At 38.6% G+C, this 60948-nt stretch overlaps 2 protein-coding genes across 5 annotated transcripts in view; one reads left to right on the plus strand and one right to left on the minus strand.

Moving 5' to 3' along the window:
• Positions 1 to 3254, minus strand: part of LOC108699177 (transmembrane protein 151B) — a 16617-nt gene extending 13363 nt beyond the window's left edge. The window contains exon 1 of the mRNA XM_018231043.2: positions 2540 to 3254. Coding sequence (XP_018086532.1) covers positions 2540 to 2641 — 102 coding nt within the window. The 5' untranslated portion in view covers positions 2642 to 3254. The remainder of the gene's footprint in view (positions 1 to 2539) is intronic.
• An 18863-nt stretch (positions 3255 to 22117) lies between these two features.
• Positions 22118 to 53412, plus strand: rpap1.L (RNA polymerase II associated protein 1 L homeolog). Of its 4 annotated transcripts, none has more exons than XM_018231045.2 (25): positions 22118 to 22547; positions 22737 to 22947; positions 26026 to 26174; positions 30123 to 30215; positions 33709 to 33880; positions 36122 to 36286; positions 36728 to 36913; positions 38493 to 38608; positions 39496 to 39594; positions 39779 to 39880; positions 41478 to 41645; positions 42890 to 43081; positions 43550 to 43684; positions 43943 to 44122; positions 44502 to 44659; positions 44947 to 45126; positions 45315 to 45519; positions 46050 to 46159; positions 46267 to 46462; positions 46814 to 46963; positions 47470 to 47612; positions 47928 to 48732; positions 49243 to 49419; positions 49512 to 49568; positions 53021 to 53412. In XM_018231045.2, exons 2-25 carry the CDS (start codon positions 22758 to 22760, stop codon positions 53168 to 53170), a joined length of 4278 nt encoding a protein of 1425 aa, XP_018086534.1. In that variant the 5' UTR covers positions 22118 to 22547; positions 22737 to 22757; the 3' UTR covers positions 53171 to 53412. The 4 variants fall into 4 exon arrangements, with proteins under 4 accessions (XP_018086534.1, XP_018086533.1, XP_018086535.1 ...); XM_018231044.2 differs by having other exon boundaries at positions 22118 to 22444; XM_018231046.2 differs by having other exon boundaries at positions 22444 to 22579.
• Positions 53413 to 60948: the final 7536 nt, after the last annotated feature.

The raw sequence follows: 60948 nt of genomic DNA on the forward strand, positions 1-60948 counted from the left end.
AGAAAGGCTAACGTAGGAGTGGACATACACGGTATGGGCACCATTTTATCATTGGGGATCACAACCTGGTGATATTGGTCATAATGGTCACCTCAACATACATGTACTGTAAATACAAAATGTATTAGTACATGTATGATAAGCTTTACTCCAATTTTATTGCTGTTAGTTAGGGAATTTACCCTGGCTGTCGGACTCCTAGAGTGATCCTTTCTATCCCTCAGATCACCAGTTCTTTGCTTTGCTTTGCTTTGGAGCTCATGACAGTCATGAAAGTCTCTAGTTTGTTAGATATACCTTAATGCATATTGTATAAAGCCATAGAAATAATGGGAACGTGTTATGCTTAAATCTCACGTTGGGAAATTATGGGAGTAAAAAAAGCTATACTGAATATATTCTTTTGTGTTTTTTAATATTCTCAATTTAGGATCAGTTATTGTTACCGCCAATTCTATAAATCTCTTCAGTCCCTCGTGCAATATCTGCAGAACTTGATATAAATGGCAGAAACATTATACCCATAATAATAACAGGGCATGAAACTGCAAGCAAAAAGAAGTGATGGGATTCCTGCTGCTATCCCATTTACTGTATGTTAGAGAGTTCCCTGCCTTCATGTCAGGTCTCCCATATCTTGCATGATGGTGCTGCCTTTTATTGTGGGTTTCCCTGTTAGTATAGCATTCTCTTTAGCTGAGACAGCAATATACTGTATTAAAGATACAGCAGCAACAAATTGACTGTAGCTGACAGCAACTGCTCTCATTTGGCACATTCCCTTTACAAACAACCATATATATATAGAGTGGATGGGGGGCACTTGGAAAAAAAATAACCCTAAACATCAGATTCATATTTCAAGTACCAATATACAGTTGATTGTATAGCATCTTACTGAGCAAACATAAGTTTTCTTATTTGGATTGGTATGTGATACATGTTAATGGGAGTTGCCATACTACTTGCCTTTCTCTAAAGCACTCTAAAATACGTCAGCTCCCCAGTGATTTAAATGTTTTTAAAAGGTGCTTCTATATATTTAAACTCTATGGAAAATATATCTGCAAATGCAATCAGAATGGAAACTCCTGTTCATTTGTGTATATCCAAATATGCAGACAAGTCCTCTGTTATATTGATATAATAAAGACAAATTGCCTGGATTACATTATCCTAGCTAAAACTAATAAAGAGCCCAATTATATGGAGGACATGCTAATAAAAACGGAGAGGTAAGTTCACCTTTACATTACCTTTTAGCAAGTTTTATATGGGACTGTTCTCTGTGACTCTCAATTGGTCTTCATCATATCATTTTTGAAAGATAAGCCTTACTAGTCAGCCCCTTTCCAATCTGTAACTGAAAATGCTTTGTGGTTGTCAGGGTCACTGACCCCAGCAACCGGTTTGACAGCAAGGATTCAGTTTCATGACTATGGTAATTCCATTCCATATGCCTTCTCGTTCTGCTCAGAAACTCTCCCAGTCATCTTCTAGTCTATTTTTGAACTAGAGCTTGATTGCTAGGGTCATTAAGCCATAGTCACCAGGTAGGTACAAATAAAAAAAAACCCAATAATAATTAGTGACACAAAAGTTAACTTTTAGGCGAACTAACCATTCAATAAAGGCTAATAGGCAGATGCTCCTGTTAGCAGATACCACTAACCTGTGGGTTTCAGCTGTTGAACTACAACTCCCATCATCCCCTAACTCATTAGGGTTATAATTTGTAAGAAAACAGCTAGAAGGTGGAAGACTGAATATCTCTGATTGTACAGTGTTGGTCTGGTAGGTAAGAAAGAACTTCAGTACACTAGCCTCCCCTCATTGCTAGATGTACATAGGCTAAGTAAGGGTTAGAAGCAGCTCCTGCAGTACAGGCAGCTAACAAGAAGCTGCAGTGTGTGCCCTAGTGCCTGGCTTGGCTTTCTGCAGCAGCAATGCGTTTGGCACAGTGCAGTCCATCCTGCTGGCAAACACTGAAACCTGAGAGAGGAGGGGCCCCTTGGATCCACCTTTGTGCTGCACTGGGAGACTCTACCGGGAATAAGCAGTTCCCTCTGTTCCCTGGGTGATTCCTTATCTTGCAGCAACACATTGGCGTTTAGTATCTGTCATCAGCCGAGCAGTGCCTGCAGAACAGCAACAAGCACAGCACTGCATTTAATGGGTAGCACTTGCTTAACCCCTTGCCCAACAGAACTCATGCCAGGAACAATATTCATATTTATAGTAGGCAGGGTATATTTTGGAAAGCATATTGTGCAATAGAATGTAACAGAGATGCAGTGCAATTTCCTACACATGCCCAGGCACTATAGTTACATCCACTATATCTGATCTTGCCTGTGCCACACACACGTCATTCAGGGATACACAAATGATATGCCAGTGTGTAGTAGAGCCGGCTTGGCTCTGCATATATAATATATAAATAAGCATGCTGTAGCTGGCTGTGTGTGTGTAATTGTCAGACTTTGTGTTGTGATATGACATGCTGGTTTGGGAAGTGCTCATGACCTTGATTGCTCACCTCTTCTCTCACATCCACATCAGTCGGGGCTGCCGCCTCTTCACCTGGGCTGTTTGCAGGGGTCTCTGCCACTGGCTCAGCAGGTTCCCCCTCAGCAGACATCCTATGCCATGCTATGCCTCCCGGTTGCTGGTGTGTCAGATGCTCTAGATCTAGAAGAAACAGTCAGCATCACTTGGTACTGGGAGCTCCCAGCCAATGCTGCAGTCTGCACCCCATCAATCCCACAGCTGGAACAGGTTCCTCACACCCATTGCCTTCCCTCTATCACCCCCTTCCTGGCCCCACTCCCATGGAAAGAGAGAGAGAGAGAGAGAGAGAGAGAGAGAGAGAGAGAGGGGAGGGTGAAGGCAGAATCCCCACAGCCCCTCCATGGGGCTAAGAGGGGTCACCTTATCTGCACATGCAGAAATGGCACATGGGCAAAGTAGATTGCAGCCTGCAGCTCACTGCAGAGATGAAGGGAACTTCAGGCAAAGGCAAGGTAATAAGCAAGGGGACACGGCTCTTTCCTCTCTGATGTCTCAGTTGTGTGCACACCCCCTTCTCTCCTCCTCAGCATTAAATCAGAGCTGGGGGTATCTCTTCTCGCTCACACACACACTCCATTAACATCCAGCGGCTCCCTTAAAGCAGCCTTTCATGTTTACCTTCTGCAAAGGAGCATGCTGTAATATGTGATACACAGTGACCTCATGCTGTTCCCTCCCCTCCAAAGCTCCAGGCTGCAGCCGTGCCTTTAACTTATATAGATCTTCACTCAACTAGGGGGAGCCAGGTCTTCCCTGCAATTGGCACAAGGGATGCTGTGAAACATCACTGATTGAAAATCAGCTCCAGCTCATGTTGTCCGTAGCAGACTAGCAGCCTGCACCCATCTCACATGGAAATACAGTGTGGCTATTATTCCAGTTTATTTATAAAGCTTCAATATATACCTCATCCCTGTAAATGAAATAATGAGATTACATTATCCAATTTTCTAATACAGGCATGGGATCCATTATCCGGAAACCTGCTATCCAGAAATGATGGGAAGGCCTCCTCCTATAGACTTCGTTTTAATCAAATAATTCAGACTTTTAAAAATAATTGTCGTTTTCTCTGTAATAATAAGACAGTAGCTTGTACTTAACACCAACTAAGATACAATTATGGTAATCCTTATTAAGGCAAAACAATCCTGTTGGGATTCTATAATGTATCAAAAACATTTAAGCAGAATTAATAATGTATGGAGATTTATATTACAGAAAGATCCCTTGTCTGGAAAACTCCAGGTCCTGAGCATTCTGGATAACAGGTCCCATACTTGCACATATACAAACACCATAGATTTTCGGGGGTCAAATATACTACTCTGTCTTTGTCTCGACTCTCTCACATACCCAGTCTATATATATATATATATTACATTGTATAAGTGCATGGAGATTCAACTTATAGTTTGGAATTAATTAAGCACCAGTGACTGAGAGAAGCTCTGTCCATGATGAGCTAACATAAGGAAGGTGGGTGTGGGTGATACATGCTGATAGCCTGGATGTCTTTATCCCCTTTAAAGGGATTATAAACTCAAAAATAACATTGTGCTTAATAAAAGAAAATCTGATCTAATCTAAACAACTTTCCAGTATTCATTAATTTAAAAAAATCTGTGGTTTATGGGCAGTATAGCCCCTTGTTCAACATACAGTAAGTTCAATGAATAGGGCTTGTGCTGAACAAACTTTTTCCCTACTGTTTTAATTAAAAAAATCTTTGTTTTCTTGAGCTAAACAGGGCAAGCATTAAAGCTTAAGGTACCCACAAGTTCATCCTTTGTTATGACAGTTTTGTTAACAGATGAGGCTGTAATATATTTGTTTACAACTCCTTCCCCCCAGTATTTCATAAATACATAATTCAGGACACATTTCTAGTACATTTCTGAACTGCTCATATTAGGCTGGTGCCACTTGCATAGGCATACTGTAACCCTAAGAACCTGTGGAAGAATAGCACATTTGCATTTCATATATGCAAGGATCCCAGTACTCCCTGTAGTTTATACATTTGTTTAGTGGTTATACCTAGGAAATACCTACAGTGTACAGATAACCCATCTATGTAATAGGCTCTTATTAACAAAACAGTCACAACAAAGGCTGAAGAGTTGGGGGTTCTATACTGGAAATCTATTATCGATCTTGCAAGGACCAAACATAGTGTAGCATCAGTAACATGTTTGCCGTATTCTTTGAAAGATACTTACTGATATTTTTGTCTGCTATGGTGTATCTCTGACAGCTGCATTAATGGAGTTAAATTAAATATGGATGTGACTTCTCCAATGAAAAGCTGCTTTGCATATCCAGTGCTCTACTGGAGAGAAGGAACCCAGCTTGTAATTGCCCCTGTCACTTCAGGCTCGCTTTGGGAAATGCATTTATTCCTACCATGTCCACAACAGTTTTCAAAATGACATCTAATATATTTATAACTTACAGCAAGGTTACATTATAGCATTGAAGCATATGTAAATGTTTTCATTACACGATGGAAGCTCTTTGGAGTGTCCTATACTGATTTAATTCTGCAGATTAAACAAGCATGGCTTCTTGCTAAAAAGAAATACAGCTGCGTCTAGGTTTTAGCTGCGGTCGTTATTGTTGTTGTTGTTGTGGCAGCCCTGGGCAGACGTCTAACAGCCCTTGCTATAAGGCTATAATTGTGTGCAAGCGGACAAGTTCATCACAATGATGGAAGAGCTTATCAATACAGCCCTGTGTATCAGCAAGGCCAGCCTTCCATCCCAGTGTATTGAATGGTCCTGGATGACTGGCTTGAGAAGTCTTTTTACATTGCAGGCATGTCAAACCACAATCTGCTAGCTGTAACAAATGGCAACACTCAGTTTACTCCTCCAACCACTATAGATCCCAACGGCTGCTGTGCTTTAACCCTTACAAATTGCAAATTGTTGGGAAAAAAAACACACACACATATATTTATATATACACATATATATACACACATACAGTATAAAGGCTATCTCCCATAGACTCCATTTTATCCAAATAATCCAAATTTTCCATCCCACATGGAAATACAGTGTGATTATTATTCCAGTTTATTTATCAAGCTCCAATATAGACCTCATCCCTGTAAATGATATATTATCATTATACAGGGATGGGATTATCCCATACAGTTATTGGATCCGTTATCCGCAAACCTGTTATCCAGAAAGCTCTGAATTATGGGAAGGCCTCCTCTCACAGACTCCATTATAAAATTAAAAATGATTTCCCTTTTCTCCATAATAAAACAGTACCTAGTAATTTGATCCAAATTAAGATATATTGAATCCTTACTGGAAGCCAAAACAGCCTATTGGGTTTATTTAATGTTTATGTGATTTTCTAATAGACTTAAGGTAAAAGGTCCAAAATACGGAAAGATCCGTTATCCGGAAAACTCCAGGTCCCGAGCATACTGCATAACAGGTCCCATATATATATATATATATATATATATATATATATATATATATATATATATATATATATATATATATATATATATATATATATATATATATATACACACACACGCACATACATATGACTATGAAGATTTTCATTCATCCAGGTCATGGTATATCTAGTATAGATCAATCTAAAAACAACTGGACTTGCTGAGTAATCAATGAAGACGTTTCACTACTCATCCGAGCAGCTTCTTCAGTTCAACTGACTGGTGTGGGAAGTTTTCGGCATATAAACTCTTACACATACACATACATACACATACAGTATACTGCCAGATATATATATATATATATATATATATATATATATATATATATATATATATATATATATATATATATTAGGGTTAGGGTAATATATATATATATAGAGATAGATAGATAGATAGATAGATATATATATAAAACTTTCAAAGGACCCAATATTGGTGAAATATTAGTTTTTATTCATTGCTGTGCATGCCGAAACATTGGATGCACAAGAGTAATTAAATATTTCACCAATATTGGAGTATAATAAAGAATGAAAACCAATTGCAAATTGTCTCTGAATATCACTCCCTACAGCATACTAAAAGTTTACTCAAATGTGAACAACCCCTTTAACTATAAAAAGTGTCCAATGAATGCAGCCTTTTGATTGGTTGATACAGGCGATGAAACCTGAATCTTTTATTACATAACCCTTTTGCCAAGAGAAAACTACAAAATTGCACAAGCAAACAGAGCTGTGAGATTTTAGTGATGGATTCTCAGTTTGCCTTTTATATACAGAATAATGTACCTCCTACTGTAAAATAAAAAGAATATTATTCACAGAGGAGTCCAATCTACGTTCTCACAAAAAAAAGAGACAAAATATTTGAGCCTTCATACAATATAGCATTGAAGCATTGATACCACTGGCAATCCCCCACTAAGAGACAGAGAAAGCAGAAAACCCCCTAGTGGAGTGAGAGTGTTCAGTGTTGCAGTGCCTGAGAAAGGAAACCTGTCTGTGGCATTTAACAAAGTGAGCTTTGATATCCTCTTAAAAAGCCAAACCGAACAGAACATCAATAATGTAGAAGCACTTGGGTAAAGATCACTTTAATGTGATTTTTTTTTGTCTGAAGCCAAAAGGGTAGAAGTGTGGTTTTACAATGGAGCACAACACAAAACTATTTGCAAATTATGCTTATGGTACACTGCAGAATAATGGGATTTATACTTATTATATATAATAGATATAACTGCAAGAAGATCAACACATTGTCCTCACTGAGGACTGATACATTGGAATATGCAGTGACTGAAAATGAAACAAATCTACATATATGTGATGGTGTGCTGATCATCTTGCAGGTATCTATCCAAGTTTGATTAAGCCCCTAATTGAAGTTGGTTTAAATATGCAATTAGGGATGTATTAGGGTTTGGTTCAGGATTCAGAAATTCTGTAATGATTTTAATGGTATAGTTTTTACTACTAAATTGTACATAATGCATGTAATTCTCTCTACAATTTAAACATGTAAAATGTCTTTTTTTTTTAATTGTAATATTGGTGTGTAGGCAGCCATCTCAGGTTATTTTGCCTGGTCTTACTTCCAGAAAGAACCAGCACTTTACAATGGAACTGCTTTCAGACAGGCTATTGTTTATCCTACTTAATGTAATTGAAGAAGTTGTGACTTGGGTTAACCAGACTTGGATTTTTACTATGGAGCCCTGTTCTCATATCTACCACTAGGTGGGGAATGGGGGCATTCTTAGCAATGCAGGTGCCAGGCAGCTGTTACCTGGTTATCTTCCAATTGTTCTGCAGATTGGCTGCTGGGGGGAAAGAGGGGGGGGCTGATATCACTCCAACTTGCAGTGCAGCAGTAAAGAGCGACCAATGTTTATCAGAGTACAAATCACATGGCTTAGGGCACCTGGGAAACTGACAACATGTCTAACCCCATGTCAGATTTCAAAATAAATATTTAAAATATTAAAAAAATCTATTTGCTCTTTTGAAAAAATGGATTTCAGTGCAGGATTCTGCTGGAGCAGCACTATTAACTGATGCATTTTGTAAAAATATATTTTTCCATGACAGAATACCTTTAAAATCATATGACTTAACGTCATATGCACAAGGAAGTTGAATTTTTTTTCACCATGTACATAATGTGCAGTTCTCTTTAGCCCTCCTAGATTCAGCCAAATCTTTCATGAAGCATTCGCCATTCAGCCCAATCCCGAAATAATGGATTCGGTGCATCCCTATATGTAATTAAACAATCCAAATCTTTATTAAAAATAGAAAAACGCCCCTCCTATAAACTGTCAATAAGCCAAATTGTCCTCATTATAGTCACACGTACAAATGCAATAATGATACATGTACAAATATAACAATCTAGAATTTGGTTAATACAAAATAAATGACATATTAACCAGTTATAGACTACTACATAAAACAAAGGAATAAAGCCATGATGATGCTTATCTAGATCAAAAATACCAAGCTAAACCGTAACAAAGTGATCATATCATATGCTTTACAAATGTGTCTTGCCGTAATAGTGCTTCCTTCACTGGTGACTATGGAGCAGTTTCAGATAATGATTTGTTGGAGTAAAGCTCTGCTAGTATGCAACAGTTATTTTTTAGGCTTTTTGCTGTAGAAAACAATGTCAGAAGGGAATTTCTCTAGGACAGAGATCACTGGGCATATTATCCATTATACAATTAAAGATCTCCAAAATAAAATTATAATGAAGTCAAACAAAATGCTGATTTTTACTGATTGAAGAAAAATTAATTTTACCCTTTGAAGCAAGCACTAAAAGCACTTTTTTTGATTTAATTATAATTTTATTTTGGAGATAGCACCTTGTAGAAATCACTATAGCACTTTAAAACACACACCAGTTCAAAACACACACAGATTAGTGTTATAACACTTTGGTGACTGCACTGAATATTAACAATAATGCACTAGGTTCTGTTATTTGGTTTTTCCATAGCCTGTGGCGTTCATCTTTAATTGTATCTTGATTTGATGATCCAGTGGAGGAACTGTGAAAAAGATCGGCAAAGGAAAAAATTCAGAGGGTTTACTTTTCCTTTAAATCTTGCAAATATTTGTTGTTTTTTTGCAATTTTAACTCTGTTATATTATCCATTAGCTGCAGGAGGCAACAAAGAAAACGTAAGACCATAAGCACACTTTCATGGTACTCAACAGTTTAACTTAGCTACCGTTATAAATTTAAGGACTTTGTTTTGCTCCATCAGTTCGTTTTGTGGATAAAAATAGATAAATAAATATATCTTTTGTTGAAATAATGTTCTTTTTTAATGTACAGTTTGGTTCTGAGGATAATGATCGCTGTCTAACTGATGGGTTGGCTCGCCTCTCAGTGTTTTAGTATCTGTGCTCATTTTGTTAGGTGGAAACAGTTTTGGGCAAAATCAGCCTTTTGTCCTTGTAAAGCATAGCTTGTGATTTTATTTTTTTTAGCAATGATATGTCTGAGATTTTAAATATGCATATATCACCAAGAAGGATAAATCTGAACATTCTAGAGAGGGTAAGCATTAAAAAACCTTCAGCCATTATAGGCAGTGTCGGACTGGCCCGGCGGGACACCGGGAAAAAACCCGGTGGGCCCCGACCCTCGATGTTGAAAAAGCTTCCAGCGATGCGCATCGCCGCTTGCACATCGCCGCTTGCGCATGCGCATCGCCGCTTGCGCACCGAGAAGCGCCGCTCGCGCATGCGCATGGCGGCGTTCGAGCAGCGCAGAAGGGGGGGCGGGGGGCCCTGGACCAGCAGTCCCAGTGGGCCCCTGGACCAGCAGTCCCAGTGGGCCCTGGGCCCCCCAGTCCGACCCTGATTATAGGAGAAGGAAAAGGTTAATCACTGTGGGTTGTTAAATGTTAAAGGAACAGTAACATCAAAAAAATGAAAGTGTTTTAAAGTAATAAAAATATAATGCAGTATTGCTCTGCACTGGTACAAACTGCTGTGTTTGCCCCAGAAACATTACTATTGTTTATATAAAAAAAGCTGCTGTGTAGCAATGCGGGCAGCCATTCAAAGGAGAAAGGCTCAGATTACACAGCAGATAAGATCTGTAGAACATAATGGTGTTATCTGTTATCCATAATTTATCCTGTGCCATATAGTCTTTTTTCAATTTCCGCCATTTCTACACAGCAGTTTGTTTATATGAACTATAGTAGTGTTTCTGAAGCAAACAGATCAGTTTTTGAATACAGATCAGTTTTTTAAATAAAGTTTTGGAGTGGGTAATTGCATAATTATTATTATGCTTGAGTGACTTTTTGGAAAGTTTCTTTTTTTCTTTATTCACAGGAGAATGTTGCTCAGACTTCAGGAATCATAAAGCATGGCAGGTCTGCTGATGGCCTCGTTATGTATGGACAGCATAAGATGACTACAAGAAACAGATTTTAAATGAAGCATCTGGCAATCAGAACTCTCCTATTTTACTTCCCTTGAAAATTTAATTTTTTAAAAATATATAGTGTCAGTAAATCAGTTTTTATAAAAAAAAATGTATTGACAATATGCTGTGCCTTTAAAACTTAACTGCCTTGTGGAAAGCTTAATTTCCTGTAGACAAGCAAAACACTTCTACCCATGTGCGTACTAATTCCCTCTGGCTGTACTAATACAACACTGGCAATGTATGAAAGGTTGTTAATGTAAATAATGTTGCCTATTTAAGTAGCTGCATTTTTTGTATTATTTATGTGCCATTAGCTTTGAGAGGCTTTCTACATGTGTCTCTAACATATTCTTTACGCTATTTGCACTTTAGTGATGACAAATCCCACTCAGAGTTGCTGCTGAAAGTGCAAATGACTAAACCTCAGATATTAACACTGACAAAGGCTTTAATTATATGAGAAAGGGGTGCTGCAAAAATGGATCATTTGCCCCTTTTTCTGCATATTTATATAGATATATATTGGGTGCAAACTTGGTGAGCTTGCACTTTTTATCTGCTCCATTTTTCTCTGTCTAAAAACCTTGAGGGCATATTTAGGGGCTTATTTATTAAAGCTAGAGCCTCCGGGCTACAGAGACTTGAGAATTAATAAATCAGTTAGGGGCAGATTTACTAAGGGTCGAAGTGAATTTGCGGGAATTTTCGAAGTAAAAAAATTTGAAATTCACAGTAATTTTTTGGATACTTCGACCATCGAATAGGATACTACGACTTCTAATTTACTTTGATTCGAAGTAAAAATTGTTTGAATATTCGACCATTCGATAATTGAAGTACTGTCTCTTTAAAAAAACTTTGACTTCAATACTTTGCCAAATTAAACCTGCCGAAGTGCTATGTTAGCCTATATGGACCTTCTACAACCATTTTCTAAGTCTTTAGAGGTTGAAAATCCTTCGATCGATCGCTAAAATCGTTCGAACCGTTCGATTCAAACGCTTTAATCATTCGATCGAACGATTTTTATTCGACCGCAGGATTGCCAAAACTTTTGTTGAAAAAACGTCAAATTCAATATTCAAATTCGAAGTTTTTTAATTCGATGGTCAAATTCCGAAGTTTTTTTGTACTACGAAATTCGCCCCCTAGTGTTAAAATAGAGCCTGCAACAGTCCACCAGAGTGACCCAAACTCCATTCAGTGCCCTAAGAGGATTAAAACCCAGGACCCCAGTCTGCACCATGAATAACAGCAACAATGTGTGTCTAGTTTTGTCTACAAGGAGACCTCCCGTTATCTTCCAATAGCCGTCTTACTACATTTATTAAAGGTAAACTTTACCCCCAAAATCAATATTTAAGCAACAGATAGTTTAAATCAGATTAAGTGGCATATTAAAGAATCTTACCAAACTGGTATATATATTTAAGTAGATATACTTAATCTATATACATCTCTTGCCTTGAGCCACCATTTTGTGATGGCCTTTGTGCTGCCTCAGAGATCACCTGACTAGAAATTCTACAACTCTAAGGGGCAGATTTATCAAGGATCGAAATGAAAATTCGAATTTCAAGTTTATTTTAGTGTAATTTGACTAGGGAATATCATGTACTTTTAAGAATTCGACTATTTGCCATCTAAATCCTGCCGAATTGGTGTTTTAGCCTATGGGCGTCCTCCTACAATCAATTTGGAGTCATTGGTGGACTCTTGGAAAGAAAAAGTTTAGGTTTTTTTGTGAAAAAACTCAAATCGAATTCGATCGAATTTGATTTGAATTCAAGTTTGCAGGTCGATTCTATTCACCTGAATTTAAAAAATTAACATTTTTTTAAGAAATTAGATTTTAGAAGAGTTTTCAGAAACGCCCATTCTCAAAATTCGAGACCCTTGATAAATCTGCCCCTAATTGTAACAGGAAGAAATGTGGAAGCAAAAGACAGAACTCTGTCTGTTAATTGGCTCATCTGACCTAACATGTATGATTTGTTTGTGTGCGCCGTGAATCATACAATCCCAGGGACGGCCCTTTTTTTTTAAAAAAAATGGCAATTTTCTATTTATCATTACCCAATGCCACATACTACTAAAAAAGAATATTATTATGAAAATGGTTTATTTACATGAAGCAGGGTTTTACATATGAGCTGTTTTATGCAATATCTTTTTATAGAGACCTACATGGGTCAGGGGGTATCGTTTTCCTTTAAGAAAAAGCCTACTACTGTATATTCTCTAGCAGGTGACAACAAAAACAAGTCTACATAAGAGAAGCTTCCAGGAATCTTATTGTCTCATGAGATTAAATCAATTAAGGTTATTAAAAATCATCATCTAGATGATTATGATACATGACTCTGGTTTCCCTTAAAAAGTCAATTCATTAAAGTATAAGTGTTTCCAATCATCCTGGAAGTGTGCCCCTGCAGCCGTGAATCCATTCGGAATGTGAGTAAATAAATTCCTCCAGAAGGGAGTAATCCTACACGTCAAGGTTTTGGTTGATTCTGAAATAATTAGATTCACTCTTCCCATGCTTTCTGCACAGGCTGCTCCTATGGAAACAAACTGAGATCAGCATGTAAAGAAACCGCATTGGGCAGCCTTCTCTTATGCCTTGTGTGCTGGCACCAATTCTCTTTTGCTTTGCCCCTTTGTCTTTAGAATTGTGATTTAATCCATGTGTTTGAATACGATGGCTACATTTGTGCAGATGCTTTTGCAGTTATACATTTTGGGTGGCAACAAAGAGGCTTTGACTGATTCAGTATTCAATATATTTTTATGAAAAATATCTTATTCTGACAGTTGAGGGGGGCCCTAAAATGATTTTGCTGATAGGCCCGGGTAACTTTGCGTTGATAGTGATGGGAATTTATTTGCCAGGCATGGATTTGCAGTGGAAAATTCGCAGCGACAAAAAAATTGCTGTGCATCAAAATTGTCGCTCACATAAAAATTGATGAGTGTCAACATTTTTCAACACCCATTGACTTTAATGCATTTGGACAAAAGATTTGCACGTAAAACAAATTCGTGTCAAAATTGTCGCACATCAAAATTATTTTGACACCCGTTGACTTCAATGTGTTTCGCAAATTTTTTGGAGAAGCAAAGTGGATCAATTTGCCCATAACTACTCGTTACGCCACTGCTACCCTCCATGATATACATATTTCACACTTCGTGTAGTTTAATACTAGATAGTATATAACTATCACTATGCTAGAATCTGTGTCCGATACCCTGTCATAAAGGTAAGGGGTTGGATCTGCCCAAGAATAAAGTGAATTATGGGGAACTATCATATATTGCTTATTCTGCCTATAAAAGCCTTTTCTAAACAGAATTTACTATAGAGAGGATGAAACACCAAAAAGTGAAGATGAAGATAACACATTGAATGAATATCAATATCTTTCCTTTTTTGGGGGGATCCCTGCCCTCACAAATTCTGCTTTTAATGTGTATTTTGACATTTGATGCTGCTGTCAAAATAACCATTTTAGCAATTATGATTAATATTCTGCTTTATTCATATATTGAATAAACCCTTATAATAATCACTGTCGGTTTAATGAACAATCTTTGTATAGTGCTGCATAAAATTGTCGGAGCTACATAAGATTAAGAAGTATGATACTGTAATAGTAATGTACACCAGAACTGACCAGTCATTTAGTAAAGGGGGTACAACACAAAAAGAGCACAGTAGCAGACACCAAACTATTGTTACTGCAGGGCAGGCTTGGACTGGCAATCTGTGGCTGCTATATAGTCACTATATATTGGGCTGGTGTGGGGCTGTTTGGGCTGCTGTGTCACCTGTTTTGGCCTCTGTGTACCTGAAATGTCAGGACTTATTTTGAATCTCAGTCCAGACCTGCTGCAGGGTAGCATCATGGGCACAATATGCAGTGCTTTTATGCCATATTTCTGGCTATATCCCAATAAGAGGCATGATGAGGATAAAATGGCTATTTCACATTTTAGCAAATGTTCCTCTTTAAAATAAAAAATATTTTTTATTTACACTGCTTTAGAGTTAAAGTAATCTCAGTGTCACCATCTCTTTAAAAGAGCAGATCTGACAGATCCTACCTCATTTCTAGCTGTCATAATGTTAACTGCAAAGAAAAGAATATATTATATTTGCCTTGGGCACATCTTCTTTGTCTGATACGAAGTAACAGAAAGACGGGTGCAGCAGAACTGCAGACTAAATTGGCTGTGGGTATGTGCAAGTACTGTGTGCTTGTATATATATATATATATATATATATATATATATATATATATATATATATATATATATATATATATATATATACTCTGTATATTATGTATATGTGAGTGTGTGTTTGTACATGACAATATCTAGTATGTACATGTATGAGTGCATGAATGTTTGTATATGTGAGGATGTATGTATGGATGGATGTAACTGAATGTAAATTTCGGGCACACAAATAAACAAGTTAAATATATACAGGTGATTCACCCACTGTGCACATTAGCATGTTTGTATAAAAGCTCAGAATACATCAGTGTGGACTTGGATATAACCAGGGGGTTCAATCAAATCAAACCATTCAATCAAATATTAGACATTCACATTTTTTCTAAAAAAACCTCCCAGTCGAATTCTAAGTATATCCCAATTAAAAGAAAGTCTCATGAATTCAAACTTCGATTTTTGATAAATGGGCCTCTAAAGCTCCCCATAGACGCGACGATTCTTCTTGCCGAACGACCGATTTTAGGGAAGCCCGACCAATCCTTCGAAATTATCGTGCGGTTAGTGGGATTCGAATGATCGTACATCTTACGATTTTTCGGCCGACATCTGTCAGGAAATTGATCGGCCAGGTCTTTGTCGGTCCCACTGCAATCTATCAATGTTTGCAGGGCCAAGCAGACAGCTCCCTGGCAAATTGGTCTTTTTAGTTGATGGTAAATTCGTACGATCGTTCTGAGAAGATCGTGGTCTCACGATCATGATCTGTTCTTTTAAAAATCTCAACATCTATGGCCATCTTAAGAGTCAGAATATCACACCATTTCGATTGGAGGATGAAATGTGGGGGGATGCTCTAAAACAAGTACCTGATCTGACTATATCCATGAGAGATTGGTTCATCCTCAATAGAGTGTATAATACCCTGTACCGACTAACTTATTTGTACCCCACAGTCTCAGATGTTTGTCCCAAATGCAGAACCTTGCTAGGAACTTTCTTCCATGTATTTTGAGAATGTCCTGAAATTCAACCGTTTTGGGGGTGAAATGACTCAGTATATGGCTGAGGAGCTTAACCTGCCTGGCATACTCACTCCACTTCTCTGCATACTCTGTATAGTGACAAACTTCACTTTGGGCTCATATTTTAGAGTCTGCTATTTGCAATTGATGCATTATGCAAAAAAAGCGATACTATTACATTGGAAGTCTTATGCTGCCTATTCATTAACTTTTGGAAAAAGTTAATCAATGATTCACTTACTAGGCAGAAGCTAAGGTATATTTAGCCAGAGTTGTCCCAAAAAGTTTGATGCAATCCGGGGCACTTGGATGTTTATACTGTATGTGCTAGCATATGTATCCTTCAATCCTAACTCTTATGGTCCTTGAGACCCCTACTCTTTTCTTCCTAGCTCTACCTATCTTTGTCTTTTCTTTTTTATATTTATGTTGTAAAAAAAATAAAAAAAAATAAAAGCTTTAAAAAAATATCACACTTGCTCTATCCCTCTTCCAGCTTTTAAGCATAAAGTAGACTGGATCATGATAAACAAAAAACTCGCTAGCTTCCTAAATAACACTCATGATAAATTCTTAAAAATCTGGCAACCATGGCTGGATTACAGAGGCTGTGATTCCACTACTAGACAGTTGCTATCAATAGGACCTGCTCATTGAACCATGATACATGTATACTGACCGACATTACAAATCTAACCATTATGTGTCATATACCCAATGTAAGGAATAATGTATTGAAGTGTAGCCTTGTGTTACATATTTCTCCTTCTCTAAGAGCTCAGACCAGGACTTCATGACACAATGGTGCTATGTTTGTAAAGTTTGTTTTATCTTTTGTTTTATCCTTTGAGTAGACTTACTTATTATAATGCAATAACAAAATGTAAAAATCTACACATTACAAATATACCTCAAATAGACACAATATATCTTTGTATTACATGTTTAAAAATGCTATAAACATATTGTTTAAAAAAAATATCACACAGTTCCAGTGATCTTGCTACACTGGCCAGCATACAGTACATGACATAGGTAGGGAACTGTTCATTATATTATTCTCTGACAGACCAAATAACATAAAGATCCCTTATCCGGAAATCTCCAGGTCCTAAGCATTTTGTATGAAAGAATACCTGTACTCTGTTTCTAAGATTCTAGGATGGGCCATAATGCTTTACAAGTGGCTGTGTGCATTATATTGTTAGCTATACTGCAATGAACTGTGAACATCAGAGAAAATCTAGTTTTATACTAATCATCTGGAGTTTTTCTCAAGACATGAAGCGGATCCACTAACGTAGGATGAAGATGATAACAAAGCCCTACTATAAAATTAATTCTGTCTAAGCTTAGACAATGTTGCTTGTAAGAAGATGGCCAAGGATCGTAGGCGACAGTGAAGAGAGAGAAACTGGTACATGAACTACAGTAGATAAAACAGACATCCAGGAAGCAATCTTAGTAAAGAGCAAGGCCTGCTTGTAGGAATAACAATGGAAAATTGTGCCAAGATGGTAGATCAAACACACTCAAAGCCTGAAGAGGTCAAAAGTGTGTGTTAAAAAAATGTAATTCATTAAAGCACTCCTAAACAAATACATCCCAGGAGGCAATAAATACCTCCGATGCCTTATCACTTACAGTACATCTTCTCCGCGGCTAAGCAGACAATAGCAAAAGCTTGAAAAACACTGGTAAAAACCAGACTGGACAACCTGCTGATCATGGAAAGACTTTCTAGAATTGAAACCGGGCAGGTTAAATCTTATAATAAAATTTGGAGCCCCTGGCTAACCTACCGGAACATCTCTCACAGCTTGCTTACCCAATATTATATTAACATTCTCAGCATAGACAACATCCATATATGAACATCTAAAATAATCACACCCATGCACAGTATTTCCTTGATGTTTATTTTATTTTCAAATGTTTTAACAATGTTTTTTAATTATCTCTTTTAATTGTTATGTGGTTTAATAGAGCTAATTTCACAATCTGGGAAACCCCAGTAGATGCATCTTCATATTGTTACCCTTTTTGAAATGCAAAATTAATAATATAAATGAAAAAAAAAAACCTTACATTTAAATTCAACATTTTTTAAAATCTGAAAGTAAGGTTGTTTAAATATGCCTCTTCATATAAAGATCACCAGATTCTTTTTTCTTTTTAACTTTCCTTTAACTCAGTAAACAACACTTGAGATGATTTCTTCTGGCCACATATTATGATGATCAAGTTGTACTGCCATCAGCATAGCTAATTATGGCTCCCAGAGGCTGCTGGGAGTTGGAGTACAATAACATTATAAAGTGAGCTGAATGGACCCATCGCTGTATGCCTGTGTATGTATACAATGTGTTTTTCACTTTGTATTAACCACATTCCATTCTGTGAATTGAAAACATGGCTAGCTTGTTAGATGCGTGCTGGGATAAAAAGCACTTCACCTCCAATCATTCAATTCACTATCTGTAGCAATGGAAGTTTCATCTCCTCTACTGAGCCGGTACTGCAAAAATAAATCCTACGCCTATGAATAAAGATAGGTGCAAAGAAATATAAGACAAGGTAAATCCCTTTATAAATTGCAATATAAATTGCAACATTGATAAGAATGAATTTTTTAAAGGTTCACTTATTCTTTAAAGGACATATTTCTGCCAATACAATGCTGGGTTAGTAAGGGGAAACCAAATACTATATTTGTGCAGGGTAAGCCAAATCCTACCAGTACCCCATTAAGATGTAAACGGGCAGGGGCAGTTTTAGAGAGAGCATGTATTCATTTATATATAAGATGTGTAAAAACCATCATCCCATGTTTGACCATTTCACTGCAATTACCCATCAGGGCCAGTACATGGTTAGAAACTAGTCTATTCATTACAGGGATGGTTCACCTTTAACTTAACCTTTAGTATGTTATAGAATGGCTAATTCTAAGCAACTATTCAATTGGCTTTCATTTTTTCTTTTTCATAGTTTTTCAATTATTTACCTTCATCTTCTGAAGCAGCATTCAAATGGGGGTCACTGACCCCATCTAAAAACATATGTTCTGTGAGACTACAAATATATTGTTACTTTTTATTACTCATCTTTCTATTCAGGGCCTCTCCTTTTCATATTCCTGTCTCTTATTCAAATCAATGCATGGTTACTAAGTTTATTTGTACCTTAGCAACCAGATTGCTGAAATTGCTGAATAAAAAAAAAGTTCAGTAACTCAAACAGCACAAATAATAAAAAATTAAAACCAATAGCAATTTGTCTCAGAATATCACTGTCTACATAATACTAAAAAAGAATTTAAAGATGAATAACTCCTTTAAGAAGCCAGCTAATTCTAATCTTGTGTAAGGACCTTCTGTACCTAAGTATAAGAAGCTTCTATATTAGGATTCAGTGATTGTGATGAGTGAAATTTTTTCACCAGGTACATATTTGCGGTGAAATTCCACATTTTCTTCTCTAGGAAGAATCTGTACAAAAGAACAGACATGGGATTATAGGTCAGGCATATTAAGCCAGCCATACACAGGCAGATCTATAAAATAAATGTAATGCCATAGTAAACTCAGTGGCACCATCTCTCTGTGAGCTTTACCCAAATAATATGCTCCAGATGAGACCTTAAATCCCAGGGGTTGAGCCCTCGTAACAGTGTAGAGGCAGGGTGCTGTACAACTGTAATTTAATGCTGTGTATAATAATTGGGTGCCAATGGTTCTCGCAACTTAAAGGAGAAAAATACCCTTCATAAAAAAACCTGACCCCCCCAACATAGCTACCCCCTGGGCAAATGTCCCTAAATCTTTACTTACCCCTCCATGCAGTTCTGTCCAGCGGAGTTCACAGCAGCCATCTTCTTCTCTTCGGTAATCTTTGGAATGAGACCGGTGAAGAGACGCATGCACAGTTGGAACAATTTTCTGTTTCGCGACAACTACGCATACGTTGAAACTCGCGAAAATTGCCGAAGTGCCAGTCTGATTCAGAAGATTACCAAAGCGGCTGAAGATGGTGCCCCTGATGGGAGTGCATCGGCTTTTCTCTAGAACACAGGCCGAGAATATATGATAATGGTACCTCTTGTTAAAAAACCTTGGACAAAGCGCATTTGTCTTTCAACAATACTAAGGTTATTTAATATAAAATTACATGACTAGCGAACATGGATTGGCCAGCAGACTTGCACATGTGTCTGTCACTGAGATTATTCACTGGTGGATGGGACATTTTTTTAGAAACTGGACAGCTAAGCCTAAATTAAAATGAATGCAGAGTTCAGGGCACTATGAAGAAACAGTGCAGGAAAGTTAACAACCTATGCTAATGTCAGACCCGGCATAATGATATTACGACATATGTGAGTCTCATTGAAACCTCCTGTCACTATTGGTAAAGGTAATTTATGCCCAAAAAACATTGTTAGAATTGAAACCACTTGTAGCAGCTGGGGCTGGCAGTGGCATTTTAAAGAAATGACAAGTGACACTTTAAAGTTTAAACATGTCAGCAGAGAGGAAGAGGAAATATATATATATATATATATATATATATATATATATATATATATATATATATATACTGTATATAAATATGTGCCCTTCAGAAAAAATGTGTTAAAACAAGGGTTTTGCTGGGACCTGAAATGCATTAAAGTAAGGCTGACTGATCAGTGTGTTGTATATTTCTTTCAATTCTAAATGCCTAACATACTTAAAAAATAACTGACAAATATTCTGTACTCCAAACATATACGGTAATTTTATTTATAAAAAAAAAAAAAGATTGCATAAACTGCAGTATCAACAGAAATGAATGATGCAGTCGGATATTGGGTCACAAGCCTATGATTACATATCAGGAGATATAAAACGTATGAAGCTTTCAGCTAAGGTTCCCCAGGAGTGCTGGCCTTTTTGTGTTTGTTCTGGTGCATTTTTCAGGACAAACTAAGCTTTCAAAAATATGCTAGATTTTTGTGGAAAAACCACTATTTATTTTATGTTTGAAAATACAAATGATGTGGGATATTCTGTCTCCAATGCACGCCAGTAACAATTACTGTATGTATAGTTTAATGGAGATTTCTGACAGACCCAAAGCACTGCTCCAGAAATCTACATAAATTCCACTAATAGTAGTTTTTACCCTTGAAAAACATACATTTTGGGAAAGAAATCCAAAAATGGGTATAAATGTCTTCCTACTCCAAACTAGCAAACTGCAAGGCTTTTCTAAAGTTAGTGGTATTGATAACATTTCTGAAAATCACCTTCCAATTTGCAGCATCTTTCTTTTACATAGACCAACACAACTGCTCCCTTGGCTCATTGTAGAGTTATTGCTTCTAACCCTCTTTGATTTCCCCCCTCAGCATCAAGTGGAGCAGTGATTCCCCCCCATCCCAAGATCAAGTGGTGCAATGATTTCCACCACCAGCATCAAGTGGCACAGTGATTCCTAGGGTTGCCATATGTTTGGTTTTGAACCAAACAGTTCGGTTTTCTAAGACTTGTTTGTTTCTCAAGTTTCTGTTCGTTTTCCAGCCTTGTGAAAACCGAACAATAACCTGGCAAGTAAAGGAATTAGCAAGTGAGGTTAATTTCTTATTACAGAAACAAAAAAATCAATCAAAAATAAATAATTAATAAAGAAATTGTTTTTTTAAATTAGCATTGATGCAGAGCTTTCTGGATAACTGATTTCTGTACAATAGATCCCATACCTGTAACTAAAGGATTGGGCTTACTGATCAGGCAGAATATAGATAAGAGATAGGGTTGCCACCCGTGTGGTTTTGAATTGGACATCAAAACTTTCTGTCCGGTTTACAACATTGAGGGCAGAGACACATGGTCAGATTCGGGGATCAGCAACTAATCTCCCCATACTGCCTTCCGTCCAGCTAGAATGTAAATCGCCGTTGGGATGGCACTCGGATCGCTTTGTTCGGGCGACTTCAGAAAACAAAGCACACCAAGTGCAATCCCACCGGCGACTTACATTGTAGCAGGCGGGAAGGCAGTTCGGGGAGGGCGACTAGGGTTCCACCTGGCTGGTATTTTACCGGCCTGGCCAGTAAAAATGATGGCCGATCCCAATGGGGAGAGGACGAATAATCTCCCTGAATCTGACTGTGTTTTTCTGCCCTAAAAGTGATGCTATAACCCACCCTGGAATCATAACTCCACCTATTTCATTGTATCTGCCTCTTATGCTCCACCCCAAATGCTATCTGCCCCGCCCCTTTGTACGGGTTTAAGTACTGGCAAAGGCGGCAACCCTAGTGATTGCCCCACCTCTCATAAAATGGCACAGGGATTCCCCCACCCCAGCATCAAGAGAGTTAGTGAATAATTCCCCCAGAATGTCATGGGGAGCCTAACAAGCTACAATACGAGTTGGCAACAGGGGCCATTAAGTTTTGATCTCACGACGAGTTCGCTGCCTGCCATTTCCCAGAGCAAAGCAGCCGTCAAGACTCAATTGCTACTTTTCCTCCATTTGAAATACGCTCCATGACAGCGAATCCTCCACAGTGCGGTCACATGGCAGAGCACGTGATCGTGATGTCATCAAGGTCCTTGCAGAGTATAGGAGCTCTACGCTTTCATGCAGTTTCTTGAGACAGTAGAGCACGTGAGTACCCGGGAAAGTGTATGTCGTGCTGTTAACCAATGACAACTACTATTTCTTATTAACCCCCCCCCTCGTGACTACAGATCTGCTGGGATTTGAAAATGTAACTACAGGGTCCTCAAATGCTGCCACTGAGTACTATATCCAATATAAATATCCAGTATAATCTTTACTGTAAATCTGCTTGAACTGATGCTTGTTTATTTGCTGATATGAATTGTTACTCCTTGTTCCATCAATAGTAGTAACAGATCATTTATCTGCCTGACACCAATCGCTCTTTATTTTGTAGATGTCCTGAGCAACAAACAAGATGCTGTCTCGCCCCAAACCTGGGGAGTCTGAGGAGGACCTGCTCCAATTCCAGGAACAGTTTCTTGCTGCCAACACATCTGCAGCTGCTAAGGTAGTGAGAAATGCTGATAAAAGGAAAGGAGATGCTGAGAATTCCACACAGCTGTCAGCTCAAGTCACAGGGGACAGAGATGTTGTAACACTTCAGGGTGAGTTCAGATCCGTCTGTGTCGTCTGGATTGTTCTGGAATATCCCCTAGTGGGCTTCTGAAATTATGAGAACATGAAAAACTTTTTTTACTAACATTACTAGCACCTGTATAAGAGAGCAACACGCCAAATGGTATAGCTGGTGGTTCTTGGACTTTATATATATGAGAGGTGGCGATGAAAACATTGAGAAATTAAAAGGACTCTGCTAGCAAGAGCTTACAATCTAAAACACAAAGGCAAATTTGTGGTAGTAGAGGTTCCTCGTTGACTAGATATTGAGAGTGTGTTTTGTCAACCGCTAAACCAGTTTGTAGCACATTTGGGGAAAAAGTGCTAAGGAATTCGGAAAAACCTTTTATTTTAGAATTATTGCACTTTTTTATGACAACATGATTTTCCAATACTTGTTTAGAAATATTTTTTTTAAAAATTTGCTTGTGATAGCAGAAAAAATGGTGGCAGGTCCATGGGTTGCACACAGCAGTATACATATGACTAGTAATATATACTGAGAGCTCCCGCCTCTGACTGTCCTGTGATCATTGTCAGGGAGTTTGGACTCAGTAGAGCTCTGTGTAGGACCTCTATTCGTGCATGTGATCATCTCTCCTTTAGTTCAGGACAAGACTGCAAGTCTCAGCCATACAAGCCCTTTCTACAGTGTGAAAGAAAGTTTGTAGGCTCCATGGATTGTCATAGACCCCACAGTGTCTCTATGTTGGCAATAAAGGAACGTTCCCCAGTCCTTCAACCAAAAAACTTTGTTTTTCTTTTGCATAATGCAAATGTAATTCTAAGCAACTTTCTCTTATACATTGACATTTTTGAGTTATTTTTAAGTGTAATTGTAGTCAAAATCAATGTTCAAAAATCAAACCTTTGTGTTCTCTGTGTCTGACTCTTCAAGTAACTAGTCATGTTTCCCAAAGGTTTTTCTTTTAAATTAGATTTTATCAGCTGCCTTGCACCATTATTTCAGGATTCACAGCCAGGAGTGCACAGAAAAAAATCAGATCTTGCGTTCAGTAGCAATTACATTTACACATACCTTTTGAAAACCATGAATAATTTGTAGGGATGCACCGAATCCTTCACGAAAGATTCGGCTGAATACCGAACCGAATCCGAACCCTAATTTGCATATGCAAATTAGGGGTGGGAAGGGGAAAACATTTTTTACTTCCTTGTTTTCTGACAAAAAGTCACACAATTTCCTCCCACCCATAATTTGCATATGCAAATTAGGATTCGGGTTCGGCCAGGCAGAAGGATTCGGCCGAATCCGAATCCTGCTGAATAAGGCCGAATCCCGAACCGAATCCTGGATTCGGTGCATCCCTAATAATTTGTGATTAATATCACACACCATGAATAATTTGTGATTAATATCACACACCATTAATAATTTGTGATTAAAATTCACTTTATTGGAAAGTTTCTTAGAATTATGCTTGCTTTCACAATGCAAAAGTATCTGTACAGAGGACATCTTTAAAGAATCTTAAAGGAAATCTATACCCCCAAAACGAATACTTAAGCAACAGTTTATATTATATTAAGTGCCATATTAAAAAATCAAAGGGGTTACGCCCCGAAACGTTGCATCTGCAATAAACGAGCAAGGGTTCTCCCTGCTAGAAATACCCACGTTGTGCCGGTGATTCTTTACTCCTTCGCACTGAATTCAAAGGTTGCCAACACCTCCTTCACTGAGCACCGGGGATTTGTCTAGGACAGGACGGCCAGGGTGTGCAAGGGTAATTCCCCCTTTCTTATATTAAAAATCTTACCAAACTGGAATATATATTTAAGGAAATATTGCTCTTTTACATCTCTTGCCTTGAAACCCCATTTCGTGATGATCTGTGTGCTGCTTCAGAGATCACCTGACCAGAAATACTGCAACTATAACAGGAAGAAGTGTTGAAGCAAAAAACACAGCTCTGTCTGTTAATTGGCTCATGTGACCTAAGAAGTACAGTTTGTTTGCTTTGTTTGCCTGCACAGTGAATCGTACAATCCCAGCGGGCGACCCTTATTTTTTAAAATGGCAGTTTTCTATTTAGGATTACCCAATGGCACATACTACTAAAAAAGTATATTATTATGAAAATGGTTTATTTACATGAAGCAGGGTTTTACATATGAGCTGTTTTATGCAATATCTTTTTATAGAGACCTACATTGTTTGGGGGGGTATAGTTTTTCTTTAAGAAATGTCCTCTACTGTATACACAAGGTTTGTCTGCTGAATGTTGCAATTGCTTTCAGTTGTCAGACCTCTGTTCAACCCCCCCCCCCCATGTGTGGGGACTGAAATAATTAAGGATTACTTTGATGCATTTGGCCATCTTAACGGGATAGCTCGCCTATCTTTTAGCATGATGTTGACATTGATATTCTAAACCATTTTGCAATCGGTCTTCATCTTGTATGTTTTGTGGCTATTCTGTTATTTAGGTTTTTATTCAGCAGCTATCTGGTTGCTAGGGTCTTATTTACCCTAGCAGCCAGGCATTGGTTTGAATGACAGACGGATGATTAATAGGAAGGTAAGTAACAAAAAGTAACAATAACAAATAATTGTAGCCTCACAGAGCAACAGCTTCTTGGCTTCTGTGGTCAGTGACTCAATTTGAAAGCTGGAAGAAGGCAGAAAAGGATATAATTCAGAGAGTATGAAAAATAAATCAAGAGGACTAATGGGATAATTTCTAAGAAGGGGGTATTGCTAAAAGTTAAACTAAAGGTGAACCACCCCTTTAACATCCAGTAGAGTATACAGCATGGAAAATCTTTGATTACACAGAGATGAGTCCATTTTAAAGTCACTATATAGCATAAATATATTTTAATATATTGTTGAGGCTATGCAAGCAGAGCATCTGTTACTTTTAATAGGTAGTCAGTTTATATTTGTACCACAATTGTGTAAAAGGTCATTTGTAATGTTAAATGGCAACACAAGCAAATTTGGTTTTAGCCATGCTTGTTATAGCGTTTGCATCAATCATGTGAATTAGTATCCATAATGCTTAGAAGTCAAACAGCTTAATTTCTTTTTTGACTTGTAGAATTTCTTGACTTACCCCCAATTCTGACCCCCGGACCCACCAAGAAGTCTAAGTTTGCAAGAGAAAAAGTTTGTTTTGCTGATGAAAACCCAGAAGATATCTTGGAGCAGCATGAGAGGCACATCACAACCGTCTTTTCAAAAATCATTGTAAGTGGCAAAACTGGGCAAACTATAGCGAATATTCTTCTTTGCAGATCTGTTAATCACAGAGCATGCAAGTGGAAATTCAAGTGCTGGCTGGGTGGGTGGAAGCTGATTTTTGCAACATTGTTTCAATAGTTAATGTAGTCAGGACCTGAAAAGCAAAGGACAGACAACTACTACTTTCAATAAGCCATTACGTTTTACAAAATTCTCAAAATCATTGAAATCTTGTAATCAATGTGCATTGAAAACTTCCTTTTAGATTTCATTTTGATTTCATTATGCTAATTTTTTTTATTCGGGAGAATGTTTACTACCCCTGTAAGAAGTGTTGCTGCTGTTAGCAAGCAAGGCTGAACGCTGTTTTAATTTTTTGTCTACAGTTGAAATGGCTGTATTAAGGGCACCTAATGAAAAAAATGTATTACTGTGTGACGTTTTTTCTGTGGCGTGGCCCTGAACACAGAGACATTGTCATTCAGAGGCAAAGGGTTAAAGGGGTTCTGATGTGTTGATTACATGTACATATTTTTCTACAACATGAATTTATATATGTATTGAAATTCTTCTTGAAAAAAAAAATAATCTTGAAAGAAAGTTCTCCTCTGCTCTGTGCACAATGTGCATGCAGTTTATACCAATGCAAAACCTCGGACCAGGGCCCTGTTATTTTAAAACACTTGGCTTGTACAGGTATAGAACTTATTGTCAAGAATATTCGGGACCTGGGGTTTGTTCTGTAATTTTGATCACCATACCTCAAGTCTGCTAAAAACCATTTAAACATGAAATCAACCCAATAGGGTTGTTTTGCCACCAATATGGATTCATGCGACTTAGTTACCAACAAGTGCAAGCCACGGTTTTATTTTTACTGTGGAAAAAGGAAATCTTTTAAAAAATTACAATTATTTGCTTTGTACAAACATACAGATGCAGCACAACACAATGAAAGGAGAATTCCACTATATATGACCCTAGGCACATAGCCTTCAAGCAGCTTCAAAAATGAACAGAAGGACATTATAAAAAGTGCTTTTAGTGCCACATACATGTTAAGGAGAGATTCATAGAGAAAGGATATAGGGAAGAGAAATTAATGAAAGGTATAGAAAAAGTTAGGCAGATAGAGAGACAGCAACTACTTGTCCCTAAAAATAAGAAAGAGAAGAAAAAGAGTGAGAATAGAAAAGGTCCATGTATAGTAACATCATTAAGAAACATTGGCATATCCTTAAGGGGGATAAGATGAAAAAAATCCTAGTTGAAAAACCGAACTTAATATTCAAGAGAGCTCCAACTATCAAGGATGTAGTATCCCCCAGCTATTTGAGGAGAGTGAATAGTAATAAGAAAAAGAAAAAGAAAAATCCATTTCAAAATCAATTATATTTTCTCCCTCAAAAAACAAAAGGAATGCTCAAAATGTGGGATGAAAAAAGGGGGACACTTTCAAATGCATAATAACTCTAAAAAAATATGAGATTAAAACTTTTATAACTGTAAATAGAAATATGTAGTCTACCGTATCCAGTGTACCTGCAACCTATTGTATATAGGGAAAACTATCTGTCCATCGATGAAGAGATATGGGGAACATATGAGTAATATAAGGAGAAAGAAAACTGGGGATAAGGGGGAATCTGCTTATTTTTATGAACACTGTACATCTGTCCATGGGGGAAATTTTAAAGTTCTAAAATGTATGGCTATAGATGGGGTTCCTAATTTGAGGTGAGGAGGATATAGGGATAGAGTCTTGAGATGTAAAGAGCAAAAATGGATATTTAATTTAAATACCCTTCACCCAAAGGGACTGAACAGTAGATTTGATTTGGCACCTTTTCTGTAATGCAAATAAACGTTTCAAACTGTTTCTGCTAAGCTGTAGGTAATTATTGTGGTGTGGTATTTCTAAGAACCAATTATGGACATGGCCCCTTTAAGAGTAGGGTGTATTAAGTGAGGCAAGATACCATTTCCAGTTTGTCACTGCTTGATAAAGTCTTATAGAAGAGAAATGCGTCGCAGTATCCAGGTGGTTTGTCACTCCTAAGGTTTTTCTACATTTCTGGTGTTTTACTCAAAAATCGTGAAAATCAGCAAGTTGACGGGACTTTGTAAAATGTGAAAATCGGTAAACAGTTGGGTTCGGTGTGAGCAACTTCGCGCTCCAGTTTTGCGCTCCGCAGTGAAAAGCACTCGCTGAGGCATAACAGGTGGCATCTTGGATTTTCGTTAAAGAGGTATCTGTGAAGTAAGCTTTCACGAAAAGATTTGCTGCTAAGGTATCCTGTCCAGCTGTACCCTCGAGGAAAAAACTGTAGCGCAGGATCTGGTGAGATTAATCCAATACTAGGGACCCTCTGCACTCAACCCATTATCAATATATTGATATATGATATATATCCCTTGGTAAAATGTATAATGTAGCAATAGAATTCTTAATGAATCAGATGAAAACTGAATGTAGGACTGGCCAGATATGGGATGACTTTGACGTAGTTGGCCAGCTTAAATATATTTCAATATATGGACAAACAATGCCTTTTTTGTTTAAAGGGTAAGGCATTTTTCAGTAGCAGTATGCACAAAATGTCTCTGTCTCAAATATATTGATAATGGGTTGAGTGCAGAGGATCTCTTGTATCTTCTATATGAATTTTATGGTCACAACCTAATTGCACTCCCACCTAATGGTTTTAAAAATTAGTGGTGAGCACAACTTTTCCTTGTTTGTAACAATCCAATACTAGGGGGCACGTGTAGCTGGAAAGACAGGGGGATATGGGGGACACCCCAGTTAACCCACATAAACACCTTTTTTCCATATACCTCAACATTTGATTACGAGTTGGAGAACTGTAACTCACACCATAATATGCCCAAGTTGGAGAACTATAACTCACACCTATATTGTTCTACATTGAAGCTGTTACAAGACTGGGGGAATCACCTAAATATAACCTAGGAGATTTTTGGTTAATAATTTTTATCACTGTGATTTATTTAAGTGACCACCTACCTGAAATACAATTTTTTCCTTTTTTTAATACTTATCTATTGATATATTTATATTTTTACATATTTATATTGATATATTTAAATATGTTTAGTTCCTGGTCGGCCAGGTTTTAAAGTGGATAAATATTATTGAACAATAACAGTGTATACCTTCAGATGAACTTGGTTCCCAAACACACCTTTAATTAATCTTCCACATACAGTTAAAGGACTAGGAAAGGCAAGAAAATAAAATCCCATTTTTACTTTCTTTAATGAAAAAGAAATCTCCAATATACTTTAATTAAAAAATTTGTACCGTTTTTATAAGAAACCTGACTATGCAGTGAAATTCTCCCTTCATTTACTGCTGTGGATAGGAATTGTCAGATGGTCCCTAACTGCTGAGCAGGGAAACAATCATACTTATGAACAGCAGGGGGAGCCCCCGCCTTACTTCCCAGCCGTGCAGAACTCAAGCAGCTTTGTTTATGACGATCCCATAGCAGCCCAGACCACACTGAGCATGTGCAGGGCCAGGGTCAGGCAAAGATGTTTAACAAAGTTACAAGATGACAGCCTCCTGTGGCCAACTTTGAAAGCATAAATCATTTGTTTGATTAGGCTTGTGGTGCAGTAAGTTCTTGCTTATGTTTAGTATACAAAATACAGCATGTCTAGCCTTATTCTATTTTAGACTTTTCTTGTCCTTTAAATTATTGCCATGCTGGTGTGTGTTGAGAATGGTTCTGTTTTGCATTTTTTTAGATGGGGAAGTGTTCCTCTCCTCTGTGTGTCTGAATTTCCAGGGTAACTTTTAAATATTTGTTTCCTGCATGTCTTCTATGCTTAAAAATTAATTAAACAATACAACAATACAACTAAACAGATTGTACTAAATTCTGTATGTTTTCAAAGCTATTGTATTTTCCCACTTCAATTTTGCAGGAAAGGGATACCAGTGGAGTCACAATCACAGCACCTGTTTCCTCCAGATTACCATTTCCTAAGGTGTTCCACAGGTCACAAGTCCCAAGTCAGGTGAGAAAAATAGACTTTCTTCATCTTTGCCTTGCACTCATAAGCCATGTTTTGGTGCATGCAGTGTGGCTGAATATACTTTTAAGTAGATCAGGGATGCCCATTGTTCAGCCCTGGCAGTTTGGAATTTAGCTGTCCGCAAATATTGGTGTTGGTGAAAATCATCACATTTATTGAAATACACTAGGGTGAGACCATTTTATGGGTATTAAACTCCCTTAATGATGGAAGTGTATTCCCAAAAATGTTGTCTAAACCTAATGTGTCTCAAAGGACCAGTAACATCAGGAAATATAAATACCCAAAATCATTCACTCACTAAGTTCACTTTGTACACACGTGATCCAGTTCCTAACCTTTTGTTTCCTCCACTGGAGAAAATATGTCAAACATGACAGTAACTTTAACCAGTGCAAAAGTCATTCGCATTGTAGGCCTTAGATAGTCTGAGGGCTGCCGTAAGCTTTGCATACAGTAACATGTTTTGTAATGCAAGGTTCTGTGTGGGAGAGAAAGAGAGAGAGAGAGTCTGATCAGTCCTGGAACAGTTGTTGGGGACCTCACCTTGAATTAGCTTCTTGCAATTCAGCAGAGGTCGTTGAAAAAATGGCTTTTGTACTTCCCATCCCCATGTTACTTTTGATGAACCTATAAGCTAACCATCCACTTATTGTTCCGCCTTCCACAAGCATAACTGAGTTAATATAAATGTTGCTTTGTTCCACTTGCATGTACTAAATTCAGTCTTATCTTTGCACATATTTTTTTTAGTAATGACATGTCAGAATTGAACTCTGTGAGCTGAAACTGGGCTAGTGTGCTTTTTTAATTATATTAAATGAAGCTTGTAATCAGTATGTTCTCTTTTTGTTCTGCAAAATAATTGATTTTCTCATCTTTGCTGAGATGCAAACAGGTGTTGTTGTCCAATGAATTTGTAATAAATGTTAAATACTAAATTGTGCCAACATGCTGCAAAAATAGCATGTAGAGCAACATAGGACATATTTGTGACAATGCAGATAAATAGTGGCAAACTGTAGTAGCAAAGCATCATGAAGCTGCCAGTGCCCTTTTATTGCCTTTCATATGAGGAAATGCACTGAACCTGAATTTTATGAAATTCTCTTTATTAAGCATTGCTGCAGAGTCAACTCCACCAGCAATGCTAATTTCTTAGAAATTTACTTTGATTTTTAACAATTTAAAATTCCTTTATTCAGACATCCGTGACTTAGCCTGGAAATATATGATCTAGTGACACAGGCTTCTGTTGCCTAGGAAACTGAAAACCATGATGGATTTCCTTGTGTGCTAAGAAAAGACAGATCATTAGCGAGGAAGCCATGGAGGAGAAATCACTGCAACGAATTCTAATTTCTGCAAACAATGCACTGGCTAAGATTCTCCCTTAAAAACAAGCCCCATGAAACAATCCATAGCTTACAGCCTAGCCGTGGCACAGCAATTTGAAATCCCTCACATTATTTCAGGACTAGTATATTTAAAGAAGAAAAAAAAAAGCTTACATTAAAGGCCCTTTAATAGCCTTTATCTGAATAGGGGTGTAGATTGCAAATCGGATTCTCCAAGTTAAGGATAGTGATTAGAGCCTTACAGATATCAAGTCATAGGGATGCTTTAAGGCTGCTGTTTTTTAGGACTCGACTGGATATTAAACAGTCATATGAAAAAGTTTGGGAACCCCTCTCAGCCTGCACAAGAATTTACTCTACTTTCAACAAAAAAGATAACTTGGTATGTCTTTCATTTCCCGGGAACACCTGAGTACTGGGGTGTTTTCTGAACAAAGATTGTTAGTGAAGCAGTATTTATTTGTATGAGATTAAATCAAATGTGAAAAACTGACTGTGCAAAAATGTGGATACCCTTGTAATTTTGCTAATTTGCATACATGTAACTGTTCAATACTGATTACTGGCAACAGCAAATTGGTTGGATTAGCCTTGAACTTCATAGGCAGATGTGTCCAATCATGAGAAATGGTATTTAAGATGGGCAATTGCAAGTTGTGCTTCTGTTTGACTCTCCTCTAAAGAGTGACAACATGGGATCCTCAAAGCAACGCTCAAAAGATGTGAAAACAAAGATTGTTCAGTATCATAGTTTAGGGGAAAGCTAAAAAACAAGCTATCTCAGAGGTTTAAACTGTTGGTTTAACTGTAAGGAATGTAATCAGGAAATGGAAGGCCACAGGCACAGTTACTGTAAAACCCAGGTCTGGCAGGCCAAGAAAAATACAGGAGCGGCATACGCGGAGGATTGTGAGAATGGTTACAGACAACCCAAAGATCAACTCTAGAGACCTGCAAGAACATCTTGCTGCAGATGGTGTATCTGTACATCATTCTACAATTCAGCGCAATTTGCACAAAGAACATCTGTATGGCAGGGTAATGAGAAAGTAGACAGAGTCGCTTGTTGTATGCAAAAGCTCATTTAGACAAGCCACAGTCATTTTGTAACAAAGTGCTTTGGACTGATGAGACAAAAATTTAGTTATTTGGTCATAACATAAAGCGCTTTGCATGGCGGAAGAAGAACACTGCATTCTAAGAAAAACCACCTGCTACCTACTGTCAAATTTGGTGGAGGTTCCATCATGCTGTGGGGCTAGTTCAGGGACTGGGGCCCTTGTTAAAGTCGAGGGTCGGATGAATTCAACCCAATATCAACAAATTCTTCAGGATAATGTTCAAGCATCAGTCACAAAGTTGAAATTACGCAGGGGTTGGATATTCCAACAAGACAATGACCCTAAAGACACTTCAAAATCTACAAAGGCATTTATGCAGAGGGAGAAGTATAATATTCTGGAATGGCCGTCACAGTCCCCCGACTTGAATGTCATTGAAAATCTATGGGATGATTTGAAGCAGGCTGTCTATGCTCGGCAGCCATCTGAACTGAATTTTACTGAACTGGAGAGATTTTGTATGGACGAATGGCCAAAAATTCCGCTATCCAGAATTCAGACACTCATCAAAGGCTATAGGAGGCGTCTAGAGGCTGTTACATTTGCAAAAGTAGGCTCAACTAAGTATTGATGTAATATCTCTGTTGGGGTGCCCAAATTTATGCACCTGTCTAATTTTGTTATGATGCATATTGCATATTTTCTGCTAATCCAATAAACTTTATGTCCCTGCTGAAATACTACTGTTTCCATAAGGCATGTTATATATTAAAAGGAAGTTGCTACTTTGAATGTTCAGCCAATGATAAACAAAACTCCAAAGAATTAAGAGGGGTTTCCAACTTTTTCATATGACTGTATATCAGAATATAATTTTATTTGGAAACAATACATGGATAAAAACAAAATTTCTATTGTTTTTCTTATAATGCTGTTAGGTAATATTTAGCAGTGTTCTGTAGCTTTCTGTTGCATGTCAATATGCGTAAATCTTTTTTAAAAAAGTGTGAAAATGTATCCGTAAACTTGCAAACCATTTGATTTTTCGCATTCCAGGATTTACCCTGCACTGCCAAAAAAAGTATCTTTGCCCAGAAAATGGCAGCCAGGAAAACTGCTGAGAAAGTGAAGGAAGGATCACTTTCCAGCCCTCAGATACTTTCTTGTTCTATGGCGACTCCCTCCAGTGCCTTGTCCTCTAATGTGATTAAATCAACATTATTGCCAGGTAACCGAATACAAATTCTGTAAGAATTAACATCTCATTCATTCATTGCACATACATCACATGTTGCTGTGTATAATGTTTGTTACTGAAATCCACTTTTACAAAGTAAAACACATTATGGCCTCTATTTAAAATGCAGACTTCTTGCTTCACAGAAACCAGATATACAATAATTTCAGGGTATCTCCATATTGATGGTAGCCTTTATCTTTCATTATTTCACTGCAATCCTTTCCATTTGCAGTTGGCTCAGTTTAATCACAGAGTGTTATCATCAACTCCCCAAGGTTTACAGGGGGGCCGAAACTAGGGTAAGGCAGGCAGATTTGGTACAGACTCCGTGCCACCACTGCTGCACCCTAGGCACATGTGTCTTTTGCTGGGCAATATTGGGCAGATGTGATTGTTTGGCCCTTGGGCCAAAATATTAGCTCACAACATTGGGATTGTAGGGCATTAAAGTACAGTTGGGGCAAAGAACCCCATTGGCTTATTGGTGCAGTCCTCACCTTCCCACCAATATCGATTTGATTTTAGACAAGATGTTGGTCAGGCAAGTGTATGTATGTATGTTTGTATGTATGTATTGTCTGTTTTAGTTGTGTTTATGATTGTATTGTGTGACTGCAGTTACACCAGTGTTTATATAGGAAAATTTATTGCAGCATCAATAGTCCTCTTAAATGTCGCCTTCACATAGAAGTAATTATACATAAATATATAGATAGGTATGCACACTCAAAAGAAGGCAAGTATGGTATATTTAAAATAAAGTTTTACTTGTTTATGCAAATAATACACACAAAGCCACAATAGTAGGCCTGTATAATACAATACATAAGCTTACATGGTATATACCTAACGTTTAAACATAGCCACAATTACATAACAGTAAACAGTAAGTATTACAATTATACAGCAAGGAGCAGATACACCTACCACCAGTATGAGAATGGCCCCAACGTTTCGGCGTAAGCCTTTGTCAAGGGGATTCCCCTTGACAAAGGCTTACGCCGAAACGTTGGGGCCATTCTCATACTGGTGGTAGGTGTATCTGCTCCTTGCTGTATAATTGTAATACTTACTGTTTACTGTTATGTAATTGTGGCTATGTTTAAACGTTAGGTATATACCATGTAAGCTTATGTATTGTATTATACAGGCCTACTATTGTGGCTTTGTGTGTATTATTTGCATAAACAAGTAAAACTTTATTTTAAATATACCATACTTGCCTTCTTTTGAGTGTGCATACCTATCTATATATTGTTACGTTGTGGGGTACCCATTGTAGGGGTACCCTTTTGATGTTTGCACCTCTTGCACTGTTTACCTACAGCATTTGCTGAATTGGTGTGCCCTCCACCCATTACTAAATTCTGTATTAATTATACATAAATAGGCAGATATTGACTGCTAACAGGCTTTGTATAGCTCCCAAAACAATAGACTGGCTGGAAAATACCATTGGCTGAGGAATGAAATGGGGAAAGTTGTGGGGGCTGCATGGACCCACATTATGATGCAATTGCTGGTTGGAGGACAGAGTGGATGTATTGGTCTAGATTTGGGCAAAGACTGCTTTAGTTGGCAAACTTGTTTAAGTGGACCTGTCATCCAGACATAAAAAGCTGTATAATAAAAGTCCTTTTCAAATTAAACATGAAATCCAAATTCTTTTTTTTTTAATTAAAGCGTTCATAGTTGTTGTAAAAATCTCAGCTGTCAATCAAATATTGCCTGCCCCTCCTCTATGCCTTATACACAGAGGCGGGGCAAGCAATTACTTCTTTCCATTCAGCAATTCCTAGATGTCACTGCTCTCATTCCCCCAGTTCTCTTAACCATTTAATTGTGTAACCAATGCATGGGGATGGACATCAGGTCCCCCAAACAAAAAAGATTCTGAGATGATGCAAGGCTTGCCTTAATACCAGTGTCCACAAAATGGCTCCTGCCCGCTTGCTATAATTATGAGTTCCCAGACTGATGGAATCAAGATTCAAATCATTTATACAGTGTAATTAAAGTTAATTTTGCTTGACTAACATAATAAAATAGGGGTTGGAATAATTTTTTTTTAAAGTAAATTATTTATTTTTGTTTTTAATAAAATGAGCTTGATGTTCCTAAATGTCCTAATGACAGTGTTCTAATATTTCAGTTAAAAGCAGCCAGCATCAATGACCAGACCAGAGCTTTATAGTCATTTTATCATATACATTGTTTTTTCTCTTCCAGATGCAATGGATGTAGATAAACCTACTCTGATTACTGGACAGGGTCTTGGAATCTCAGCAGGTCAGAAAGAAGCACAGAAGATTCATGAAGATAACATGAAAAAGCTGAGATCTTTGTCCAAAGAGGAGATAATGCAAGAGCAGGAGAAACTGCTTTCACAGCTTGGTAGGAGCACAAAAAAATCCTATCTCCAAAAAATGGTTTCCCCCACCAATAGAACCTGCACTCTTTGGGAAACAATTCTTTTGCTGAGCTCCTGGTGCGGACAGGCATGTTGTGGCGCTGATGATAGTGCCACAGTTTCTGCTAATTATGCATGTGTGTGACGTCATACTCATTATTTGTGTGAACACCATTAAACATGGCTGCCTGTACCGGGAGCTCCCTCCTGGTGAAGACGGCATAGCACTTGCAGTGGGCAAATTTTTTGGGGGAAAATGTTTTGGGTGATGGGTGTCCTGCACTGCACTGCACTCTGCTGTCCTCTTTTTCAGTACTATGCAGCATTCATACTTTGTGCTTCTACTTATTCTTATGTCTGTCAATCTGTGGTGCATCTCACTTGTGTTGTTAATGTTTTTGTTAATGTTTTTTTCATGTGTTAAGACCCAAAGTTGGTGGCCTTTTTGAAATCGAAGAAGGGCAAGGAACCCACTGATTCCAGCAGTGTTCAAGCGTCACAGGAACCCAGAACTGTTCACTTAGAAGAGCCACAATATTATTCAGAAGAGGATACCTCTGGAATGAGTAGAAGTGGAAGTGGAGAGAAAAAAAGGGCAGTTGCAGTTTCAGGTAATCTGTCACTTGTGTGGCAGGACCTCTGCAGAGCCAATCAATAGCACTAAATCTCTGGGGATGAGCTCAGCATGTGAAGCAAGACAGAAAGCATATGTATATTAATTGCAAATGGGAAATGTTTAAAGCAACTTTGAGTGAAAAATGTATCCCTTTCATAAGCTGAGTTAATTTCCATTTATTTTCCAGTACAGTATAAGGGAACAGTTTGTACGCTCAGAAGCTCAGAACATTCCTCCTCTGCATATTTGTATTTGCAAGCACACAGCCATTATTCATACATAAATATGTAAATAGACATCTAAAATTACCACTTTTGCTACATAAATGAAAGTAATAAACACTAGGGGTGCAGTACACCAAGATCTAAGGCAACACTTAGAAATAAAGAACTTAAAGGTAACAAAATGCGTGTAGCATTTATGTTTTTTATGTCCCAAGAATGTTAATTGTATGGCAGACGTACTACCATTCCCATGGTTCCCCAGTTTTTTGATGCATATGGGACACATGCTGTCTTTTTAAATGTCTGGCCATATATTCTATTATACATTTGTCTCACATTTCTTTTGTATCTTTGCGTGGTTATTTGGCAAATAATTTAGTTTCTTTTTTGTCTTTTTCAATGATTGCTTTGGATATAATACTAAGCCAGTTTTAATGCTCTGTCTAGATATTTTCAAATATCGGAAGAGTTTTCTCTTGAAATTAACATTTAGGGGCAAATTTACTAAAGAGCGAAGAGGCTAACGCTAGCGCAAATTCGCCAGCGTGACGTCATTTCGTTACTTTGCCGATTTACTAACGGGTGCTGGCGTAAATTCGCTAGCGAAGTGGACCTACTCTAGCGCTACTTCGCACCCTTACACCAGGGCGAAGTTGCGCTATGGTGATGGGACGTACCTACGCTAATTCACTAACTTGCGCATTTTACTGAACGTTACCTCTTGCGCAAGACTTGTCTTTGCCACCTCAAACCAGGCGAAGTGCAATAGAGTCCCAAAAAACGCTGGTGTCTTTTCCCTTTTTAAGGGTGATAGGCTGAAAAAAATCGTAATTTTTTTTGGGGGTTACCCTCCTTCCCCCCTAACATATGGCACCTAAACTATACAGTGGGCACATGTATAGGGCAATATAACAAGTTTATTTTATTTGATGAAGCTTTCCCAGGCTTGTGTAGTGTAATGTATTTGCTGCTACATATACGTCCATTGTACTTTAACTTGGAGCCTTATGCAAATTAGGCATCGCTCACGTAACTTCGCTTTCCTTGACGAATTAATGCTAGCGCAACTTCGCTAACGTTCGCCTCCCTGAGCGCAACTTCGGATTTTAGTGAATTAGCGTGCCCTGGCGAAACTTCGTCTGGCAAAGTGTGGCGAAGCTTGCGCTAGCTAGGTTAGTGAATTTGCCCCTTAGATTGATGCAGAAAGGCAGATTAATAGGAATGGGTCTGGGATTTTCCTATTGATGACCATTGTACTCACTGTTCAACTGCATGTAAGCTCACTTTAACTTGGTAAACCAGTTAAATCAAGGATTTGACCTTACATGCCTGTGACCTGTTTTTGTTTAGCTGATGATCTCCCTGTGAAGCCACAGAAGGAATGGGTTCACATGGACACCGTGGAGTTTGAGAAACTGGAATGGATAAAGGATCTTCCACTGACCAGGCAAAATAAAACAAAGAAGGTCTGTGTTCACTCTACCACACATGAACACGTTTATCCTGCTATTTCCTTTCCTAAAATTTCCTACTATTTTTCCTACTATTTTTGGGATCTAACATGTGTCTGCTAGTGGGAATAGATACTTTAGAGTGGGGGTCCCCAACTTTTTTTACCCATGAGCCACATTCAGATGTAAAAAGAATTTGGGAGCAACACAAGCATACAACATTTTCCTGGTTGGCAACAATTAGGGCTGTGAATGGACATTTGATAGCCCCCTGTGTGGGTTGGCAGTTTATAGAAGGCTCTGTTTGGCAGTACACCTCTTTTTTATGCAACCAAAACTTGCCTCAAAACTAGGAATTCAAAAATAAGCACCTGCTTCAAGGCCACTGGGAGCAACATCCAAGGGGTTGGTGAGATACTGGTTGGGGATCAGTACTCTAGAGACCCTCTTACTGCCTCTGATTCCAGACCAACAAGATATAGCTGCAGAATCAGCAAGGAGAGAATACACAAATTTGTATAGCCCTCCTGAGCCAGTTTTTGGTAATAATATATTTGGCAGCATAGTCAGCTGCCTAAAAGATACTAACCAATGTTCCTCTAAACCCCAACAACTTGTTTACTTACTATTCATATTTGGAGGTGCACTCCGTTCCCATGCTGCTTCCACCACTCACATTCAGTGTTTAACATGATATTGAAAGTCTTAAATCTGTTTCAAGTGGTGGTTCACCTTTCAGTAAACTTTTGGTATGTTATAGAATAGCCATTTCTAAGCAAATTTCTTTTTAGGGTGAGCAAACCCTTTAATTAAATCTGTTATACAAGAGCCACAGTGGAGGAAGTAGCTGACATTAGAATAAATTAACTATTTCTTATATTCTTTTTTTTTCCTGTTTGTAGGACATGCAGGCAAGATTTAGTCTGAAAGGAGATTTAATTCCTCCAGATTCTGAGATCCCAACTCACATGGGCTTGCACCATCATGGAGAAGAGTCTGAGGTATAGTTGGGATTGTGCTGCTTCAAGTTAAAAAAACAAAAAATACAAATTGGATAAAAATATTATACATTTGCCAACATTTAAAACACCCACTCCTGTAAAAATGACATTGCACATTAGTCTGATGTGTAGAACATTTTTCTATTGTAATTGTAGTTCTGACCATAACCTTCACCTTTTCCAGAGAGCTGGTTATTCCCTCCAGGAGCTATTTCATCTTTCTCGTAGTCAATTTATCCAGCAGAGGACTCTGTCACTGCAAGTTCTAGGACGTATTGTTCAAAAGGTGAGAGAGCAATGTAATCATTCTGTCCTCTTCATAAACTATGGTTTACTTTCTGCACTTTTTCTAAAGGTAATATTTTTTTACTTTGTTGATACAAAATAAACAAAGTAAACAGCGGTGTCCAGGGCAGGATATAGTTTGAGAGATTTCACAGGGACAATACATAGTACAGAGCAAATAGCAACATTCAGATTTAGTTTGGGCATCTCTGGCTTCTGAAATAATGTATTGCTTTGTTAAATAGTTGCTGCAAGGAAGAGACAGGGACAGTGTGGACAGGAATCAACTGACTTTATCCTCATCTTAAACAGTCTGATAGGGGTAATATATATATATATAAATAAGCACTGCGTATCTTGACAGCGCTATATAAATAAATGATGATGATGATGATATGATTTAGTATTTTGTATTGAAGAAGTCTGTCCTTAGTTGATATTAATAAGTTATAACAATTCTCTGTTGCCTCCTCCCCATCCTCCTGGGTCATATCAGGTATCTGTCTTTCATTCTTTTTGAGGTTACAGGTGAATGTAAAGTAACTTCTAAGGGTGTGGTGTGTATTATAGGTTGAAGTAATGAGAACTGTGCACTGAAAGCATGTCCGAGTTGTAGATACTAATAAAATGAATTGTGGTGCTGGGTGTATTTTTGGTATAGTTTCTGATACGTGGAGAATCCAAGGTAAGGTCACCAAGATATTCCTAGTCCTAGTTTCGGCACTATCTGAGGATATTCATCTGACAAAGGGAGACAAATACAGCAGAAACTCTTATCATTGGAATTACACATGAAGCACTATCACAGCATCACTTTTGTGTGTGCTAGCCCCCCTTATTCTGTATTAAATTAAAAAGGAAGGGATTCCTATTGAATTCTCAAAAGGGTATTTTGTATCACTGTTGGAACCAGATTGATGATCAGATCATCCTGCCTTTCAACAGAAATAGCAGATAATATGTTTCTAAAAATGATTTGACCATTTAAAAAAGTTAAAAGAAGATAATTAGTTAAATTATCGGTTGTACAGGCTGATATATTAGATAGCTTTAAGGAGAGGTTGAATAGCTTTTTAGCAAGTGAGGGAATACAATGTTATGAAAGATAGCTCATAGTACAAGCTGATCCAGGGACTGGTCTGATTGCCATTTTGGAGTCAGGAAGGAATTTTTTCCCCTCTGAGGCAAATTGTAGAGGCTTCAGAACATTTTTTTGCCATCCTCTAGATCAACTAGCAGTTAGGTGGGTTATATATAGACTTAAAAGGTTGAACTTGATGGACGAGTGTCTTTTTTGTCATTAAAGTGTGACTTGTAGCAGCCTGAGTCTGGATGCATTGTATTGCAATCTGCATATGCACAAAACATAGCTTCAGTGTGTAAGTTAGGGCAAAGACAGGGTAGGGATGGTAAAGTCCATTGGGATACAGGATGCTTAGAATTTACTGGACAAACCCTCCGATACACAGACAAAAGTTAATATAGACTTTACTCTCCCTCTGAACTTAATTTCCCTTTAACGTTATTTAACATTTTCCATACATACAGAAGTTCAATTGGTGTCTGTATATTTAGCTGTTATCTGTGGTCTCTTCTAGGCCAAGCAGGGGGAATTCAGCGCTGCACTGAAGGGGAGTGTCCTGCGACTGCTTCTTGATGCTGGTTTTCTCTTCCTTCTGCGCTTTTCTATAGATGATACAGCAGATAATGTTATTGCAGCTGCAGTTCGTGCTCTGCGTTCTCTACTGGTGTCACCTGAAGATGAGGTAAAATGACTGCTAGAAAGTAAATGATACTATTATTATATATACTTATGCAAAGTGTTCTTTTGTTTATTTTCTGCTGCAAAGCATGGCAGCATATATTTTAACATGCCCAGAACACCCTTCTTCTGCTATGCATTATTTAAGTGAGTGGCAGATGCCAGATTGGTTGCCATGAAATAATAACATTCAAATAACTGATTGACAGAAATATAATCATAAATAGGCAACTTTGTTAAATGTGATGTTTATGTAACCCTTTTTGGCCATAATGTATTTTATTTCAAGCTGCCTCAAGGGTCCTCCACAAGACTACACACAGAATTCCCTCCCACATGAGTCCCTACCCTTGATGGGTACCACCTGGGGAACTGCCCCATCCTAAATCTCACTGAGATTTTACTGGAGCACAGGCTGCCTTTTCTAGCTTTTCTCTCTATCTAACACTGCTGGAGAGTTATATAACAGGATCTGCAATCCACTGACTAACCTCACTCACTCACTCTCTTCGCCAACTTCACTTAGACTCCTACTTCCCATAGGAAGCATTTCTTACTGCACCAGGTGAAGTCCAAAGAATAAGAGTCATGTGTATCCTCCCCTTAACTAAACTATGGGTTGAAACAACTCACAGTAACCCTTGGCTTATTGGAACACACCCCTACCCAATGGCATAGGTTACAGCTACTGGGGACTTGTGTGTAGACAGGAAGGTTTGCTTTTCCAGCTGCCCCTGGTCAAAGGGGAGGGGATTTAACAACTGTATGCTAAATTGGGTGTCTTTGAAGCTTGTCTTTGTTATGTCCTGATACTATCTAATATGTAAATTACACAACATTCTTAGATACAAATCACAATGTATACATACAATATACACATATTGCATATAATAAAGATATAACACAAGCAAGTCTCCCTGAGGTAACATATAGGATCCGTTATCTGGAAACCTGTTATCCGAGTTACAGAAAGGCCATCTCCCATAGACTCTATTTTATCCTAATAATCCAAATTTAAAAAAAGTATTTCCTTTCTATATGAACCAAACTAAGATATAATTAATCCTTATTGGAAGCAAAACCAGCCTATTGGGTGCATTTAATGTTTACATGATTAGACTTAAGGTATGAAGATCCAAATTACAGAAAGATCTGTTATCCTGAAAGCCCCAGGTCCCGAGCATTATGGATAACAGGTCCCATACCTGTATTACTCAGGGAGACTTTTCATTCTTTTAACATGGACAGGAATACCTTGATATGACCTTCTTGTGGTACCAAGGAGCCAAGGCCTTCCCCTTCCTACCCAACGAAGAATCAGAGGATGAGGAGGAGGAAGAAGCAGAGGGCTTAGAACACATGGTAGGAAAAGAAGAAAGGAAAAAAGCAAAAGAAGAAAAAAAGCCAGACCCTGACATAGCACGTTATGATGCCATAAAGGTAAAAAATACTTTAATCATTTAACGGAGATACCTACAGCATTGGTGGTGCTAAATAATTAAAAAAGTTAAATGGAAATATACCAAGGTTATTCCATTTGTATTGGACCTTAGTGCGCCCCCCCCCCCATTTGTGGTATCTGTTATTTGTCAAATTAGAGGATCATAATCTCTGATTTCCTGTGCAAACTCATTGTAATCGGCTGTAACGGCAGTAAGACAGCCAGCGCACAGTGTTTAAATCATCAGAATGTCTTTCCTTCATCTGCCACTGCCTGTCTGGTTGTTTGTTTTTTTACTTCTTTGACGTATGAATGGAAGTCTTCCTGGATGCCTAGAGAAGGCTTATTAATCAAAAGTGTATAGAATGCGGCCAATTTTCTTTGAGCTTTCCTGGTTGTTATGTAACATTCATATCAAATAATTAGATGTATTTGACGATTTCATTTGGTTTTATGTTATCTTCCAGGGACTACTAAAAACCAAGCTCCTTCACCGACTTCGGTACATCCTAGAAGTGGTGCGGCCAGCACCACCTGTGGTTCTGGACATTTTCAATATTCTCACATATGTTGCCAGACATTCGGTGGCAGCTTGTAGTCAGGTGAGAGATCTGGCTGAGCATGCCAGTACAGTGCAAGATGAGTATCCAGAGCAATTGGTTTAGCAGAAATGAACTTCCAAAAGAAAGGAAGTGTTTGGATCATTCCAGTAGCAGTAGTCATGAGCTGGGGTGTTGTATGTATAGTGTTGAAAAGGGGGAAAATGTTCCCTTGTGTCAGGAACTAGTATGTTTAAAGTAACTAAAACTTTACTTGTTATTTCTGAGTGGTTCGTTCATTTTCTTTTGTGTTGTCTATAGCTCCTGGATTGCCCAAGATTGATAGAGACAGTTGTGCAGGAATTTCTACCTATTCAATGGAGCATGCAAGTTCATACAGGTGACCTGGGCCCTACTAACCTATACGGAATTCCATGCTCTGCTGCCATGAAGTTTTTGCGGGTTCTGGGATCCTCAGGCCGTCATGCAGCTGCTAGGCTGGTAAGATACATAAATGGCAACTTCCTTGTGCAGCTTCGCAATAGCTTGTCAGCAAGCAGTTGCATTGTGAAGTGCTGGCTTTCTGAAAGCACAGAATCAGTTGCAATGACCCACAATGGCTGCCTACACTCCAATATTGCAACTAAGAAAAAATACATTCATTGGTTCAGGAATACACATTTTAAATGATTTCCAATATGCAAAGTGTAATTTAGTAATAAAAGCTACAGCATTACATAATCCCTTTAACATATATGCAAATATAATGTTTTCATCCATTAAAACCTCCCAATAAGTTTTGTGTTTCTCTGCTGGAGTGCTTGAATTGAATTTATTGAATTCTGCAGTACCCACAGTGTTTATATTTTTTTTTTTTAAGCTGAACAAATTTGACTTGAAGAACTGCCTTAGTAGATTTGTTGCTCAGGAGCCACAAGATCTGCCTCTACAGAAAGAAGAGGCTGTGAGGATGAGCATGGAGACCTTTCGGATGTGGGCTGTGGCTGCTGGTTATGGCCAAGCCTGTGATTTATACAGGTGTGTTTGCTCTGATCCATGGTTAACTGAACTTGGTCTCATACCTGTATGCTATACACAATATTTTACATTTCTTACAGCTATGTAATATTGCCTAGTGCAGTATAGGTCAAATCATAATAATTTGATTGAGTGCTAATACTTGACAGTAATGCAGTAAGGGAACTGGGATACTTTGCTGCAGTGCTGGGAGAAAATGCAACCTGTACATTAGCTTGGTACATATTAATAAAGTCTGGATGAGAGCTGCACACTGAAATGTGTGTATTCTTTCCTTTTGATTTCAGAGAACTGTACCCTGTGCTTATGGGGTTTCTTCAATCCCTGCCTCATCTAATCTTCACGTGCAGAGGAGGCAATAAACTTTCCCCTCTCTACATCCAGCGAGCTGCATCTGTACTTACTCTGCTAACTCACATAACTCAGACGTCAGGATGGACAGCTGAGATTGAGGCTCAACTTCGCAGGTACTAAAAATCTGTCTATGGAACAGGCTCTTGTAGTACTCCCCTTTATATTTTTTTGTAACACCTAAGTCAAAACTTTAGCTGTGAGGATCTTGGTCTGTGAGACATGATCCACTGCTCCATCTTTTAACATTGGTTGCATGTACTGAAAAACAATAACTACCTCTAACTAGTGCAATATATTTTAGTTTCCAAGAAGAAGAGGGCAAAGAGCAGACTCCTCCTCCATCTGTATCATGGGATCAGGTGACTGGGCTTTTACCTTTAGTAGAAGGATGTCTAAGAAAATGCCTGGAAGAAGTTTCCAGTCCTAGCTCCTGGGATTTGGTCAAGCCCCTCGCCATTGCATCTCTTAATTTTGTAGCTTCTTATTACCAAGCAGCAAGCAGACAGGTAGGTCCAATGATGAATCACAGCTACTCATATATTATTCCAATTTAAACATAGTAAGAAGCAGCATGGCCTCATGGCATAATGGCTAAATAGTAGGCACTTTATTGGACCAGTTTCCAAACATAGGTATTAAATTGCACCAGCACAGTTACACCTAGTAACCAGACCTTTTCTTTAAATTATTAACATGTAGAAGACAGTAATTGCTGATTGGACGCTATTAGCAACTGCAGGTGTGTAATAAGCATTTTTATATGATGTTCCCTATCACGACTGGAGGGCAGCAAAAGACAACAGGTTAAGTTATAATGCTATAAAAATTTTATATACTGGTCCATTGTGGATTGACACCATCATTGCATGTTAATATTTCATATTAGGCAATTTTTTGCAATAATGTAAAGTTTAGAGCTGTATCTTTCCAAAGTGACTATTGCAATGAAAAAGCAGATTGGCCAAAAACCAAACAATGCTCTAGCAAAGCTGGGTGATTTTAGATCAGAAAAAAGGCTTGATATCTTTTTTTCCAGCCCTCTCTGGACACTGTGATATGTAATGAAGAACTTGAGAGATTAACTTCTGAGCTTCTATTACCATTTCTAAATCACCCTGCCACTGATTCCATGTGGAACCTTCTCAGGTAATTTCATGTTTTGTAGAACCAATATAGCTCTACAGTACCAGTGTCTGGTACAGTGAGAAGGATATTTACTCACCTAATGACTATCTCTGTTTCTTTGCTGTCAGGTCATGTTCAGCTGTTTGTAATGCCTGTTCCTGTGCCCCACTACCCGAATCTGTCCCCAGCATCGTGACTTTGGGATGCGCTGGAGGAAAAGCTGCAATGACACTGGCAGGAACAAAATCACCTTTTTCCATTCTGATTTCAGTTCTTAACCTTGTCTGCAACATTTGTAAAATCCACAAGGGAATGACCAGCAAGGTGAGGTCTCCAGTGTTGATCTTATTATGTATTCTTATTATGTATAGTTCACCTGAATTAAATAGTGCTATATTGGTGGCTAAAATCAGATGGCAAGCAATAAGAAAACAATAAAAACAATTGGTGTGTTCATTGAGTTTTATATGGGTATGCTTTGTGTGGTTGCAATTGTTTGTGTGTGCTGTGGGATTTATGGACATTTCTTCTACCACACAGGCAGGGCATTCAAGATAGTGAGCCACAGATTTATAGACATTTCATAATTCCAGAACTATTGACTGGATCTGGAGGCCCTGCTGTTATTCTTTTCATCCTGCTTTGTTTCTGATACTTCCATTGTTTCTTGTACAGTTTGCCTTTCTATTGGAATCCAAAGGACTGCTGGACTACTTATGGCAGATTTGCAAGGCCCCATCTCCAGCTGTGACTCCTTCTTCTGCCTGGGTTCTGCGACATGAATATCACCTGCAATATTATGTGTTGTCTCTGAAAAACAAAGTGGTAATTTTTTTTAATACCTTATCTAAAACCAGATTTTTTTCCAAGTCCGTATGGGCATATTTATAAACACTGGGCAAATTTTCACCTGGGCAGTAATCCATGGCAACCAATCAGATATTTATTTTCTTTGTTCTCCTTGCAACTGGCTAAAAAAAAAAAGCTAATAACCGATTGGTTGCTATGGGTTAAAATAGATAACATATTATGGCTGGACAGCACATGTATTTGAATATTTAATCAAATTGTAGCTTCCATATTATGTACCTCAGCTGTGTCATTAAAATGGGGGTTATGAAATGAAAGGCACTGAGTTTGCCCGGGGCAGTAACCCATAGCAAGCAATCAGCAGATGGCATTTACTGGTCACCTGTTTAAAAACATCTTTTTGGTTGCTATGTGTTTCTGCTCCTGAGCAAACTTAGTTCCAAGTAGACATATTTGATGTTTCTGCACGGAGTGCCCTAAATTTAAGCATCTTTTTCTCTCTGTGTTCAATGTTTATGCAGGCTGCCTTGTGTCCTGATGGTGCCCATCATGCTTCAATGTTCCACAGTGTCTCTGTCAGTCTAGTGAGTAGACTGCTCCCTGGCAGTGAATATCTGGCTTATCAACTCATTTCAGGTTTCACCTTCAACCCATCCTTCCTTCCGTAAGTCCTCACCTTATAATAAAGTGCAAATATTGTTCTCGCTGTAACAATCATAGTTTTGTATCACATAACACATAGCAGTGCTTGATAACTATAAGCAATCGCTCCTTTCATACACAAAGGGGTCAGATCTTTGCTTTTGTTTTCTAACTTGTAGGTGACTGTTGAAATCGTGGCCCCTTAAGGCACAACAAATGGTTATATTAAATTTACTTAGGCAATGATTTTTATAGCCTAAGTGTAGCCTCCAGTATGTGTTTTTATTTGAATATTTCCTTAGTAAAACTTATAGTATCTTCATCATGTTCTTTTCAGAGAAGGAGCAGCAGGAGGCCCTGAAGCAGCTGACTTTTCAGATATATTACATATTAATCCCAATGCAAAGCAAGAACCTCTGAAATCAGTGGCATACACTGCTTCTAGTCCCAGTCGAGGTGTTCTTCTTAAAGAAGCCTACAAAGACCTTCCTTCTATTAGAGCTTGCTACATAGCCCACTTATCTCATATGGAAAAAGATCTCAGTCGGTCAAAATTCATCTATCAGGAACGGACTTGCTCTCTTCAATCTGCCATGCTTCCTGAAACCAGAGGACCTATTTTGCCTTTTGATTGGCCATTTCTCCCACTGATCAATCTTTATAATAAAGTAACTAATGCAGAGACAAGGGGCAATGTAGTGAATACTCTCCCTTCAGATCTAGTGAACAAAATCTCAAGAAACCTGCAGTGGCTCCTCCTCCTGGAAAGCTGGCGTTCTGGATGCTTAAAGAACATTCCCACTGCAGCCAAGCTAGCTCGCATAGCCTGTGTCTTTCTCACAGGGGGAGACCTTTTCTTAGAAGGGTCTGTCCACACATATACTTCTGCCATATTGATGCTTTACAGCCAGGATAAGTGTTTGGAGTCCCTTAAATTGGATGTTCCTATTCCTGGCCTTTCCTCATTTTATGATTTTTACATGGACCTTCTAGAACAGTTTGAGGGAGTTTCCTTTGGGGACCCCTTATTTGGGACATTTGTGTTACTTCCGTTGCAGCGGCGTTTCAGTGTACAACTTAAGCGGGCTGTTTTTGGAGAGCATGTGAGCTGCCTGAGGTCTCTCTCTGTATCCCTAAAAGAGGTAAAAATAACTAAATAAATAATTTACACTCATAGTGCTGAAATGAAGCCAACTTGCAATTGGTCTTCATTTTTTATTGTGTGTTTTTTTTAAATTCTTTAGATTTTTGTTAAACAGCTCTGATTCAACCGTTGGCACCATTGTATTGGACAGAGCTTATCTGCTATGTAACCTGTGTCTTTTCTTTCTCCTTTTTTACAGCTTGAATAGCTGCCCCATGGCTACACAGCAACTTGTTTATATAAACTATAGTACAGTTTTTGAAGCACACACCAGTTTTACCAGTGCATGCTAACAGCATATTATATGTCAATTTCTTTAAACTGCTTTCATTTTTTTATTACTGTTGCTTTAAAGTCATGTGATGTTAAATTCCAGAGCAGTTCAGTGTCATTTTTTTGTGCACAACTGATTTTTTTTCTCATATTCCATTGTATCCAAAAACTATGAATCTGGTGCATCTTTATTTGATAGGTGTAATAATCCTTATCCTGTATCTTTTGCTTCTAGTTACCTGTCCCTCTTGCCTCATACACTTCCCCTTGTGAGGATAACCTGGATCTCCTTCATCTCTACTTCCGAACCCTGGTGACCGGAGCTCTACGCCAGACCTGGTGTCCTGTTCTCTATGTCGTGGCTGTAGCTCATTTGAACAGCTTCATCTTTTCACAAGACCAAGTGGCTCAGGTAGGGTGATAAAATATCGGCAACAAATTATCCTCCATTGTATTAGTTTAACCTTGAATCATGGTAAACTATGTTATTTTTTTTCATGACAGGAAGTTGATGCTGCAAGGAAAAGCATGCTCAGAAAGATCTATCTACTGGTTGACAAGGTATGTGTTCACCAACAAAGGAGAATGAGATCCAGAAGTTTTGTTTTAATATGCAACTCAAATTGGATTCAGGGTCAACCCAGATTGCTTCACATTCAGTTTGATGAGAATGTTAGAATGCCCATGTGCCTCTGCATTTAGGGGCCACAACACACACAGTGTTCTAATCACTACCTGTGACAACTGTGGCCCAAGATTGCTTTTTAGTTTTGATGGTGGATTTAGAAGACAATGCACATGCAGTATTCTGCACCGCTACTGCTACTGGTCCCAGTTTGCTCCTAAGTTTTGTTGGGTGTTGTTCTCTCACAGAGCAAAATGCTCACAGTACCATCAACACTACCCATGACAAAGTATGTGAGAGAGCTAAGAGATGATCTATCAATTTACTTCTGCTGTAGAGTTTAAAATGATGAACATTTATTCCAGTTCTAGTCCCCCCCCGGAGGCTTCAGCAAAGGAATGACAAATGAATGTGTCTTTTAACAGTTCAAGCGATAGATGGTTTTGACCCTTGCACTTCTGTTTTAATCAGAGTGCTAACACTGGTTGAACAAGATTCCTGCTCGGCCTATGGCAAGCCTAAATCATGTATAGCAGTGCTGTCCAAGTTCTGTGGTACCGAGGGCCAAAATTTTACCGGCCTATGTGGAGGAGGGCCGATAATGGAAGTCAGTGTTGACCACTCCCCCTTTTAAACCACACCCACTGTAAACCACACCCATATTACCACAAGAACTTTTAAGATCATATCGACATTAACGGTGGTAGCACAACAAAAAACCAAATGGTTGGTGCTCACTGCAAGCAAATACCTCATCACTCATATGTTAAAAATTTAAGTCATGTTAAAAACATATCTTTAAAGGGATACTGTCATGGGAAAAAACTTTTTTTTCAAAATTAATCAGTTAATACAAAATTCTGCACTGAAATCCATTTCTCAAAAGAGCAAACAGATTTTTTTTATATTCAATTTTGAAATCTGACATGGTGTTAGACATATTGTCAATTTCCCAGCTGCCTCAAGTCATGTGACTTGTGCTCTGATAAACTTCAATCACTCTTTACTGCTGTACTGCAAGTTGGAGTGATATCACCCCCTCCCTTTTCCCCCCAGCAGCCAAACAAAAGAACAATGGGAAGGTAACCAGATAACAGCTCCCTAACACAAGATAACAGCTGCCTGGTAGATCTAAGAACAACACTCAATAGTAAAAACCCATGTCCCACTGAGACACATTCAGTTCCATTGAGAAGGAAAAACAGCAGCCTGCCAGAAAGCATTTCTCTCCTAAAGTGCAGGCACAAGTCACATGACTTGGGGCAGCTGGTAAATTGACGAAATGTCTAGCCCCATGTCAGATTTCAAAATTGAATATAAAAAAATCTGTTTGCTCTTTTGAGAAATGGATTTCAGTGCAGAATTCTGCTGGAGCAGCACTATTAACTGATTCATTTTGAAAAAATGTTTTTTTCCCATGACAGTATCCCTTTAAATCCATATGCCTCATCCGCACCTGTGAATAACACAACAACCCCCCAACACATGATTAAACACCTTAGGGGCCCTTAACAACAATTTCCAATTGCTAACAAACCCCAAGACATCCATCATATTTTTACCCCCAATCTGTACCTATGCCAACGGCAACCAAAAGAAACCATCATATTGCCCCAATTTGTATCTGTTCCAGCAGTAGCCAAAAATTCATCATATTGTCCTCAAACATCTGTGTACCTGTGCCAGCAGCCACCATATTGCCCCATGTACCTGAGCCAGCAGCAGCCAATCCCTCAAATTGCCCCCAATCTGTACCTGTGCCAGCATCAGCCAAAAATACACACTATTGCCTCCATATATGTACTTGTGCCAGCAGCAGCCAAATATCCATCATATAATCTGTTTACCTGTGCAAATAGCAGCCAAGATATTGCCCACAAATATGTACCTGTGCCAGCAGCTGCCAAAAGGGAGGGGGAGTGATTCTGTCTGGAACAGGGGGTTTATAAAGTTGAAAAACTATTAAAGGCCAAGCAAATGCGCGTTTAAAAAAGAAAGAAAGGAAATTCCCCTTAAAAGTGTGCCCCCCATCCTGCAGGGAGGGAAGGCAGAACAGAACAGGAGACAGGGAAAGCTATCAGTCTAATATGTACTACATACAGTGACACAGTGCTGGTGCCCCATTAGCATTTTGAAGAAGGTGTGAACAATGTGGGCAGTTTCAGTCTGGGTCTCAGGTGGAACAGTACAGGGCTTTAGGGTATAAACAATGGAGGTGTCACAAGTGTGAACAATACAGGGGGATCACAGGTGTGAACAATACAGGGGGTTACAGTCTGAATTTGAGGTTTAAACAATGCAGGGGCCAGTTTATCTCTGTAGTGATACCTTTTAAATTTTACATATGGTAAACACACACAGCATCTCGGGGGCCACAGAAGGGGGCGTCCCGCGGGCCGCCAGTTGGACAGCCCTGATGTATAGGATGAATCTCAATAAAAAGATAAAGAAAAGATCAGTGCTTCTGACTGTAAATAGGCTGTAATAGACTGTAATATTTTAAACAGTTTCTCAAGGCTGTAGTCAATAAGTAGCTGCAATCAGGATAATGCTTCCTATATACTTGTACAGTAATATTGTTTTGAATCTATTAAGCATATACATTTCACAGGGTTTAATTTAGAGAAACAGCTGCAATATAAATGCAAATGTAAAGGGTGTTGTTGGAGAACATACAAAGGCCTATCTAATATACTTCCCAGACACTCAGCCATGGGGATGATTGGATGAAGAGGGTACAAAAGGACACACTGTATGGTCGCCTTTCTATTTATCAGATGCAAAGAGCAGAAGCAGCAGGAAGTGAAGAGAATCTGCAGCTCCAAAGCATTTGTCTCACTTGTTGATCAGATTTAGATTTCCTTAACCAACACCTATTTTTAAAGCCAAAGTGCCACCATTTAAGGGACGGGTGTAAGTGTGCTGCAACCACTTGGAGATTTGCGCATTCATCCTGTAGTGTAACTCTTGCTAAAATGTAAATTGGGTTGTGGGAGCAGCCTAGGGTTGTCGCGTTTTGCTGGCAGTGAGACCGGGCAGGGGGCAGGGCCCTGTGATGTTGGGGGGCAGGGCAGTTGCCTATTTGAGGGCATGTCCGTGATGTTGGTTACAGGTTATGATGCGGCTATCACTGATTGGCTGATTGACGCGCCATTCATTTAAAAGACCGCCTGAAAACTGGACTGGTGGCAACCCTAGAGCAGCCCAAGGCCAATTAGTGGCCACGTTTAATACAAACCTGCATAGGTTACTTTTGTCAGCTTATGTACAAGTGCTGTGCTGCAGGTCAGTTTATTTTGTATCTGAGGATTTGATAAAACTGGTCATGGTACCTTAGGCTTTTGTGATTTGTTCTTTTTCTGAAATTAACATTATATTTATTGAACAGGATTTACGGAGACATCTCCTGTTCTACAAACAGCTGTCCAGTGAGAGTCCTGTAGGATTTGAGCTGTACGAGCAGCTGTCCCCAATACGAGAGTGCTATCTGAAGACTGTGACCGAAAAGTACCATGAGGCGAAAGGGAAAAGCTCCTAGTGAAGAAATACAACAAAGAGGCATATAGTCTTGCTGTTCCAAGGAAGCCTTTAATACCACTGACCTGTATCCTGTGCCAGAAGGCAACATTCCTTGTATGGACTATTTACTCATAGGTTGCATCTGTCACTAGGCTTAACCTTTATCAGAACTCTTCAGCTTTGGTTTAAATAAACACAATTGTGTCCCTTATTTTTATTGGGCAAACAGTGATGTATAATAAAAAGTTTTGTTTTTTTTTACAAAGTTAGAGGTTTTATCTGTTTTTTCTTTTTGCTATATGCTGGACAAATCCAGTGCTTATTTGTAACACAGAGAAATTCTTTAGACTAATCTAAAATCCGTGCCCCAGCAGTGCTGCCATGAGTAGAGAATAAAGAGAGACCATGGTGGCCGTGGTGATTATTGGTATGAGAGCACAGTCTGGGTTTTGGATTTAACTGCTAGTATTCAGCAAAATCAATATTGAGAAGAAGGTAAATACCTTAACTGTCCTTATGACACCCACTGCCTGTGGATCCTTTCCCTTTGGCATGATTGAGTGTGGTGGTTGCCCCTGAACCCACAATCCATTGTGCTTTTTACTGACAAACTGGAAAACAAATATAAATAGCACCCGACCTCTAACCTAGTGTGTTAGCAAAAGGTGAACACGCTTGATAAAAGGCCGCATGACCTGAAATGTTGCTGTAATGCCCTTTTTTATCCAGAACTGCGTTTGGTGCTGTTCTAACGTTCCTACCAGCAAAAGGTGAAGAGCCAAAAATGGACACTAATGGTGCTGGACATTCAGATCACTGGGCTGGGGAATGGGTAAGGGTGGGTTTAAATTGCTCTAATTTCATCTTTATGATACTGATACAATTCCAAATATTTAAAAAAGCTTTGTTTCCTGGCTGCCCTTCTGGGTGCATTTGTAAAAGAAATGTCCTGGCGGCATAGAGAGAGGGACAGGTTAATGTTCATGGGCTATAACTTTTCTATCAGCAGTTATGTAGCACATGTTAGTAGTTATCTATGCACAGACAGGACGAGCACATGGAATCGCTTGCCTGGAGATGTTCCCCTCTGGTTTATTAGTCAAAACTGGAAACACAACGTTTCAGGGACGTGCCCCTTTGTCACATGTAAGTTGAACAGAGCTGTATATTGGGGCTTTAAAAACTGATAAGGAATGAATTTATTTTTCTCCCTTGAAGCAAAATTGTCTCATGATTCATCTCTTTCCTCTGGCTAATTAACTCTGCTAAATGTGATGGGCAACTGATTTGCACAAGTTATACATGGGTGCAACTGCACACGGTTACTCTGAAAAGTTGGAGAGAAAATTGTGGGTAAAAAAACAGCGCCTTGTATTTATGGTCACACATAATATCTCATGTACTCATCACCTAAACTCCAGCAGAGGGCACTATAAGCCTTACATTCTCTGTCAAGGCAGAAATGCTGAAGGATATAACATTTTAGCAAATGAAGGACTCTAAAGCTGGCCATAGACGCAAAGATCCGATCGTACGAATCAACGTACCATCGGACTTTCCCATCTCCCGACCCGCCACTAACCATTCAGATCAAACTCTTACCATTCCGATCAAATAAAGTAGTAAAAGAACAGATCAGCAATGTTCTGCCCCTGACAGTAATCATACGATATCTATGTCCAACCAAAGCTAGTGACAGTCTCCCACTGAAAATCGTACGATCAGCAATACACGCAGAGATATTATCGTCAGCCGACAGAAATTTTCTAACCTGTCCGATCGACCAAACGACCAGTCTCCGCCGGACAAAAAATGTCAGGACCCTCCACACATGGTCCGAAAATCGTACGAATCCACGATTAGTACGATCGGATCGTTGCTTCTATGGCCAGCTTTAGGCATATTTTTATCTTTTAAGGCCCCCTCTACCATTGGGGCCCCTGACTTCGGTACCCCCAGCCCCCTTGATGGTGGCCCTATCTGCATACTGTTTAGGGTTATGGGAAGGCATTTAACTTGTATGATGTTTTCTACAAAAACAGGATTGTTGGCATTACTCAGAGGGCTTTTAATACCCCTAAACTGGAGTGTGTTCCTTCTAATGTTTGGTAGATTGAATGGTGGAGTTTGGAACATGGGATCTGATATAAACTTCACAGCAAAAGTCTATTCACCTTGGTGTTTGAGTGAATAGTTTGGAGAAGTTTATTTCTGTTACTGCATTACAGCTTTACAATAACTGGGGCTTTATAGGTGTAAAAGAAAAGAGGAGGGAGGGCAGGAAGGTTTAAAGGGATACTGTTGCAGGAAACAACACTTTTAAAACAGCAAACAATTTTTTTATATGTAATTGTGAAATTTGGCAAGGGGCCAGACATGATGTCCATTTCCCAGGTGCCCCCAAACCATGTGACTTGTGCTCTGATAAATTTCAGTCACTCTACTGCTACACTGCAAGTTGGAGTGATGTCACCCCCTCCCTTCCCTCCCCAGCAGCCCATCAGCAGCCTATCAACAGAACAGTAGGCAGCTAACCAGATAGAAGCTACCTGACACCTCTGTTGAAGGATTTGTTTGCATTGCTAAAAACCCTGCTTTTTCCTGCTTGGGTGCTATTCTTATGTCTACCGCTAAGTGGGGCTAGGGAGCACGACTTGGGTCATCGTGAAATTCAATGTCATGATTTTTAAGGTTTACTTTTTATTTCTAAATTACACTGTTTACATTGCAAATAATACCATTTAAAATGTTATTCTTGATCCAACAAATGTATAGTTTGTAATATTGATGTGGATGCAGCTATTATACATGGATGCATTATACCTGAACCTGAGCTTTGAGATGGAGCAGCACTTCAGGATGGAACTGCTTTGAGACAACTATTGTTTCTCCCCTTCTCATTGTATTTCACCACGACCCAAGACGTGCACCCAAGCAGGGAAAACCTTTTCCTGGTGCAGGTATTGTTTGCGGAGTAGTTAGTTCCCCTGTTATCTGACTGGTTTTTCAAGAAACCTTGTCGTGTGGACTCATGTTGCATTTTTACTAGACTTTCTGATGTGATTATTACTGATTTCCAGTGTTTCCATTATTACAGGGTGTCTGCGAGATACTGATATGGGTTCTTTCACTCACAGGAATGTGGCAGTATCATCATGTTAACATTGTCTCAAGAAATGATGATTTCTGCCATTGAGTTGCCCAGATCCTGTTTTGATGCCCAAGACAATAAGATCACATGAACTGATTTCAGTCACAAGCCCTTCCTTGCTCTCTGGAACTGTAAACAGCATATGGGAAACTTCACTGAAGGACTGACTTACAAATAGAGGCAATTATATGGAATGACTGGAGGATACAGGGACGGATTATCGGACAGCATCCATTTTATAACATTGGTTCAGCAAGCTGTGAACCTGTCCCTTTTCTCTAGTGTACCCTGTAATAATAACAGATCCCACAACATATCCTCCTTCTTGGGCTGGCAACAAGAGCATCAGTTTAACTCTTATTTAATTATACACAGCTGATCTTCCCTGTTTCCCTATTATACTCGGCACAGTACGATCCCAACCGCCATTAATAGAAAGGAGCCCTGCTACAATTCCGACCTCACCTTCTTGTGACCCTCTGTTAAATCACTTCATTTCCTGGACCTCCGCACTAAAACTAATTGGAAGAACTTTATGGCAGATGCTCACTATGCAATATGGCCAACTAGCTGCTCCACAAATCATAAATGTTATTCTCTGGCATTCACATAATATCAATCAGTGTCCAGTACATCATATATATTATCATCCACACTTTCAAAAAGCTTGTGTGCGGACCCCAACCACAGTTAAGGCAGGAACCTGTGTGGCAGTGTTTCTGAGAATTTTGTGTGTATAATAAGTACTAAGCTATGCACAGATTTATAGAAAATATAAATTTGATTTATTTGGTATATTTCAAAAAAGATAAAGAGAAGAAAAAGAGCAGAAAAGTATATTAGGCTAGGGCCAGATGGGGCAGATCTCGGCCTGCAGAGAAACTCATGTCAGAAATCCACTCCTCCGCTGCTGCCAGATGTGCCTGCACCCGATTACATTGCCTCGGCTCGGGTGCAGACAAATGCAGAGGATTATGGTGCAAAAGCAATGTGTTCTGGTGGCTAAGATTTTCTTTGTCTGGCCCTAGCCTTACAAGAAGTATGTAAAATTCCATGAAAACACCTATTGTCATATAACCTAGTCTAAGCATTCTTATAGCAATCTGTGAAGAGGTTAGGTAACTGAATTCACACAGGAAGAAATACTTAAAAACACTTCTCCAATGGCTTTAGCCATTTGGGATCAAGTTGTCCGATATAAATCTTTACAATCACCTCACTGTCCAGCTATGCCTATATTTGGAAATCCTAAATTTAAGCCAGGTTTACAAGACAAAGATTTTCAATGGTGGAAAGAACATAATATGATGTATGTGTCACAATTTCTTGGGTTACAGGGTCTCAGGAAATGGTCCACTATAGTTGAACAATTTAATCCCCCGCAAGTAGAATGTTTTCGATATACCCAAATACAACATTATCTAACTGAAGTGCTTAAGGGATGTACCAATGTTCTAACTTCTACTGCCTGGGAACAAGTATGCATTAAATTTCCATGTAGTGGAGGGGTGATTTCCCTTCTATACAGGGAAATCCTGAAGGAATCGCTCCCACACCCTCCAATATACACTAAAACTTGGGAAAGAGATTTGAATCGAACTATAGATGAATCCCTATGGCAGCAAGCCTGGACAAACACAGCTAAAACGTCAATAAATATATTGGCGCAAGAGACCCTATATAAGGTACTATCTGATTGGTACATGGTTCCTGTGAAATTGCATAAATATTATCCTAATTGTAGTCCACTTTGTTTTAGGAAATGTGGCATGGTAGGCAATATGTTACATGTTTGGTGGCAATGTAGGCAGGCGTTCAGATTCTGGTCCAGGATATTTACTCTAATTGACTCAATTATGGGGGTTAAACTCCAAAAAGATCCTATGATAGTATTACTCAATACTCAGATTCCTGTTTCAAATAAGTATCATCGTAAATTGATCCAGTTTATTTTTACGGCAGCAAAACAAACAATTGCTGCATCTTGGAAAAAATGCTCGATCCCCATAATTATGTTTCGCCTTAAAATGAATTGGATCATGGTGAATGAGAGACTATTGAGTATAGGTGCTGATAAATATGCCACTTTCACCAAAATCTGGACGCCTTGGATATTATATACTAGGTTATAAGGTTTACGTAAAGAATGATTTAGGATATATGTAAGACCACCTCAGAATACGTTATATAGGGAAAAGAGGGTTAGAGTTGAAACCTTCATGATATAATGTGTTGTGGTTGCAAACACTGATTTTGGAAATTCATAGTGATCATTTATTAAACACGGAGACATTTGTTAAAGTTCATTAGTTAAATTTTTTATTGTTGAATAATTTCTCATATTAAAATGCTTCTCAATACACAATGTGAATACGTGAAGAGATGAGAAGAACGGTTTTCTTGTCTCTTTTTTGTTCTTTAGGGAACTTGCATGTGGAACCAACATCCTCCTCTGAGTAGGAGTGAGCTTGTTCTCTGTAAAAATATTCAAAAAACATGTTATGATGAATGGAAATGCTGTATTATTATCCAAATAAAAGAGTTTTAAAAGAAAAACACTTCTCCAGAAAGCTCAGAGATCTAGCCATTCCATTTCCCAAAGTGTCCTAATTAAGCAAACAATACTCCATTTTTTTATTGTTACCTATTTTCTCTGTAAGGGTAAATGGCACACCAGTGATAAATCTCTGCTTCTGCGTGTGACCGAAGTCGCCAGAAGTTTCCTTGTTGGGAAACTTCGTGCAACTTTGGAAAACCGAAGCAACGCTTATGCCATCCTACGGGCGAGTCACATTCTTGCCGGTGGGAAGGCATTTCAGGGAGATTAGTCACCCACAGTAGCAAAGATTTATCACAGGCAACTAAATCTCCCCATGTGCCACCACCATTAAAGGGCATGTAAAGGCAAAAATATAAACTTTAATGAAAAAGAAATCTATCTCCAATATACTTTAATTAAAAGATGTCTACAGTTTTTATCATAAACCTGACTGTATGCAGTGCAATTCCCCCTTCTTTTACTGCTGTGGATAGGAATTGTCAGATGGTCCCCAACTGCTGTGCAGGTAAACGATCATACTTTCAAATGGCAGGGGGAGCCCCCCCACCTTACTTCCCAGAACTCGAGCAGCATTGTTGGATTCCCTGTAGAGATTTGTATCCAGAGATGCAGTGCAGTCTCTATATTATGATTATTAATCAGCCTTGCTGTATTGGCTTCTATGGCAGATATTATTTGACTTGTGCTGTTTTGATAATTTATGACGATCCCTAAGCTTAACCTCCCAACTGAAGCCCAGACCACACTGAGCATGTGCGAGTCTTGATATTGCAGAAATGTCTAACAAAGTTACAAGATGACAGCCCCCTGCGCCAACTTTGAAAGCATAAATCATTTGTCTTATTAGGCTGCTGGTGCAGTAAGTTCATGTTTATATTTAGTATACATAATACAGCATTTCTAACATTATTCTATTTTAGACTTTAGTTGCCCTTTAAGGGTCAGTCCACACGAGCAGATTTGGGGAGATTAGTAGTCCCAGCGACAAATCGCCTCTTCTTCGGGGCGACAATCTTCCTGAGCTGCTTTCCCCCTGCCCTCCGCCGGCTAAATTCACACACGACTCTTCATTTTCCGAAGTCGCCCTAAGTTGCCACAGGCAATTTTCATTTTAGCCGGCGGAGGGGAGGGGGAAGGCAGTTCGGGGAGATTGTTTTAAAGTAAGGAAAATATAATGTACTGTTGTGGTGCACTGGTACAACTGTTGTGTTTGTTTCAGAAACTCTACTACAGTTTATATAAAGAAGCTGCTTAGTTGCCCGCAGTAGCAAAGATTTATCTCCCTGTTTGCCACCACCCTCAAGCGATTTTGGAAGACTGAAGTGGCACATGGGTTTTACCACCAGCCATTCACATTATTACCAGTGGGAAAGCGTACAATGGTAACTGAGCTGCATTAGTCTTTTGTGGAAGGCAAAACCATCCAGATGGATTTTTTTTTAAAATTCAAGTATGCAGAACATATGTTGTACATATGAAATAGACACTGTTGGAATACCTATACTGAGTCTAATCTGGCTGTTATGTGCAAGAGCTTGTCTGGCCTGTAAAAATGATTCTTCATGCTTATTCATACTGTAGGTAAAAAATATACAAATATAAGAAGGGCGGTACTTTATTCCAGAGATGGCGATACAAAGAACAAATAGAGATTGTTACAATAATAAATATAAACATATACAAAGTACAGTTACATTTAAGATTAAGCGCTAAGTTGCAACAAGACAAGAGGAAGGAGATCCCTGCCCCACAGAGTTTACAATCTAAGATGATATGTTTATCTTTCTGCCGAGAAATCTCTATCCACTCCATTTGAAATGATGGGACCAGCTTTTTATGGTGTTAAAGGGGGTTGAAGTGTTAAATGTGAACCAACTGTAAAATTGATTTTTTTCCTGCAACCTTGAGTGAATTTCAATTGCCATTGGTTGTACAGATTTGGATATCAGTTGGCTCGTCTTCAGCCGAAAGCACGAATATTGTACGAATACTAGTTTCGTATGATAATATCTGTGTGTCTATGGCCACCTTTAGAGTGAGCTCCACAGATCTGGCCTACCAGTAGGATTGCCACCTTTCCTCTACC

The sequence above is a fragment of the Xenopus laevis genome, chromosome 8L, assembly GCF_017654675.1.
Source record: "Xenopus laevis strain J_2021 chromosome 8L, Xenopus_laevis_v10.1, whole genome shotgun sequence".
NCBI classification, from domain to species: domain Eukaryota; kingdom Metazoa; phylum Chordata; class Amphibia; order Anura; family Pipidae; genus Xenopus; species Xenopus laevis.

Bases quoted from the DNA above. Each gene is read 5' to 3' on its own strand.
- rpap1.L (XM_018231045.2), top strand. From the start codon at position 22,758: ATGCTGTCTCGCCCCAAACCTGGGGAGTCTGAGGAGGACCTGCTCCAA. The intron at 22,948-26,025 runs GTGAGTTCAGAT...TTTGACTTGTAG, and splicing joins AGATGTTGTAACACTTCAGG to AATTTCTTGACTTACCCCCA. The intron at 41,646-42,889 runs GTAAAATGACTG...TAACATGGACAG, and splicing joins TGGTGTCACCTGAAGATGAG to GAATACCTTGATATGACCTT.